Source organism: Schistocerca nitens, chromosome 5, assembly GCF_023898315.1.
Source record: "Schistocerca nitens isolate TAMUIC-IGC-003100 chromosome 5, iqSchNite1.1, whole genome shotgun sequence".
Classification (NCBI taxonomy): Eukaryota; Metazoa; Arthropoda; class Insecta; order Orthoptera; family Acrididae; genus Schistocerca; species Schistocerca nitens.
The window spans coordinates 696,196,290-696,268,378 of NC_064618.1; positions in this window are offsets into that span (position 1 = coordinate 696,196,290).

Below are 72,089 nucleotides of genomic sequence, written 5' to 3' on the forward strand. Positions count from 1 at the left end.
GATAGGGAGGATCTTAGAGAAGAGATATGGTTTTCGTAACATATTAGGTTAATAAAGGATATAGTCTCACGGAAATTCTTATCAAATTTCTGTGACAGGCATCTTAAGAGGTTCCAAGAAGTCAGGGAACATATGGGGCGTTAAGAGCACAAGGGAATCAAGTTCATATTTGGTCATTTTGGACTTATTCCAAATCTAAATGCTATTCATTAAGCTGTTATCAGAGCATAAGAGATTCATATCCAAATGTCGTAAAAGATTGCTCAAGAATGGGCAACATTATTGAGCATGGATGGAAGCAGTCTTTTGTTCAGAGCACAATGAGAAGGTATCCATTGTCACAGTGTGCACGGTTTGTTTCGTCGTTGTATGCGACTGAATGAAAGTGGAGTGATTCTTCTTAAGGTATGGAATATAAGTGATAGGATTATTAGCGGTCTGGCCCAGGTAAGCTAAATATTACTTCGTACATTCCTTAAGTGAGAATTAACTAACGAGGTAATAACCAATCTGGGCTGCTGAGCTTAAATGTATAACAATATTTTATGCTACATTCACAGTCAATGTATGTTACATTAGCAGATTTTTCTCTTTATGCAGCTTAGGACACAGATGCTGGGGAATTTGATGCTTCTACAGCAGCTGAAAAAATTGTCTGCAGTCAAAATGTAACAAAGAGTAGAGGAACAAATAGGACGTTCTCGACATCCCGAGAAGTGGAAGAGGAGTATTAGACAACTGCAGTGAAACTTTGGGCATGTGGATTCTACAAGGAAGGTCTTAACAGATCCAGCTAAAAACCTTCCTGCTAACAAACCCTGCCGCAAGTTGAATTGCCACAATTAAGTTAAAGAAGAATAGAGAGAAAACATATTTCATTATTTCTGGAGACTTAAGGACTGCAATCTACAAAATTTGCACCCTCCGGGACATGTTCTATAAGTTCTGATTATGAAGTCTCGGAGAAGAGATGGTGCTGAAAACCCTAAAGGCATTTCACCTTCAAATATTTCTTACAATAAGGCGCGTAGTACCTACATACAATGAAATAATATTATAATCAGACTCCTGTAACGGCCAAAACTGGAACATTAAAATGTCATTGTCTCTTATGACGTTACATCAGAATCCTAGCGTTAAGTCTCAACCACTCATCAAAAATTGTTGGTATCAGGACATTCTCACTTCCCTAATAATATTGATTTTTGTGTAGTGGCGGAAACGAGTAGGAAAATTAAGCACATTTGAACACCAAATGATTGGATGGATATTGTTGAACAAAAAAGGACACGTCTCCCTTATCTGAGGTGCTCGAAGTGAAATTCTCAAACTTCTTATCCTCCAGAAACTTGAAGAATTCAGTAACGAACTGAAAAAATGGTTGATAGTGCTGGCATCAACTGACTAATTATGAGATGGTTGCATTATGAAACGGAATCTTCTTTTATCTTGATATTTAAGCAGGCTCTGAACCCTGAGGTATACTTCGAAGAAGGATAGTCAAGTAAGGAGCCCGGTCATCCCATGACATATTATTGTAACAAACAGCTGGGGCACGCTGTGTACCAAACTCCGACCTGTAATAAAAGCGAAGAAAAAGGAGATGGAGTATTTACTGCCATACATTACACAATTAAAGAACGTACCGTACGACACTGCCACTAGATCTTTCTCAGCTCTGCAAGAGCAAGGAGAAGAAAGTCAATACTTCTTTTGAATAAGAATTGAATAACCTCCTGTTTGGAAGCCTTTGCTATAGCGCACACAGAGAATAAAATTGTAAGTAGCCTATTACAACGATAACTAACGGTTGCTGCTGAGTAGCTCATCCTGACATCAACCCTTACGGGTGAACCAGTCACGTATTTACCTGCGGTAATTCGTACCTTAGGTATCTAGGTTACGCATTGCTCTGTTTAAAAAAAGAACAACTCGATGTCGTCTTCGGGCCGATCCGCGCTCGTCTGCGTTCATGCCCCGCCGCTAATTCGCTGCAGATAACAACTACAGCTGTGGTCCTGCAGTCAAATACTCTAATTATTGGTTGCAATTGCGAGTTAGTAAAATACACAAAATATAAAATAAAGGATAAATGAATAATTTAATATAGAGGTTTCTATTCTAACGTCTGTAATTGATGTAGACGACTGAGAATTATGTCGAATAATGTTTATTTAAGAAAGAACATCTCAAATAAACGAGGAAACACAAACAGAAAATACCCTTATCAAATGCGGTGAAGTCAACATTGAGAGCGTTACGAGAATGGTAGCAAAATCCTCAAACTAAGTAGCCATCAAAGATTCGCGAAAACAAAGTCCATTCCTTCATCCCAACACTCCAAAGATTCACCAGCTCAAAACAGTTCAAAGTTCAACAAGATTTTACACACGCAATACGAAGAATAGTAACTCATACGCTGTGTATTGTCAGTTCCGTAAATCAAGTGGCGAAGTTCAAGCTCTACTCTGGAGCACATGCAAACCTCTCGAAGCATAAATTCCCTTAGAAGTTAAAGTATGACAGCGGCCATTCACTGTCCAGGATGAAACATCTCCACGATATGATGCCACTCTTTACCACAGGCAGATCTGCCTCCTTCCAGTACTCGCGTAGAAGAGTCCACAATCGCTTACTTGAGCTCTTCACTCGGAAAGTTCCAGTCTTCACTTGTCTCTAGCAGTGTTCTGCCTCTGTCCTACCCTCATTGCGGAAGGCCATCCCCACCAAAAATACGTCATTTTCAAGCTATACAGACATAATTTGACTCGATCACTTTTCCTCATTAAACTAATACAGTACAACAATATTTAAATAAAGAAATGTTGTAAATATTTCGTTACACTCAGATCTTTCACGGTAATTACAGAGAAAGGATTGATCGTACTTAAATAAGCTAGTTTTCTCTCGCAAAGCGCTCACGTTGAATGGCACCGAATTGTTGTTGAATACTAGTTAAACAATTATTTGTGGCTTGTTGACAGAAGCGTCTTTTGGTTCTTTTTCAGTTGTGGTATCCGCTCACATATGCAACTGACCACTTTTAAATTAGCATAGATTTTTAGTAGCACTTGCTGTCAACATTTAAATAAAGTTACTGAGAAAATAGTAAATTGTTTACTAAATAACTACACAAGTATGACAATGTTTGAGTCGTTCATGCTGTATTCATTAGCTTTGTAAATGTAGAGACTACGATGATCTGACAAACATTTGCATAATGAAAAGGAGATAAAAGACGACGTAAATCAATAAATAAAATAGATACAGACACACAGCTTTTGAGAGATAATAGCTATAGTGCAATGCTATCATCTGGGATACCTTTTGCTGAAATGGCATGAAGAGATTAAAAGGTGTTCATTCAGAGGTTCATCGTATAGATGTTTATTCACTGTGAAATAGTAACTTCTGTGGTTTTAAAGATATTGAAATATTGTGTAAATGGATGCGCTTCATCTAAAGAAGATTGCTGATGTATTCAGATTTGCATTTATATGTAACAGTGATTTATTGTAGAAGTTCATTGAGATGTGATTCAGCCATCTCTAAGATTCTTCTGACACTCAGCTATTTCTTGGCTCATCTGCTGCCTACAGGCCATGCAAGTTAACAGCCGTCCAAATTTGCAGCTTCTGGAAGCCGAAACTGCCGTGGCGCGCCCTGAGACCGGGGACCGCTAGCGCTTATCTGGACAACAAACTCATCTTGCATCGTACCTGTACTGGGCGGCCGATTAGCTCACCTAAGTACGATAGACGTTACACTAGGTTCTGAAGAAACGTATTTTCTTCACTCTTACCTTCAGAAAATCTGAAGACTAAAATAAAGTGGAAGACACGAGTACAGTACATTCAGGACACAAAAGAATAAGTCCAGAATTTTAGTTTTTTTGTTCAGGGTACCATGTAATATGAGAAAACATTACACAAAATATCTTTTGTCGTTTAAACACGTCATAGTGATACGAACCTTTTCAAACAATTAATTCTCCAGCAAAAACGTTGACTATTTTTTCTAAGATCTTTCTTATTGTGACTTGATTCCCCTGTGCATTCAACGCCCAATTTTACTTCCCTCCACATAGATTTTTTTCATTAATGGCTTGAAAGAAGATAATTTGGCTCATTTTCACTAATCTGTAATACGTAGGAGATGTCGTCGAGTGGTACATTAACCGCACACTTCATTATAACACAATATTGAATCTAATACAGATAAGTAGTATGACGAATAAAAAACTGCTCGGAGTTTTTATAGATCGAGAGTTACTGAGCCACACTCTAACCTAAGAGCTACGCAAACTACAAAAACAAAAAAGTGTAGTTTTTAGATATTGCAAGTGGAAAATTTCAATGTAGCTTCGAATTACAAGATTTGTCCCCTTGGCTCATGCACACCTCAAGACATACCGACGGATCAGCAAAGCGAAGCTGTCAACACAGTTCCATACTGACGAAAACTCTAAAAACATCTTACCAGCGTCATTTGCTTCATCAGTTAGTTATTTTCATTTTCAAGTAATGCGAATGAACTTTGACAATATTTTTAGGTAGTTACGTTATACTGCACAGACTGCTGTATTTAGAAGCAAACATTGGGACTTTGAAAGGTCTCTGTTGGATTCCTTTCATGTTTAATTTCTTAAATCTGATGTCATTTATGGAGTAAATTCCTCTCCTAAATTTACTGTGGCGTTTCTGACTATCTGGGAGGAGACTGAGTAGTGGAACGTGTTACTTTTACACGTAAACAAGAACGATCTGTCACACTACTACACTTTAAAGCACAGTTTATATGTAATTCTTATATGTAATTCATGTCACACAGTCTCATACGGAACCTACATCCGCTTTCTTTTATATACTGTGTATGATAAGATACTGTCATCCCCCTTCCCTTCTGTGTGAGAGGATGAATGATCAAATGTGTTTGTAGTTGCATGCTTAAGGATAGCAGACAAGGCTGTCTGCTAGAGAACAGTAGGACCAACGTTGGAACAGGTAGCTACGGTTCCTAAAAGCAGAGAGGTTTCTATTCTTAGTATGGTCCGGTCCGTCCCTTGTCATGTTGGTATAGGAAGCTGCCCCTCTGGCCCCTTCCGCTGGTCTTTGTGAGCGACTCTCAGGAGCACGCTGGGTAGTAGGCAGTTGGGTAGTAGGCAGTTGCAGTCCGGCAGTGGGAGTGTTGCAGTCTAGCAGTAGGCAGTTGCAGTCTGGTGGTGGGCAGTTGCAGTCCGGTTGTAGGCAGTTGCAGTCTGGCGGTAGCGAGCGTCTGAAATGGTAAGATCTCCGGCTAAGCGCGTGTCTGTTAAGTCCATAGGACAATGGATTTGTTAAGTTCAGCCTAACTGAGAATTTAATCATTTTATTTCGGGTTAGCTCTAAAATATCTAAGGTTATCTTTAATTGCAGCGGAGTGTAATTCTCGTGTCCAGTTCAGATTATTTTCCGGTAGTTGCTTTGTTACTACTTTGTGAGTAAAGTGGAACCACGTGTTGATCAGTAACTCTAAGTAAGATCAATCTTAAATGCAAATGCTTGTGTGATTATAACGTGTCGTCTTGACAATATTTTGAATATAGCAACTTTTCTTTATGTTCAACCCACGTGGCGTGTACTTTGTGAGACCAGTACCACGTGCTTATATAACTGTGTGACCCATCAGGTTAATAGTAAGACGTTAGTAACCAGTTCAAGGTTTTTCTTTTGTCAATTGCTTTTCGATCGAATATATTTTATTATCAAAATTACTGTAGAGTTATACGCTTTGTGTAAACCAAGTTGACTACGTGAAGCATGTGGTAATCATCAAAGTAGCCCTCAGCTATTCTTCTTGGGAAGATTTCACAAAGAGTTAATATGAATTTAGTATACCAGTGTGTGGTAATTACATGACGGACAGGATTGTGCTACGAACATTATTTCTTTGACTGAAAATTTGAATCTGTTTGTAGTGATTAACTTTCTCTTGCATGTGTTTCAATGTTCTTTGTGTGTTGTTTTATGAATGCAGTGTTGTATCCAGTCTCCCAATCTTGACTCCATATTTTATATGTTCAGTAAGATTCCAATCTCACGTTTTCACAATCGTAAATAAGGCACCAGCTCAGTTATAACTCACGTATAATATGCTGAAATTTCAATGAACAATCTTTAAAATAAATTTGCAAATATAAACTGAATTCTTTCTTTTTATTTAAATTCTCCCTTTTATAAATATATATTACCGGTTGTTGTATGACTGTAAAAGATTATAATCAATGTTAATCTGATTGGTAATGTGGTAAACCTAGACTAGTTACCTGCTGAAACAGTTGCCCAGTAAACGCACGGTTAACCTCCCCAGACAGCTCACAGCTTGTAACCCGTTTTCATTATCTATTGGCTAGCAGTAACGCTTCCAGCATACCAAAATTAAAGATAAAATGTTACAACTTATATTAATTTTATTATTACTATTAAAGCATAACCGTCTGAAGTACATTCAATTTATTAAGTGTGTTGTGTGTTGTTTTCAGACACACAGCGTTCTGTGAAGTAAGAAAGATGGAGGCAAGAGAAATTCGAGTTCATGAACAGGCTTATTGAAGGCCGTTTCTCTGATGCATGGTGTTTTGGAACAGACACGGAAAGCTTGATATGTTCTGACTCTTAACTACTGAAAGGAAAAGGCAAGTTATATTTGCTTGTCTAATATTTACGAAGATCCTCACAAAAGAATTAGAATTCGCATATAATTCACACATGAAAGAGGAAACAAAATCATTCACAAATGTCCTTAAGAGGTCAGTCGAACAATACATTGTAAAATAATGAATGAATCATAGAGAAAACCAGTGAGACAAAAATAAAGAACAAGTTCTACTCGGACCTACCACCTTATCAAGCGATGCAGCGCGTACCAAGTGAAACCATCGCCATTGTGCATCCACCTGACTCTGTTCGAAATCTGCAAGACCCAGAATATGGCCTGACTCCGATGTCCGCTCCCATCCGAATCGGTCACCAGTCTGCATCTCTTCTGCTCCCATAGGAATCTAATTACAGATTGTTGACTTACGTTACCTTTGGTTCATGAATATCGTCTTTACCTGGCCCCGGTGCAGGGAAAATATTGCCACATCCAATCAAACTTGTGTAACAGTAGTTCCACCAGTCAGTCAAGAGAAAATCGACTCCTCGTAACCTCCTCGATATGAAAGTTTGTGGCTGGCCAATCAGGTTTACCCGTACACAGGGGTTTTAAACTGAAATGTGCAGCGTCACTCTGTCTGGTTAATAACTTAAATGGTAGGCATGGATATTCGACCACCAGCATCATCTCACCATACAGTGCAGAAGCATGTTGCCAAGGTTTCCCACTCGGGCATAGAGAGGTGGAGGTCACATGGCGTAAGATAAGTTTGACAGTAGCGCGAAATATGGCTTGCCCCGCAACACGAGGTAGTTGAGAAAACTTGAAAAGGCAGTGTGTGTCAACCAGTGAGCAGTTACCTTAGGACCCCCACACTGGTCTGGTGTTCATTACAGCTCCTGGGTGACTTCAGACGAGGAATAATCCTCTGGAAATTAAAAGAAGGACGAAGCGTGCCGAGTGTAGCCAGGGAATTTGGCATTGCTCACAACACTATTTAACGTGCACGGGAAGTGTTCTAAACCACAGGCACTGCTGCCCGAAGTCGAGTAGGGGCTCGACAATGGTCAACTACAACATCAGATGACCGCTACATTGAACCACAGGCAAGAAGGGACCCACGTCAAACAGCGAGTACATTTAATAGGACTGCAAGGCACACATTCTCTGCTCCACAGTTGTACGGTAAGTGCATGAGGACGATCTGTTTGCGGACCTCTGTGGCCGAACGGTTCTAGGCGCTTCAGTCCGGAAACGCGCTGCTGCAACGGTCGCAGGTTCGAATCCTGCCTCGGCATGGATGTGCGTGATGTCCATAGGTTGGTTAGGTTTAGGTAGTTCGGTCTAGGGGACTGATGACCTCGGAGGTTAAGTACCATAGTGCTTAGAGCCATTTGAGCTACTTGAACGATCTCTTTGCCCGGCGATCAGTCCGCTGTGTTCCATTGATACCTGCACATCGGTGGCATCGTTTGCGATGGTGCAAAGGACACAGGTTCTGAATCAACGAAGAGTAAGACCATGGATGGGAGGAGATTTAGTCTAAGTATAGATTCTGGATATACCCTTAAGTGGTGAGAGATGGGAACTCGTAATGCACCCAGAAACATTATCGAATATGACGGACCATCTAGCGTTGTCAAACATGGTGGGGGAGAAATGAAACTCCCTACCACAAATACTCGTTACCAACATTGCGGCCAACATGGGAGCACTTTACAGAGAATCCACTGCCGTCTGTGATCAGCGCATGTCCCGTCTTTGCAGTGTCAATGGGATCATCATAAATCGCGGTAACTTAATAATTGCCTTTGGATAAAGGCGTTATTTGTGTTCGTCTTATTACGTAATTTCTTATTTCTTTCACTTACCTGCTGTCCTATAGTGTAGCACGTCTTACTATGTACGGCGAAAGTTTGACCGAGCTACGTTATTTCGCAGTGACATTTCATACAAAGGCTGCTTTCGTTCTTAGTATTGCACACCGGTGTTCTGCCCCTAGGAACCTTTCCGTTCGGAAGATCGCATTGTACTCCATTCCGACTTACTTCCTTGGCTTCACCATACACGGTCGCTATGCTCGGAACCAAGAATCGCTGCCAGTTCGCGATAGTTGAAAATGTGTCGCTAAGCGGCCTAGGGTCTGAAACTGATTATAAAATAATGAGGACAACTTTGATCATTCCAAGAAGCACAATTTCTGGAATGTAAGATTGACAACAAAACTGAACATCCTGGACGACTATTTTAGGTCTGATGGGAGGCAGAAGGAATTTTATTGCAGATAAGTTTTACAAAATTTCCTCGGAGCATCAAAGCTATGTAGTAGTCAACATTAATGATTGCAAATAGGACAGGAGTAATTGCTCTGTTGTATTCACAGGATATGTCTCAAAATACGCTTACCTAACAAAGATCTGTGATATTTTTGTCTCTGGTGCAGATGTGTTGATGGCACTATATTCTCAGTTGACAGGAAAGCTCGAGAATCGGTTAAGCTCTGCATGATGAGTACCCAGCAAATGAACATGAACTGACGATCTTGTACACTTCTCCGTTTACAGATCCATGGATAAGGGATATCACTCTGCTCGGTATCTGGGCACGAGTGCATTCAGGGAACTGAAGCTGCTGATAACGGCATTTATTTCGTACTGTGGCGCAATGTCTCATCACCGTACCATGTTTCCGCCTCACTGTTGAGGCGCATGGTAATGACCTTTTGGGATGTTGATGAGGAGCAACAAGCTGTGGTTGGTGAAGTCAAAGTTTTGAATATCCAGGTTGTCCTACCATCCATAGAGGTGAACTGAAGGAGTTTTGACTCACCTCACCGGCCGGGGTGGCCGAGTGGTTCTAGGCGCTACAGTCTGGAACTGCGAGACCGCTACGGTCGCAGGTTCGAATCCTGCCTCGGGCATGGATGTGTGTGGTATCCTTAGATTAGTTATGTTTAAGTAGTTCTAAGTTATAGCGGACTGATGACCTCAGAAGTTAATTCCCATAGAGCTCAGAGCCATATTTTTGACTCACCCCGGAGTAGAGCAGTACTCTGTGTTTTATGTTTCCTTATCTGATGAAAAGATCCGCCAGTGGTTGGTACTGACAGGTGTACTTCTGCTCTCTACTTGAAGTACACTGCCTTGCAACTGCTAAGGAATAGATGCATTGGACAGGAATAATCACGGGCTACGATGGATGGCATGAAACAAAGTACATACGTAATAGAGGATGTCAAATCAAACACCTTTCAGCCGTCTAGTTTCAAAACTTATCTTATTTGACTACCAGTTTCGGCGATTTACTACGTCATTTTGGCTCTGAGCACTATGGGACTCAACTGCTGAGGTCATTAGTCCCCTAGAACTTAGAACTAGTTAAACCTAACTAACCTAAGGACATCACAAACAACCATGCCCGAGGCAGGATTCGAACCTGCGACCGTAGCGGTCTTGCGGTTCCAGACTGCAGCGCCTTTAACCGCACGGCCACTTCGGCCGGCTACTACGTCATTTTCAGACCCCTGACCGACGTGTAGGAAGATTTCACCTCGGCTATTGTCAAAATAGGGGCGAGAAATACTGGTATTAGTAGATTTCTGCTAGCTTTAGCGATCACCTAAACTTTCATCTGCCGACTCTTCAGATCGCGTTTTTACAATGACTTTTGAACGAGTTTTGTGTATCATAGAATGAAGCTTTCACGGCAGGTGTTGTCATTACTTAACACTTCTGGGCTGAGATGCCGTGGTCCATACATAATACTCTCCTCTGACGTTTCACCTTCGACTGCGGAAGGCATCCTCCCAGGACAAGCAGCTTGTCCTCGGAGGATGCCTTCCGCAGTCGAAGGCGAAACGTCAGGGGAGAGTTTTGTGTATGGACCACGGCATCTCAGCCAGGAAGTGTTAAGTAATGAGTTTTGTGTAGTTTATGTTTACCTCGCGAACGGATTGTACCTCAATTTGTAATAGCAGCAGTGAAATCGAATTCTATGTTTCCATTCTGTTTTCCCCCGTTGTTGTTTAGAGCGTTAAGGCTGGTCGCTGATAAAATGAAAACAGAGGTTTAATAAACACACTCTTCCCATATTGCGGCTACTACGCGTACAGAACCTCTGCTCTGTCATCACAATAAAATTTCCCTTCACAAAGCCAGTTTCAAGTTAAACTCATAACAAATGGATTTGCTAGAACTATCTGTTCAAAGTACCAACTGCGTACATTGCAATACCTGGTACCAATAGGACTGTCGATTGCATGTCCAACAAACATAATAGTACTTATCATGTGGCGTAGAGGATAGGATCAATTTCCATCCTCACCGATCTCTAGTATTTCGTCCAAACAGTAATAACAGAAAATTTAACAAAAAGACACATACATGCTTTTAAGTATACGGTATAATTTCTTTGGAACGAGCAATTACGGACGTCAGAGACGCCTCACAACACGGTATTCCGCGTCATATACTCGTAACTGCGCTCGTTGTCAGCACAGGACACAATGCTTATTGTGGCCTACATTTGAGATACTTCTACTGTCTGTAACTATCTGGACGAATTCGATTTCAATATCCATTCGAGACATGACAATACCAATAGAGCTGAGTTTTCAGCTCATTATGAGACGCTCTGTTCTTCTCTCTTATGTCACTTCAGAAGAGGACAAACCCTGACATGTCGTAAAGGAAATCATGGAAGAATGCCATAGCTTTTAAAGATATTAGTATTACATTGTATGGTAAACTATTTTAACCTCAATGTGTTATTTGGTTATGAATAACAGAGACCAAAAAGAATTGTATGCTGTTACAATACATTAAGAGAATAATTGTAAATCGATGCCGCTGGCGTATAGATTCCAGGTTTTACATAACAACTATAAGGGGCAGTCAAATGGGAACGAGAGAAATAAGAAAAAGCAAGTAAACTGTTCATTATTTCAAAAGTAACACCCTTAACTCTTAATATATTAATCCCTTTGTGCGAGTCCACAGCTCGTGGTCGTGCGATAGCGTTCTCGCTTCCCACGCCCGGGTTCGCGGGTTCGATTCCCGGCGGAGTCAGGGATTTTCTCTGCCTCGTGATGACTGGGTGTTGTGCGCTGTCATTAGGTTAGTTAGGTTTAAGTAGTTCCAACTTCTAGAGGACTGATGACCATAGGTGTTAAGTCCCATTGTGCTCAGAACCATTTGAACAATTTTGAACCTATGTGCGATAAGACTGTCATTGTTTTCATGGAAAAACGTTTGCGGCTGCCTGCAGAAACTTCACTGTAGTCAAGCGTGCACTTTTATATCCAAAGCCAAACGATGGCCACCAATTTCTTGGGATAGATCGGTACTGTGTGGAGGATGTTTCAAAATAACGTTCACAACATGTTGGCGGGCATTTTCTTGGCCGTCAGTTTCGACTGTGCTACTGAAGTTTCGCTACGAAGGCCTCACAATCCTACGCACTGTTTAGATCTCTCCACAGACGAATTCTGTAATTTTGGTGCCCCGAAGAAAGACATTGGTGGCCGTCGATGTCTTTCAGACGAAGAGGTGGACACTGGGTGCAGTCATGGTTTTGTAGGCAACCGGAAACATGTTTCCGTGAAGGCATCGACGGTCTTGTCTCACAGTGGGCTAAATCTGTTAACAGTTAGTTTTGAAACAATGAACAGTTTACTTACTTTTTTCCATCTGTCTCGTTTTAATTTGACTAATGAAATTACTAGGTTGGTGAATAAGTTCGTAGCGTTTGCATGTTGTTATTCCGGTTGCTATTGGTTTATTTATCGGTTGTAACCTTTTTATTTGCAGTTCACTGTTGCTGTTTGAGTTTACATATTGTCATATTGAGGTAGTACGTCGAGTTGTGGACACTAGAAAATGTAGTGCCAAGTGGAGAAATTGGAACATTTACGACATATACTCCTGTTTGAGCTCGATAAAGGGATGAGAGCAGCGGAGACACCCAGGACGATGCACGCCATGTATGGGGTAATGGCGCTGGACAGAGCGCGACAAGAAACAGTTTTATCGTTTTAATGAAGAATACTGCCATTCGGAAGAAGAGAAATTTGTGGTACAACCTAACTAGGAGAAGATATCGGTTGGTAGGACACATTAAGGCATCACCAATTTAGTACTAGAGGGAAGCGCGAGGGTTAAAAATTGTAGATGGAGACAAAGAGATGAATAAAGTAAGCATATGCAGAAGGATGTAGGTTTCAGTAGACACCCTGAGACGAAGTGGCTTGCACGGGATAGATTAGCATGGAGAACTCCATCAAACCAGTCTTCGGACTGAATACGACGACAACAACAACAACAACAATGCCACTGGACACAGCACGGCAAGGAAAAGGTTTTCTCGTTTTAAGGAGCATCGTTTTGACATTAGTGACCCTCTACGTTGAGGAAGACCTTCGGGGTTTGATGAAAATCGCCTAAACGCATTTATTCACAGTGATCCTCGTCGGTGTACTCGAGAACTGGCAAATGTGATGATCTGTGATGGTTTCAACGTCGTGCTGCATATGCATGCAATAGGATAGGTTAAAAAATCGTGTGTATTGCTACCGCATGCTCCAAGCCAAAATCACAAAAATCAACAGCTGGGCATAAGGGCATCTCTGCGTGCTCGTAATCAATTGGCTCTTGAACAACACCGATCATTCTTATCCTGTTTCGTTACTGGTAACGACAAATGGAGTGTTTACGGTAACATGACGGCCTAAACGAAGCAGCAGCTCCCCGTACAAAGCCCTGCGCATGCACAAAAGATAATGTTAAGCATCTAGTGGAAAAGCTACCGTACGGTGTACTGCTAATTGTTTCCTTGAGGTTTACCCATCACAACGAAGCTGCAGCTCCCCGTACAAAGCCCTGCGCATGCACAAAAGATAATGTTAAGCATCTAGTGGAAAAGCTACCGTACGGTGTACTGCTAATTGTTTCCTTGAGGTTTACCCATCACAACGAAGCTGCAGCTCCCCGTACAAAGCCCTGCGCATGCACAAAAGATAATGTTAAGCATCTAGTGGAAAAGCTACCGTACGGTGTACTGCTAATTGTTTCCTTGAGGTTTACCCATCACAACGAAGCAGCAGCTCCCCGTACAAAGCCCTGCGCATGCGCAAAAGATAATGTTAAGCATCTAGTGGAAAAGCTACCGTACGGTGTAGTGCTAATTGTTTCCTTGAGGTTTACCCATCACAACGAAGCAGCAGCTCCCCGTACAAAGCCCTGCGCATGCACAAAAGATAATGTTAAGCATCTAGTGGAAAAGCTACCGTACGGTGTACTGCTAATTGTTTCCTTGAGGTTTACCCATCACAACGAGGCAGCAGCTCCCCGTACAAAGCCCTGCGCATGCGCAAAAGATAATGTTAAGCATCTAGTGGAAAAGCTACCGTACAGTGTACTGCTAATTGTTTCCTTGAGGTTTACCCATCACAACGAAGCAGCAGCTCCCCGTACAAAGCCCTGCGCATGCGCAAAAGATAATGTTAAGCATCTAGTGGAAAAGCTACCGTACGGTGTACTGCTAATTGTTTCCTTGAGGTTTACCCATCACAACGAAGCAGCAGCTCCCCGTACAAAGCCCTGCGCATGCGCAAAAGATAACGTTAAGCATCTAGTGGAAAAGCTACCGTACGGTGTACTGCTAATTGTTTGCTTGAGGTTTACCCATCACTGCTGACATTTACTGTCAAAAACTAAAACGTCTTGCAGGAGCAATCCAAGAATAACGATCAGAAAGACTGCATGAAGTGATGCTATTCTACGATAGCGCCCATCCGTATTCTGTTAAACTGAAGAAAAAATAAGAAAAAAAAGAACCACTACGTATTTAGCAGGTAGTGAAATTACAAATGGTTCAATTGGCCCTGAGCACTATCGGACTTAATATCTGAGGTCATCAGTCCCCTAGATGTTAGAACTACTTAAACCTACCTAACCTAAGGACATCATACACATCCATGCCCGAGGCAGGATTCGAACCTGCGACCGTAGCGGTCGCGCAGTGAAATTACAGCTGGCGGCACTGTTGGAAATTTTAATACTATACCAGTGTTGGGTTGGGAAGTCATTTCGAATCCACCTTATTCACCTTATCTTGTGCCCACAGATTTTCACCTTTTCGGCTGTCTATCGCACAGTATTCAAGGAACTTTCTTTCCGGGTAAAAATGCGCTTCGCCTCATAACCACGTGATGTCTACAGTCAAGGAATCGAAAAGTTAACTTAGCGTTGTCAGGCCGTTGTAGAATGTGGAGGAGACTGTATAGTGTTGTGTGTATCTGTTGTGTTTATTAAACTTGTGGAAAAACGATATGTACTTATGCACAAAACTAATATTATGACAATCGACGCACTGCGTAATTAAGAAGAACCATTGCCAGTATTTGTAGCTATGTAGATGACAGGGCGTACATTCCTGCGTTAGAAACAATACAGATCACAAAAAGTTATTTAGAAAGTCCTTAAGCATTTTTTTAGTTAAAATTAGTTTGTAAACAGCAAAATGTCAGATACAAATAGTAGTAGTGTAGAGTCGACACATGATATTCACGGTTATTAAATACATACCTTTGGAAGAAACAGATAATACTTAAAACCGAATCAAACTAAATTCAGAAAGTTGTAAGATCACAAAATATAAATTAAGAAATCAGTGAAGACATTATTTCGAACGAGAAAAAGATGTCTTTCTGCTTTAACTGGCAACGGACCTGAGCAAAAACTACCGTCGTGAAGTCTGGAAGTATCGAGACGCCATAGAAGATAAACTGAGAAGAGCAGCAGAGTACTGAGAGTAAGATTGTTCCTTTCCGGACGCGGAGTCTATGACAGCTCTTTCAAATTTCGCCATAGCCGTTGTCTGTAAATTTATTTACTAATGATAAATATTGGAAGAGCTTGTTTCATTTAAATGAATGCCATGATCCCCAATGTAAATGTCTGTTGTTGAGTCATAGACCTAAAGTAATGCAATATTTCCTTGTTTTAATATTCGTAATTTTTACTACGGGTGATTCGCGAGATATGCAATGCACCCAAGATTTCATGAGCTGAAAGATTTTATTTGGTTTGCTAAACATCAACAAAGACACATTTCTCATACAGCAGAAAAGAGCTACGTGGACTGTGCAGGGAACGATCAGAGTATAAAATATTAAAGGACATATCCTGCGGCATTGAGTACACGAAAAAAATTTCTGGCTCACTGAAGTAACTCAATAGACCGATCCCCTCCTGTATGATACGTAAGAGGACCGTGGATACGTAAAGAAATTACTGCCAGCCCCTCCCGCATTCGCAGGGACTCACGCTGGTATAGCTACGTACAGAACAAACTGCAATCGCCGCTCCTGCCCTATTCAATAACGGCCGCAGCAAAGAACTCAGGCCGCCCTCAGAAAGCACACGCTGGTGAGTGATTTCACACACGGCAGATATTGCTCTGGGCGTGACGTCACAGAGTGCGCGCGACGCCGGCGCGCCGGACACAGGGGCACTGGCGAGCCTGCAGGCGGGTAGGCCGGCGGGTGTGAGGCGGGTGTGCGGCGATTCAGGGGCAGCGGGCCGTGGCGGCTGACGGCCAGTGCTGCTCTGTGTCCTATTCTGCTCCGATCCCCTCGTCTGCTGTCCGGTGGCCATTCATAGGGCGCGCCTCGATATGCCCGTCTTACGAGCTTCTTTTGCCTGAGTGATTCGTAGGAAGAAGACAGGGGTGGCCGTCGCAGGAGTGTCAGTACGGAAGAGAGGGCGTGGAAAAACACCCCACTCATAACGGAACCACACACTTTTCCGGTTCACGTCTCCAGTTTGTCCATACGAAGACCTTCGCTATTAATAACGATAAGTAATAAGTAGGTTGTTCTGATAAATTGCACAATCAAGTTTCAATAAAACCTCATAAATAACATACTACAAGTAAATTCATTGTGATTCTTTTATTCAGCTAAGTCACTATCTTCACATATTGCGACAGTAACGACATATTTTTAAAATCGTAAATTCTATTCAAAATTTTGGTCCTAAAAGTATGTAAATTAATACTTAATATTGTTTACCCACAAACCGAGTCCAATTACTACTATTTACTTGCAAGGCGAGTTAACATTACTGTGAAACCTCTCAAAAACACGAGTTTAAAAGGTACGTATTGTTTTAGTTTATGACAGTAAGATCTGCATTACTAAGTGTTGAAAGGGTGAAGTGTACAACCGGGAAAAGTAATCAAGGATATTAAGGATCGAATGAAAATACAACTGTTACCACTCACTGTTTATTTATAGCTACTACGCTTTTCAAACGTTTGAATCTCCATCGTCAGTTGGATTCACAGTGTTAATAGACGTGTGTGTTGTGCAAAGATTTCTAAGTAACCTGTGGCACTGTCTAGTGGAGAAACGAAACACTACCCCAGAGTATGTTTTCGGGAAGATTGATTAAAAATTAAATTTAAATGTGAAAATAAAACAACTGAATTATATTACCTCCAGTGCTCACAGTCTCTTATTGCGACAGACAAAGTAGCCTGTGACCACTGGTTTATAGTATTTTAGCTATTTTACTTCCACTTTTACATTTACATTCAAGTTTTAGCTAAAAACCTCCCCAAAATCATTTTCTGAAACATTGTTTTGTTTCTCCACCAGACAGTGCCACAGGTTATCCCAAACTCCTAAGCCAATACACATATGTCGTATTTAAATGGTTCAAATGGCTGTGAGCAATATAGGACTTAAATTCTGAGGTCATTAGTCCCCTAGAACTTAGAATTACTTAAACCTAAGTAACCTAAGGACATCACACACATCCATGCCCGAGGCAGGATTCGAACCTCCGACCGTAGCGGTCTCGGGGTTCCACACTGTAGCGCCTACAACCGCTCGACCACCACGGCCGGCATATGTCGTGTTAACTCACACAAATACACCTGATAATGGATGTTTAGACCTCTGAAAGGCGGAGTTGATATAAATAAATAGTGACTGGAAACAGTAAACTTGTTTTGTCCCGTATCAATATCAGTCATGGTAAAGCCTAACGTAAAATTTCGCATGTAAAGATATTAAGGATGTCTCTTAACATTTCTACCATCACAGTGTCACGCATATCCACGCAAACAGTGGTAAGGCACGCAGCTTAACATTGTGTCTTGTCTTAAAGAATCATTCATATTTACCTGATCAGCAACAGGTTTTCAAGTGTATTTAGTTTCAGGGAGGTGTTTAGGTCATAGTATTTCTCATCTCCTTGGATTTGCTCCATCGTCCCTGAGAAGCAATTTCCTGGCACCAACACCACACACCTTACTACCGATAGCAGCCACGTTTTGGGAACTTACCGCTGTGAACATACACAAATTCTGACAAAATTGCCATTAGCCAGAATCTAAAATCACACATAGAGCTATCATTGTACAACTATCAACCAATACGAATAAGCCGGCCGAAGTGGCCGTGCGGTTAAAGGCGCTGCAGTCTGGAACCGCAAGACCGCTACGGTCGCAGGTTCGAATCCTGCCTCGGGCATGGATGTTTGTGATGTCCTTAGGTTAGTTAGGTTTAACTAGTTCTAAGGTCTAGGGGACTAATGACCTCAGCAGTTGAGTCCCATAGTGCTCAGAGCCATTTGAACCAATACGAATAAAGCACATAATTTACCATGCTTTACATGCAATAACTGTTTTTTATCAAGAGTTCCTTACTAGCGCAATGTAAGCCAGCTTTCTCTCTCACTTCAGGAAACCGATTTTACAAAATAGTCTGTGTATACTATCACACCTCCTTTCTTGATGAATTATTCGAGCAAAAAGCATTTATTTGTCCTTGAGCCCGCTAGCTTTAGAGCCAGTAGGCCGCCTCTCTTACAATAAAACAAAAATTTTAAAAATCACTATACCGGCTTAATGGTGGCCTCAGACTTGACTACATTAACACGGTACATACTAAATTGTACTACGAATCTGCATGATGAGGAACAAAGTGGTTGACCTTTAGTCACTAATAACGACTTGGTGCAGGTTGGGGATAAAGTGAAAGAGAAAATACCCTTTACGATTTCGACGTTATGTGGTGAGTTCCCTCAAGTCTCAAGAAGTGCATTATGAATTTGTTACATAACGTTTAAATCAGAAAAGTTATTATGTCACTGGGTACCAAAAATTCTGACTGATGTGTACAAAAACCAAAAGTTTAGCCAGTTCTTTGTATTTCTTGGAGCAGTGAACTGAGGAAGTCGAGGAGTTTTTAAGGCAAACTGCTACATGTGAGGCCTACGTTAAATCTAAATCTTAGCAACAGTCAATGGATTGGCGGCGTTCAACACCACACAACAAAGTGAAGTTGAAGCTAACAGTTTCAACCTGGTTCAAATGGTTCATTTGGCTCTGAGCACTATGGGACTCAACTGCTGAGGTCATTAGTCCCCTAGAACTTAGAACTAGTTAAACCTAACTAACCTAAGGACATCACACACATCCATGCCCGAGGCAGGATTCGAACCTGCGACCGTAGCGGTCTCGCGGTTCCAGACTGCAGCGCCAGAACCGCGCGGCCACTTCAGCCGGCTTCAACCTGGAAAATAACGAGTACCGGTACTGTGTTTTTGGGACAGGAAGGGGGTGTTCCTTGTGGGCTTTTCGCCTCACGGTGACACCACACATTCTACGGCTTATTGTGAGACCTTAAAGAAACTGCGCTGTATAACTTCTAACAAAAAGCGTAGCGTGTTGAGTAAGGCGATCGTGCCGGACTCTGTGGTCGAGCGGTTCTAGGCGCTTCAGTCTGGAACCACGCGGCTGCTATGGTCGCACGTTCGAATCCTGCCTCGGTGTGTGATGTCCTTAGGTTGGTTAAGTTTAAGTAGTTCTAAGTCTAGAGGACTGATGACCTGAGATGTTAAGTCCCATAGTGCTTAGAGCCATTTGAACCGTTTTACAGAGATCGTTTTGCTGCATAACAATGACCGTCCATACGCGGCGAATGGAACTCAAGGCCTGATCGGATCATTTGGCTGGGAACAACTTGATCACCCTCTGTACAGCCCTGATCTAGCGCCACGTAACTACACCGTGTTCCTGCACTCGAGGAACATCTGAGTGGTCAGAGCGACGATGATGAAGATGCCGAAACGACATCGTTGCTGTGGTTGTCTCATCTGGTCATCAAACGGCAGATTTCTACGACGATGGTATTGAAAAGCTGATGGTACGATACAGTAAGTGTCGCAATATTAGTGGGAATCATGTAAAGAAGTAGATTAAAGTACATTTTTCAAGTAAAAACGAGACTACTAAAAAAGGTGTACTCGCTTTATACTCATTTTGAAACGGTACTTACTTAAAAAAAAGACGCCTCGCATAATCATATGGCAACTTTAAGATCACTGCATTATATTTTGTATGCGTATCATATGGGGTGTATCATAAGTAATTAATCACAAAAGCAATTTCATCCAATAAAGATGAGTCGGCAAACAAACTGTTAGCTAGGTAATTGTGAACTTGTCATTGCCAGCCGCTATTGACTTCTGTATGCATTATTGCCCTAGTTAGTACAAATCTGCCTGAAACGTGAACTTTTCGAGTAAGCCCCCATCAATTTAGTTTCAGATTTCAAAAATGCCCCTTAATGGGGAACGTGATACGTGAATGATGGCGCATCGGCCCATTTTGCTGGTTTTAGTCAGTTTCAACACACCCTTTGACGGGCAGTTCTCTCTCTCTTCCGAATCTAAAACATTTGACTATTCAGTTTTTGCAAGTCATTGTTGACACACGGAGCAAGCAGCTGACGATATTTACAAGTTTCAAACTGCGATGGTTTGTGGACTAATTGCAGTAGAATACTGGAAAACCACGGCTGATATTTAAATTTTCTTTATTTTCATTTTTTAATATCAATGGACACCTTTCCATTAAAAACTTTCTAAAATAAATATACATTCTTAAGATTAATAAACTCTTTGTGATGGCTTGGATTGTTGACTCTTCGTTATACTTCATTTCTGTAAGACCAGCACATTTATTTCAACATTTCAGAGGTTACTGGAGTGCAACTCTTATGCTATTCTTCCAGTATAACAGGTTGATACGTAACTGAGGTTGTTAATAACTGCATAAAAACTGAACGTGAACCCCACCGAAACAACTTCTGTGGTTGTTCAGTGAAGTTTTCTGAGTATGTTGATGCAATGAGGCTGTGGTCTCCTGGGATTCATTTCAGAGTAATTGCATTTAGTTTCACTCCTTATTCGCATTTTTATTTTTATCTGTAGTGCACTGAAAATCGCTACATTGCTAAGGTCGACGGTATTACCTGTGTATCTTGTTTGGAAACAAATTTGCGGCACTTCTTGCTGTCAACAGTAGTGTCGACTATTCTCTTTGGCTTCGCGTTTGCGTTCAGTACTGCTCGGTTACATCTCATGTTTGATTAGGCACCGGTGGTATTTGAACCTCTGCTGTGTGGATGGGTTTATTTATGAAGAGCTAACAGAAATACACAACCCGTGTAATTCACTTAACAAAACGGAAAAGCGGTGCAATAACGGTATGCGACGGCTATCGTATCACGACACTTACAAGTAATCGGATCTTTCTGCGGTGTTGCGTTTCGGTGATTACACATGACGGGCTTTTTCGCTTCTGTGGATGTATTTTCACAGAACCAAAGGTAAATGGACTAAAAAAATTCCAGTATAACGTATTACTCTCTACCCAGCCATCCGACGCCATGGCTCCGTTTCATATAGAAAATGTCTGAAGAACGTTCGATTTTTTGTCGTTTGCAGTTCAAGTACTTCATGTATAGAAAATGTTATTACAATAATAGGCTTGTAGCAAGAAAATAATTTACTGTATGTGTATGTGTACATGTGTGTGTTTGTGTCAAGACATATCCAACAGAACAGACACCACACACACACACACACACACACACACACACACACACACACACACACACACACACAGGCGCGAGTGCCTTGATAACTTCAGTGGAGAATTTGGATTGGGTGGCTTGATAGCAGAGGAAGTTAAGGGTTGCAGCTGGTGTCGGTCTTTCCTGTTAAGAAATGACAATAATACCTTCACATTTAGAGTGTCTCGCATAAGGTAACTTTTGGTTTGACAAAATATATGTATAATGTTCTATATATATATCCGGTTCGTTGGTTGGTTGGTTTGGGGGATTCAAGGGACCAGACTGCGACGGTCATCGGTCCCTATATAACTGGTCTCTCGATGCTAACGGTACAGCCACTGACGTTAATTGATGCTTTAGACGGCAGATGTTCCTTAATGTAGCAGTGTGCAAAGAAGAATACTGTTAGTGGGGCGACGTGCAAGTGACCTCCAGCCAATAGCTCTGCAGTGCGCGCTTTCGGGTTCTTGTAGAACATTTAGCATTTAGTATCATATTACTTTAGGCATCGTGAAGGCACTACTACAAGTATCATGTAAAAAAGCGACAGCCAATGTTTTCCGCTCATATAAATGTATCTTGGCGAGATATACGGAAAAGAGCAGCGTATGTGGCGCTTGCTTCAGAGCTCCCCGTTCCTACGGCAGGCAGGGTCTGCCGCGTGTGTTTTGGGACGGAGACAGAAGACGGGAGCTGCCGCAGAGTATTCTCCACCCATCAGAACGAGTCACGCATTGACCTTCTTACTTGCACACCACTATAACGTTGACGACGTATTCCTCGCAGTACACTGAAGAGCCAAAGAAACTGATACACCAGCCTAATGTCGTGTAAAGTCCCCGCGAGCACGCAGAAGTGTCGCAACACGACGTGGCATGGACTCGGCTAACTTCTGAAGTGGCGGTGGAAGGAACAGACAGCATGAATCCTGCAGGGCTCTCCATAATTCCGTAAGACTACGAGGGGATGGAGATCTCTTCTGAGCATCGCGTTACAAGGCATCCAAGATATGTCCGATAATGTTCATGTCTGGAGATTTTGGTGGACAGCAGAAGTGTTTACATCCAGAAGAGTGTTCCTGGAGCCACTCTGGACGTGTGGAATGTTGCACTGTCCTGCTGGAATTTCGAAAGTCTGTCGGAATGCAAAATAGAAATGAATGGGTGCAGGTGACCAGACAGTATGTTTACGTACGTGTCAGAGTCATATCTAGACGTATGAGGGGTCTCATATCACTCCACCTGCACCTTCCCCACACCATTAAAGAGCCTCCACCAGCTTCAACAGACTACTGCTGACATGCAGGGTCCACGGGTTCATGAGTTTGTCTCCATAAACGTGCATGTCCATCCGCTCGATGCAATTTGAAACGAGACTCGTCCGACCAGGCAACATGTTTCCGGTCATCACCAGTCCAATATCAGTATTGACGGGCTCAGGTGAGGCGTACATCTTTGTGTCGTGCAGTCATCAAGGGTTCAAGGGTGGGCCTTCGGCTCCGAAAGCCCATATCAGTGATGTTTAGTTGAATGGTTCGCACGCTGACACTTGTTGATGGCCCTGCACTGGAATCTGCTGGTGTTTGCGAAAGGGTTGCACTTCTGTCACGTTGAACAATTCTCTTCAGTTGTTGTTGGTCCCGTTCTTGCAGCTTCTTTTTCCAGTCGCAGCAATGTCGGAAATTTGATATGTTAAGGGATGCCTGATTTCACGGTACACTCATGAAAGGGTCGTACAGGAAAATCCCCAGTTCATCGCTACCTCGTCGCCAGGCACTTGCAGTCTTTTATAGGCGTTGTCGACCGCAGCATCGTATTCAGCCTGTTTACATTGTAACCTTCCCGCAAAATTTTGAAAATGACAATAATTAAATGTTAATGGGAATAGAGCCAAATGTAACCTTCCCACAAAAATGAAAGAAAATAATTAAATGTGAATGGACATCGTACTAAACGTAACCTCCCAGCAGAAATAAAAGAAAAGTCTATGATAATGAAAACGAGCCAAATGTTTGCTCCCCACAAAAATTATAGAATAATAATGACCCAAATGTAAACTCAACACAAAAATTGAGAAATGAACATTAATCATTAAACCCACAATAATAGGGCAGCATCGCTGACCTTACGCCCTGTGCAATAATTAATCTGATAAATAGATTCTGGGAGGAAAAGCATAGGAAATTTCAATTGGAATGATTCTTTTCTTAAAAACGATTGCTTTGAAAACAAAATTATTATTGGGGGATTTCTTGAACAAATTAATTACAATTAACATACATTACATTATCAGATGTGCGCAATGCTGCTTCATTACCTTATTTAACAATATACCTCGTCCCGAACCTTGACCAGAGACCCATATCGACGCCCGCCGACTCCTCACACACAACTTCCTACTCGCAACTGAGTCCAACTCGCAACTGAGTACTACTGCAGACAGAGTGCAACTCGCAACTTCCCACTCGCAACTGACAACTCGCAACTGAACTCTCGCGCGGTCAAGCGCAGACTAGCAACGATAAACAACTCTCTGGTCAGAGATTCTGTCATGCCTCGCCATCGCTGTTAATGAAAACACATGAAACGTACGCGTTTCAACATATATCTATATTTGAGTACGCATACCTAAACCAGTTTCTTTGGCGCTTTAGTGTGTGCAGCAGATAAAAGCTGATTTAGAGCTTTCTCTTCACAACAGTCGCACGGAGGAAATGTCGTGATCATTCGATAGCTCTATAATCATCATGAGCGATGTAACGATTAAAAATGCCATCTACATCTGAACTCACATTGTGACATACTTGATAGTATCGTTGGCACTGTTGTCTTGGCGTTGTGGTCGTGGTCTCCCCTTGTCGACAGACAGGCGCCTCAGTCTTTGTCCTACTTTTTTCTGACGAGGTATGTTATCTTCAGGACGATGAAGTAGTTGGCGTTCGTCTTTCTCTCCGTAAATTTCTTTCTTTGTAAGCTTGTTAGCTATTCTTTTGCCTGGCGTGTTGTAATGTGCCTCTATTCAACAAGAAGCGGCCTGAGATCACTTTCTAGTTAGGCAGCATGCAAATATATTCGACCCTATAAGGTAAGCTAATGAGTGAGTGTTCCCTCTTCAAACTTTTGAGCAGGGTGATTGCAGATTTACCGTCTGCTAGGATGGTGACATGGTTGTTTAAAATGATTTTAATGGCTCTGAGCACTATGGGACTTAACATCTGAGTTCATCAGTCCCTAGAACTTAGAACTACTTAAACCTAATTAACCTAAGGACGTCACACACATCCATGCCCGAGGCAGGATTCGAACCTGCGACCGTAGACGTCGCGCGGTTCCTGTCCGTATCGCCTAAACCGCTCGGCCATTCCGGCAGGCCGCATACGTTGTAGCTGCCTCATAGTGGGTGTCGGAAAAAGCTTGCTCAAACTGTAACATAAACTGGACAAGCATAAATGAATACGTACAAGTGAAGGTACCCAGTAAAACTGGCAAATCTATAATAGGTTTCAGTTCTTTGGCTTCAGAAGTGCCAATCGTACCTGAACGCTACCGCGTCTTTCCCAGCCAATGGCGGCATATGGATGCGGTAAGCTGGGGGTCATACGGTCAGCACACCGCTGTCCCAGCCGTTGACGGCTTTGCAGACCTTGCAGCAACTACTTCTTAATTCACGTCACGAGAGTGAGTAGACCTGTTCCGATCCCCTCACCAAAGAAGAATTCCTGGCAGCACTAGGAATCTCCTGCGCATGGTAGTCACTCACTCTGGCCACTTACAGCATGGGGGGCCTAACTCCAATTAAATTATCTACGCTTTAGATTTTCCGAAAAAAATGTCGTGTGACGAGGGCCTCCCGTCGGGTAGACAGTTCGTCTGGTGCAAGTCTTTTGATTTGACGCCACTTCGGCGACTTGCGCGTCGATGGGGATGAAATGATGATGATTGACAACACAACACCCAGTCCCTGAGCGGAGAAAATCTCCGACCCAGCCGGGAATCGAACCCGGGCCCTTTGGATTGACAGTCTGTCGCGCTGACCACTCAGCTACCGGGGGCGGACAGATTTTCTGAAATTCAGTCCTATATGCAAATAATTATACTGTAAATAGTTATTGTGTCACTTAGAGTGCTACACGGATAAATTAAACCGCTTCCAAGCTGAGCAAAGTAAGCATTCATTGACTATCATAATGAAATGTTCACTCTGCAGCGGAGTTTGCACTGATATGAAACATCCTGGCAGATTATAACTGTGTGCCGGAGCAAGACTCGGACTCCGGACCTTTGCCTTTCCCGGACAAGTGCTCTACCGACTGAGTAACCCAAGCGAGATTGACAACCACTTCGCATAACTTCACTTCCGGGAAAGGAAACGTCTCGATTTCGAGTCTCCGTCCGGCACATAGTCTGATAGGCAGTTTCATTCATTGACTAGGTTATTGCCGTCATTGAACCTCACTCCTCGGTCTGTCGGAAACAATACAAACTTTATCTACTAAATTCTACGACCACGTTTTAACGTTGTTAATGATAGTAATCAAAACGCTTTTATAACATACACTAAATTTCTGGTTACACTAAGCCATCCATTAAAAAATTTCATCTTACTATCGACCAGCTGACAATAAAGATGGCGTTAACAAACTCACAGTCATAAATGCAGCCTAGCCGCGTTTCACATTACGAACCTTACGTAACGTTTCCGAATACGTCGAGTGGCGACATTGCTGTTTGCTCGAAAACATGAGAATAATTAACACAGTTGTATTGAAGATGGATTTCTCTGTGATATGTAGCAGAGGGAAGAGATTGCACAAGGAGAGATAGGAAGAGGAGTACAATCTGTAGAATAGAAGTAATAAAGGGAGCGAATGCTTAAGGGAAAATACGTCGAGGATTAAGGAAAGAATAATGAAATCTTTCTCCACTGTAAAAATAATGTCTAGATAATTATTTGGAAGAAAACGTTATGAGATGACAAATGACCACACCTGTTTGCTTAACTACAATTTGGTGCTGGATTTTTCGTAGACTCCGGGGTAAATTGTGACCGATGCGGTCAGATGGAATAACGACGGAATTATACAATATTTACGTCTTAACTCGGTTTGCAATGAGGCTATTAGACAAGGATCCCTCACAGGTTCTTCAGTCACCCTGCATCAGAGAACAGCATTCTCAGTTAGTAGAGTTCACATTCAAGAAATTAAGAACATTGCGCATAACATTCCCGATTTAAGTACCAGATAACTAACTGAAGAGATTCGAATCTCGACTGGTTCATGTCACGAGATTTTATCAAACATCTGGCCATGAGTCGAATGCAAATATCCTTGCTCCATGTTTGAGTAACATTAGAGCAACTATAGCAAGATACGTCTTCAATAAAATGATTCTAGAACACCGAAGCAAAGATGCGTCGCGACAACCAAAAAGATAATTGTTTTTCACATCAATGGAATTATGCGTTTGACATTTTTGTCCTTACGTAAACAGGGAAATGTCCTTAATCTGTGTGCATTTGAAACTTTGCTCAACAAAATCCGTAAAAGTGCATGCTTCTGCGGATTACCATTACGGAGAATTCACCACCGGTATTCAAGGACACCCCGTTAAACTGTACAAGGCCGCATGGCGATGTGTAAACACCTACGTCAGGAAGAAATGGATAGAAAAAACGGCTACGTTTCGTGCTATGTTGAAAGAGATTATTTAAATGTGAGCTATTACTTTTCTGGAAACGTACTTGATATGTGTCGCGAGTTACTAAGGGTTGTGTATGGGTTTCCACTGTGTACGCAACTTATTTTTAATGTAAGACTTCTTAATGCCTAGATGGGATATATTTTTCCACCTAAACAATTAAATAACGATAACTAGTTTCGGTTGCCTTTTACAACCATCTTCAATTCACCCAAATCGTAAAAGACACAGGTACAATGAATATTCAGTAAAACTATCATCACTAGCTGTAATAATGCAATTACATGTCTTCTTATTGTGCCGGCCGAAGTGGCCGTGCGGTTAAAGGCGCTGCAGTCTGGAACCGCAAGACCGCTACGGTCGCAGGTTCGAATCCTGCCTCGGGCATGGATGTTTGTGATGTCCTTAGGTTAGTTAGGTTTAACTAGTTCTACGTTCTAGGGGACTAATGACCTCAGCAGTTGAGTCCCATAGTGCTCAGAGCCATTTGAACCATTTTTTTCTTCTTATTGTGGTACCACAAGAATATCACACGTAGTTACTAACTTCTTTGTGATCGAGGTTGTAAACCATTATCTCGGGGATGAGGATAATAAGGAAGGCGAATGGCCAGTTGAATTAGTAAAAATTGCATTAAAAGCTCATTATTAGCGATTGTACAGCAGGTGTTACAGTGAGAACAGTATATTCAATGGTTTCAATGTGCGTCAGGTAATCCATAACCTGGCTTACACGGGAATGGCGCAGCTAGGCGTATAAAATTGTCATATTTATGAAATTTGTACAAGTTGAAGAGTAAAAGTGAAATGCCAGACGCCCATCCAGCCTTAGGCGTCATATCGAAACTGAATTATGCACCGACCAGCCACTAAGAGAGTTCTGTCATCCAAGCTCAGTTCGAATCGATTTTGAGTCGGAATGGAGTCGCTGCTGCTCCAAGAGATGAAATTTCTGGGTACTAACTTTTTCACGACGTGTGACCCCAGATCTATAACTAATTTAATCACATATTCTCCTTACTGTTATGTGCACAAACAATAAGTTAAGTTCCGTATTTGCTATCATTTCTTGCTCCTGGAATTTCAATGGCCAACAAAATTCAATGCGAGTCAGGAGGAAAGGTGCTTGCTTTGAGAGAGATGGTATTAGCGGTTCCGAACAGTTTCCGATGTAAAAGCGTTTATACTCTAAGAAAAGCCGACACACTATGAATGAATTATCCGAATGGGACTGAAATCCGCAATGCGATGTACTTGTACAGACAAACAATTGATTACAGTTTCAGGAAAATTGAATAATTTATTCAAGAAAAAGCATTTTACAAACTGAGCTAGTTGTAAGTAGGCTATTTAGGTTTTTATGTTGGTAACGCCACATAGTGCTCTGTATGAAAATCACTGACTGTGCTGTGTGTAATTTGGGGCTGGTTTGCATTGTTGGAATATTTGCAATTGTAGTGTTGGGCAGTTTGATGTAAATAGCGCGTAGCGTTGCGCAGTTGGAGGTGAGCCGCCAGCAGTGGTGGGTGTGGGGAGAGAGAAGCCAGAGTTTTGAGATGTTAATATGATCGGACGAGCTGGACGTGTGTCCGTCAGAAAAAGGAAATTTGCCAAACTGGATGTCACAAATTATACATATATATTATGACTTCTGAACACTATTAAGGTAAATACATTGTTTGTTCTGTATCAAATTCTTTCATTTGCTAACTATATGCCTATCAGTAGTTAGTACCTTCAGTAGTTAGAATCTTTTATTTAGCTGGTAGTATTGGCGCTCGCTATATTGCAGTAATTCGAGTAATGAAGATTTTGTGAGGTAAGTGATTCATGAAAAGTATAGGTTATTGTTAGTCAGGGCCATTCTTTTGTAGGGATATTTGAAAGTCAGTTTGCGTTGAGCTAAAAATATTGTGTGTCAGTTTAGTGTTGATCAGAATAAGTAAAGAGAGAAATGTCTGAGGACGTTCAGTTTTGCTCAGCTGTTTGAAAATCTAATAACGTAAGAAGTTTACCAGCACAGTAATTAATAAAATTTTAAAAGTGGATATTCCATAGTCAATAACGTGTTGATCTACCTCTGGCCCTTATGCAAGGGCGCCTGAGACCCTCACTCGAGGTTGTCGTGCTGTGTGACAGGCTGCAAGACTACACTGGACTTGTAGTACGTTTTGGAAGGTAACAGGTGACTCTGAGTTATTGCATTGACAGCAATCACTTTATCTAGTAAACCTTCTACTTGACTACCTGTCCCATCCGTCTACTGAACTAATTTCGACTTTTAACTGTGTTTGTTCTTGACAGCCTGCATTAGAGGTTATCACAGTATCTGAATAAACCTGAATGCTTAAATAGTGTTATTGAAATGGTGGTCTTGTCATCATTTTCTGTCAGTTGTAGATGGGTGCCGGCCGGTGTGGCCGTGCGGCTCTAGGCGCTTCAGGCTGGAACCGCGTGACCGTTACGGTCGCAGGTTCGAATCCTGCCTCGGGCATGGATGTGTGTGATGTCCTTAGGTTAGTTAGGTTTAAGTAGCTCTACGTTCTAAGGGACTGATGACCACAGATGGTAAGTACCATAGTGCTCAGAGCCATTTGAACCATTTTTGTAGATGGGTGATTAATATATGAAGACGAGATTGGTCTTTCATACATGACATGGCACAAGTTTATTGATAAAAATTGACAAAAATACATGTCAAGTACGATGACAAAAAATAAACATGGCTTCACAAACTCCATGTCTCCCCTCTAATTCAGTGCTCAATTCATCAGCCAATCCTAATCCAAGTTATCAATATCCTTCTCTTTTCAAGAGAAGTGGCCAATCCTTGACTGGCAAAATCCGGCACAGAGACGAGGAGATGTTGTGCTCCCGACTTGTTCTTTTTTTCCATGGCCACTTTAGGCAGCATGTTATTTAAGTTTCCTTAAAGTTCTAGAATGAACAACACATTTATCATTGATGTCATTACCTGAACGCCCTGAACGTCATAGTGTGTCGGACCAGGGTCTCCGGCTAAGCCAAGAGAAGGGCTTTTCTGTCCCAATATAGATCGTTCCAAAGCCTTCATAAATGCTGTATCCTTCTAAACGTTTTTGGAGGCCTGAGACTTCCCAAAAAGCTCTGCAGGCCAAGGGATGGCACCATCTGACAACTTTCTCAGTAGTGTCCCGTTCACGGTGAACATGGAATCTCGCGAACTTTTATGACCGCCTTTCGTGTTCACAAAGGGCGTTTAAGACACTGTTGTAGCACTTTGGCTGGGTGACCTAGATTTCTCTCGCGCCAACAGCCTCAGATGTGCCTAACAGGTAGGTCCGTATAAACTGCTTTTCCGCCCCGTCCACCAAACGCATTGTCTACCATGGGAGAAATTCTTAGGCCCAGCTTTCTGTCCCCAGTAAGCGTTTCGAGATGATCCTTTCTCTAATAGCTTCACAAAGCTTTCAAGCCCCAAACATTCACTGCAAGATTTAATGTTAAATGAAAATGCTGCCTGCTTATTCACAACTTCCATCAATGTCGTTTCAGAGACATGACGTCTTGGGTGCAAAATCATCGTAAAATCGTACCTTTCAGTACAAAGAGTAGTCAGACAGTGACACATCTTTTCTCAACACGACAGTCAGGTTGGTACCACACTGCTGTCGTTGGTGTCTACAGACACTTCGGCCTGGAATCTCATGTTCTAGAGCAGAATTGACTTCATTGATGAGCCACTTCGAATAAAACCCCAGTGACCTGCGAAGTCCAGAGTGTCACCCGCCACAGTTGGTAGAGCACTTGCCCTCGAATGGCAAAGATTCCGAGTTCGAATCTCGGTCCGGCACACAGTTTTAATGTCAGCAAGTTTCATATCAGCGCACACTCTGCTACAGAGTGAAAATCTCATTTTTGAAACATCCCGCAGGCAGTGGCTAAGCCATGTCCCGGCAATATCCTATCTTTCAGGAGTGCTAGTTCTGCAAGGCTCGCAGGAAGGCTTCTGCAAAGTTTGGAAGGTAGGAGACGAGGTACTGGCAGAAGTAAAGCTGTGGGGACGGGGCGTGAGTCGTGCTTGGGGAGCTCAATTGGTAGAGCACTTGCCCTCGAATGGCAAAGTTCCCAAGTTCGAGTCTCGGTGCGGCACACAGTTTCAATCTGTCAGGAAGTTTCATAACAGCGCATACTCCGCTGCAGAGTTTAAATCTCATTCTGGAAATCAGTAACAGCTTGCACTGTACGTGCTTGAGCATTGTCCGGAAAAATGATGGTCAGGTTCTGCAGAAAGTGTCATCACTTCTGTCTCTATGCTGTTAATTTTTGGAACACAACCTACGACCAGCTTAGAGACAGAAGTGGTGACACTTTCTGCAGAACCTGACCATCATTTTTCCGGACAATGCTCAAGCACGTACAGTGCAAGCTGTTACTGATTTGTTTGACTGATGGGGCTGCTAAGTGCAATGCCACCTACTGCGCTTCCCTGACGTAAGCCGACGTCAGTTCAACTCAATTTCTAAACTGAAGGAAACACTTCACGGTATCCGCTTCAGAAATGCTACAAATTTGTCGGGCAATAGACCGCGCCGCTCGAACTGTCAATACAGCGGTCACTGCTAAGAGTATCCTACGACTTCCACATCACTGGCAACGGGTTATACACAATGCTGGTGACTACTTTGATGGTCAGTAAAACTTTGAAATAATTATCTATCTTGTACGAGCCTTAAATAAATAGTTGCCACTATTAAAGTTCCAAAACTCTTTTTTTCGCATTTGGAGCGGAAAGTCAGTGATTGAAACTCCTTGAGAAGATCCCGCCACAACCAAAAATGACTTTGTTTTAACGATATCTACCATAGAACTCGTATCATATCCGTTACACTCCCTCCTCTCGTTAATACAAACTGTGCTGCCCTTCTCTGAACTTTTTCAGCGTAGTCCATTGGCCCTATCTGGTTAAGATCCCACGCCTCACAGCAGTATTCCAAAAGATGACTGACAAGCATAGTGTAGGCAGCCTCCTTAGCAGCCTCTTCTAAGTGTTCTGCCAATAAAACGCAGTCTCTGTTTCACCTTCCCCACAACATTTTCTATGTGTTCTTTCCAGTTTAAGGTCTTTGTAATTGTAATTCTCATGAATTTGGTTGAATTTACGGTTTTTAGAATCGACTGATTTATCGTGTAACCGAATTTTAATGGACTTGTCTTAGCACTCATGTGGATGACCTCAAACTTTTCATTATTTCGGGTCAACTGCCAATTTTACCACCATACATACATCTTTTCTAAACCTTTTTCCATTTGTTTCGATGTTATGATAACTTCACTACACAATAAACTACAATACCATCTGGAAACTACCTAAGACGCCTGTTCAAATCGTCTCCTAAATCGCTTGTACAGATAACTAACACCAGAGAGTCTATAATGGTACTTTGGGGAATGCAAAACATCACTACTGTTTTACACGAGACTTTCCGTGAATTACCATGAACTGACCGGAAATCACGAACACAGTAGCATAACTGAGATGATATACCAAAAGCACACAATTTGATTGCAAGCCGATTGTGACGTACGATGTCAAAAGCATTCTGGATATCTACAAATATGGAATCACTTTGAAAGCCCTTGTCTATAGTTCTCAAAACCTCGTGTGGGAAAAGAGCTAGATGTGTTTCACAAGACCAATGTTTTCTAAATTCTTGTTGAATGTATGTCAACAGCCCGTTCTATTCGAGGTAGTTCATAACGTTCAAACATAATATATGTTCGAAAATACTGCTGCGTGTCGACGTTAATGATATGGGCCTGTAATGTAGAGGCTTACTCCTATTGCCTATCTCGAATACTGGTGTGACCTGTGCAACTACCCAATCTTTTGGCACGGATCTTTCGTCGTGCGAGCTGTTTATATGCTTCTTAAGTACGGAGATATTTAATCAGAATACTCCAAAAGGAACCTAATTGATATTCATTCTGGACCTGAAGGCTTGTTTTTATTAAGTGATGAAGTTGCCTCACAACTCAGAGAAAATCTACTTCTAAGTTAGTGAGTTACTCATGTTGGCGGCTATTTTTGATTAGAACTCTGGAATATTTACTTCGTCTTCTTTGGTGAAGGCCTTGTTTAGTAACTCTGCTTTAGCACCATTGCCATCGATCATATTTCCATTGATAAGGCGAAGAGAAGGCATTGTTTGCGTCTTCTGCTGGCATACTTTACATACGACCAGTATCTCTTTGGATTTTCGAGACAAAGTTTCGTTGTGAAAACTGTTATAGGTTTATCACATTGAAATCCGAGCTAAATTTTGAGTTTCTGTAAAAGATCGGAAATCTTGGGGATTTTAAAATCGTTTGACTTTCTAGAAGGATCCCGGGTTCGATTCCCGGCCGGGTTGCGGGTCTTCTCTGCCCTGGGACTGGGTGTTTGTGTTGTCTTCATCATTTCATCATCATCCTCATCATTGGTGACAGTGGCTAGATTGAACTGTGAAAAAAAAAATGGAGTGCAAACAAATTGGGACTTTGTACGGGAGTTGATGACCGTGCAGTTGAGCGCCCCACAAACCAAATATCATCATCATAGTTTGAATTTGTCTTGCGTTGGTTTTGCAACTGTGTTCTGACCTATTTTCTGAACCGTGGGGGTTCAGTTCCGTCGTTTGTTAATTTATTTCGCATAAATCTCTCATTTATTTGAATTTAGGCCATATCCGGTCTACACTTGCATTGTCAGATGGAAGATGTGGACATCGTCTCTCAGGAAGACGTGAAGCGAATATTTATCCGCTTTCGTGAACAGGGATATTTTCATTTATTTGTGGAGAATTTGGGAGTTCGATATTCAGTCTCGTTACGACAACCCTATGTCCACTAACCCCTTATCCATTTCGATGCTCGTTATTACGTGAAGTTTATTGTTGGTAAGAGGGCAAGCGTATTCTCACAATCGTTCCGTATTGGAGTTGACTCATGAACTAATTACTCGAAATAATTTTCAGAGAATGCGTTTAACACAATTTAGGCTGACGTTTTATGAGTATATTCGGATCGAAACACGTATTTCCGCCCACATTTGGAGGGTAAATGTAAGTAACCTCTGACTGCAATTGTATGAGTCAGATACGTGTTTGAAATTAAAGTAATCTTTGAACGTTTCAGCAAGTGTATCATCACAATTTGGAGGTCGGTAAAGAGAACAAATTATTATTTTGTTCCGGTTTCCAATCCATAATAACTCACAGGATCTATGTATCTCAATTTACAAGATAAACTACTTCTAACAGCAACAAACACGCCACCCCCAACTACGTTTCGTCTATCCTTTCTTTAACACCGTTAGATCCTTCGCAAAAATTTCGGCTGAACTTATCTCCAGCTTTCAGTGCCAATAACAATTTGAGTATCAGTGCTTCCTCTTAGCACTTGGAGCTCTGGTACTTTCCCAACATCGCTACGACAATTTACAACTGTTATACTTTGGTTCCTAGATCTGCGTTCTTCCTATGTTCGACCTGTACGCTTTGAGACTGAAGCCCGTTTTTTGTTTTTCAGAGCCCCTCAACCTAAAAAGATACGTCAGTCCACACCACACAGCTCCCGTTACCCGTGTACCCACCTCCTGCGTGTAATGGTCTCCTAACCTATTCTCCAGAACCAGAAACCCACCACCGTACGGCGCAGGTCGAGGAATCTGCAACCTACGCGGTCGCGGAACCATCTGCCTCCGATTTAGACCCTCCAGTCGGCTCTGTACCAGAGATCCACAATCGATTCCATCGACTATGCTGCAAATGATGGACTCAGCATCTCACAAGCGTGACTGGCAGCCATTACCGTTTCTGATAGCCATTCGATACCGGAGAAAAATCTCTCTTGCGGCCGGCCGAAGTGGCCGTGCGGTTAAAGGCGCTGCAGTCTGGAACCGCAAGACCGCTACGGTCGCAGGTTCGAATCCTGCCTCGGGCATGGATGTTTGTGATGTCCTTAGGTTAGTTAGGTTTAACTAGTTCTAAGTTCTAGGGGACTAATGACCTCAGCAGTTCAGTCCCATAGTGCTCAGAGCCATTTGAACCAAAATCTCTTGCGATCCAAAGTGACGCACATCATTCGTACCGAAGCGAGCGACCACCCGTAGTTGGCTGCACCCTGTGCTTTACACGGCATCCGGAAGAACCCGTTCCACGTCTGGAATGACTCCACACAGTAAACACACGGAGGGCAAACTGACTTTGCTCCCCGCCTTGGCAGCCATGTCCGTAAGGGACCTCGTAACGCACCTAACATTGGAGCTCCCTACTACCAATGGCAATATGTCCTGGGCTTACTTTTCAGCAGGATAACGCCCACACACGTTGAGAATTTCTACTACTTGTATTCGCGCTTGCCAAACCCTACCTCAACCAGCAAGTTCGCCAGATATCCTCCCAACTGAGAACGTTTGGAGCATTACGGGCCGGGCCCTCCAATCAGCTTGGGATTTTGACGTTCTAATGCGCCAATTGGAGATATTTTGACACGATATCCCTCAGAAGAATAATCAAAATTTTGACAATCAATACCAGGCCGAATAATTGCTTGTTAAAGAGCCAGAGGTGCTCCAAACTCGTTAGTCACTTGTTCAATTTGCAAAGCTCTTTTTTTTATTAAACCATCCAGTTTTTCTAAAATTGTAATCATTTGTTTGCCTCTTTATCCACGTCACCCATTCGGATGATTCCTTCGTGGTGCGTCTTTTTTTTCATTGGTGTATAATATCATTTTCGTACGTTTTCTTGAATAACTCAAAATCCGCACCGTCCAGCACAAACGTGTCACAGCACCAAATTAAAATATATGAAATATTCTACAAAAAAGTTTTTGCAAAAAGAGCGTGTGAATGTTTAAGTGCTGTAGCTTAGGTAGTTTCTTTAGGTCAGTTTCAGGCGGTTTCCCGTCTTGGAAGACGACAAGTGTCCGATATGAAATTATTGGTCTCTACTTCCCCTGCATTGCTGTGATACATTGTAAACAATGACTATTTTTGAATAACACAGAAAATAAATTACAATTTACATTTAATGTGTTCTACCTAGGAAACCATTAGGAGTAGACAGTATGTCCATATGAAGTACGTTTTTCATCAGAATCACTAATACTTTCACCCGTCGAATAATGTACCTTTCCTCCTAACTCATTTTATATAACAGGCTTGTGGTCGAATTTAGCAAATTGAAACGCGTATGTATTTAGTACAGCGATGGCGAGGCATGACAGAATCTCTGACCAGAGAGTTGTTTATTGTGGCTAGTCTGCGCTTGACTGCGCGAGAGCGCAGTTGCGAGAAGGTAGTTGTACGTAGCGAGTCGCGAGAGCATGTAGTTCTGTTGCGAGTTAGCAGTTGCCTGTCGGAGCTGTGTGTGAGGAGTTGGCGGGCGTCGACATGGGTCTCTGGTCACGATTCAGGACGAGGTATATTGTTTAATAAGGTAATGAAGCAGCATTGCGCACATCTGATAATGTAATGTAGGTTAATTATAATTAATTTGTTCAAGAAATGCCCCAATAATAATTTTGTTTTCAAAGCAATCGTTTTTAAGAAAAGAATTATTACAATTGAAACAATATTTCCTATGCTTTTCCTCCCAGAATCAATTTATCAGCGGTGCCGCCCTTATAAAATTTATCAGGTTTATTTTAGCGTTAATTTTGTAGGGACTTAACATTTTTGCTCATTTTTATTATCATTGAGTTTTTTTACTGTGGGAAGCTAACATTTGGCTCTATTTGCATTTTCATTCAATTCATATCATTTAAAATAATTACGGGGAGGTTACACTTAGCACGATGTCCAATTCTCATTTAAATATTTTCATTTATTTTTGCGGGGAGGTTACAAAATGATCATATGCTTCTAACGGCCGACCTTACCAGCATAAATAATCGGTAATCTATGGAGATGTTATACTGTTTCGACGCATCGGTCACTGTATTCAAGTATCAAATTAGTGATATTTTATGTGGAAAATCACACAGTAGATATAAAGTAGTAAACTAAAGACCCATAAGGGATAATTATGAGTATTTCTGCCAAAGACGTAATCAGCGCACATAGTGATCTACTCGTATTGCACGATGCGCATCACGCTGGCTTGCGAGGTAGGCATGACGATGATTTGCGACAGTTGGTCTGCCGCTCCGGCAAGCATTAATCTGATTCATACTCAGTTTCCCACACTTTTTTTAGGAAAATGCTTGTTCTATGCCCATTATCCCCGTCGGAAAATACGATACAGTAAGTTTTAAAAGACGGGAGCACACAGAAAATAGTTTACGCTATTCACAGACGGGTGGTGCACACATTGCTCCTGTAAGGTGGCGAACGAGTGATTCGATAGGAAGATCGTCATCCAAAGAGTCGAAAAAATTATATTTTCCATATCGTGGGTACAGAGGACCATACGTTGGTTAGATCCAACCCCCTGAAAGGGAGATACATCAGCAAGTATAGTAATTAGAAACTCATTTATCGTAGTGACGAATGATCTTGAGGAGAAGAGGAACCAAGCAAAGAGAAAAAACATTCCTTACAACTCTGAAAGAAATATCACCACGACACAACACAAATGTGAAAGCTATAATCTAGCAGTGAGTAGCATAACTTACTACCAAGGCAGTACAGCAAAAAATGTATTCCCTTTGTACTTTCTGTAAATTGTTTCCATATACCCAAGATACGTTCCATTTGGAAAGGTATGTTACGTACCATCTGAGCTAGGATTGTTTACTGTTTGCTATTATTCATCGAGAAGATTGTCTTGTCTGTCTTGGTGTTCTAGATTCGGAAATTGAATTGCACTTTTATTATTTTCGCACGATTCATAGAAAAATTGTATTCAGACGTTATGTCCGTTAGGAGTCGGACGTGTGAAGACAAGGAGAAATAGCGTGGCGCGGTCGCCTGGAAACAGACGAGGCGCCGCCAAATCGCGGTCCCCGCCGATAAGAACGTAATTAAGGAGACTATTGTCCGGGGACAAGAAGGCGCTGGAGGCGCTGGAAGGACTCGTCTCCCCCTGGAGCACGGCCTCTTCATTTTTCCCTTTTCCCGTGTTCTTTCCGGAAACATAAAACGAAATAAGGGTTCCAGATAAGAGGAGGAGAAGAAGTTTGCTGTTGTCCGCGGTCGCTCCTGGAGAGATACGGAGCCAGATAGCGCGGCCTGCCTCTCCAGCGCTCCAGCGCTGCGCTCCACTTGCTTCTGCTCCGTGGCTCCCATTGTAATTACCGCAGCCGCATCTCGACGTTCGCAAGAAGGTCCTGTTACCGGCGAGCGCGGCTGCAGTGGGAGACCTTCTGTTTTCTCTGTATCACTTCTGGTTCCCGCTAATAGGCTACCACTTTCGGTGCGCTTACTGTACTCAACTCTACATCCTGAACACAATAAAAAGAAATTCACGGAAGTTTTCCTAATACACGAACTTGCCAGAAACTTTATTTCTAGCGCTCTCAAGCGTTAACCGTCCGATGGACTGCGTTCAGACAGAACCTCGTGTAAAATAATGAAAGAAGAACTCCAAGATTCAACACATGTTTCCTTAATTACCATAGAACTGTAACGTAAATACTCTACGATTTGCAGTGCGACAAGGATAGTGTTGCTCAGGGGAAATTGCAACCAGTCAAGGAACATATTATTGTCTCCTACATATGTACCACTACCCTAAAATTAGTGAAATCTGAGGGGATACAGAGATTTTACTCTTTATTTGTCATTAAGGTTTGCCGTCTAGTGGTTATGGCAAACCGTGCTAACTCTTACAGATAAAAAATAAAAGTGTGCTATAATTTCAGAACACGGGATAATCTCATATGAAATAGTACAATTAACAACATTCTTTCTGGTTCCCAGGCGCGCAGTTGTCCTTGATCCAATGATGTCTAACAATCATCATACAACTTATCTCGTAATCAGATATTTCCTTTGTTTTTGCTTAGTATTTATAAATTTAATGTTATGAAACAACATCATTCGTATATCCTGATGGATAAGGTATATAGCAGTATCAGTGCATAATATCAGCACGCTGAAGAAACGTGACAACCGAGATCAGCTCCACAGAGGAATTTCATTTATCACATCTCCTACGCTCTGCTTTCTCGATCTGATGCTATCTAAATTAAATTTTGCAGGCTCACTGTCTGCAGAGCATAGACCTGTTATAGTAGTTAGTATCTTGGGAAAGGCACGGAGAATCAAACAACACATCCTTGGCACGCTATAACGGATTCATATCAACTAGAAAATATTTAATTGAATTAATTTACTTTTCATCAATAAACACTTCCGGGCTAAGTTGCCGTGGTCGATCTGTAAAACTTCTTCTACCTAACGTTTCGTTCTCAACTACGGAGAACATCTTCGGAGGTGAGTCAACGACTGGCTGCTAGGAGCTGGGGCCGCCGCTTATATGGATATCGTAGAGGGCGCCACCGCACGTCACGTGGCGTCGATGTGCAGCTATCTCTGGCTATCGTCTGTTCTCTCGATTGCAGACAATCGATTGTCACGTGATTGATGCAACGTCGACCGCCATATCTTATCCAATTTTAATCCTTCTTCTTTACGATTAAAATTGTATTGATGTTTGTGGATTTCAATTGCCTCTCTACACATACGTGTATAATAATGCGACGTCCTCGCTAGCACGCTGGTTTCACCAAATTTTATTTCGTGATCTCCATCCTTAAAAACATGTTCCGCTACTGCCGATTTGTCGATATGTCCCAAGCGACAGTTTCTTTTGTGCTCCGTCAACCGTGTATTGATGCTTCTTTTTGTAGTTCCTATGTAAACCCTGCCACAACTGCACGGAATTTTATATACCCCTGGGGTGGCTAGGGGGTGACGAGCATCTTTTGTTGATCTTAGGCATTCACTAATTTTCTTAGTAGGTCTGAAAATGGTCTCTACGTGAAACTTGGCTAGTACTTTTCCAATGCGATCCGTGATATTATGGATGAACGGAAGAAATACTTTTCCAGCTGACGGTTGTTGCTCTCTCCTATTTTTAGGCATTTTTCTATTTGGGTGAAGTGCTCGGTTAATCTCGTTTTTCGTATAACCATTTTTTTGCAAAGGCTATTCGTAAATGATTTAGTTCTTCTTGTAAGTAGCGTGGTTCACAAATATTATTGGCCCTATCCACTAATGTTTTTATGACCCCCCTCTTTTGCCTAGGTTGGTGGTTTGAGTTCTTATGGAGGTAGCGATCAGAATGTGTACCTTTCCTGTAGACCTTATGGCCTAAGGTTCCATCCGCCCGTTTGATAACTGATACATCCAAGAAGTTAAGTTGTCCGTTCTTCTCCTTCTCCATAGTAAAGGAGGGAATTTTGCAATAACTCCATCCAAGATTCCTATGGAGGACATTATTGCTAACATAGAGGCAGGAATTCGTCAGTTACCATCATATTCTGCTGACGAAATTAGAATGGAAACCTCCAGGATATTACGCAAAGCTAAGCCACCTAGTAGCAATCTGTCTCAAGGGGAAAGGAAGGCATTACGAGAGATCAATGCAGACAAGAATGTTATTATAGTTGCCGCTGACAAGGGAAATGTTACTGTTTTAATGAATACTGAGGATTATCACAAGAAGATCAGTGATCTCCTGGAACCCAGCACATACAAGAAGTTGAAAAAGGATCCCACAACGAATGTGCTGAATGCCACCAATCGGCTGATAAAACAGTCTTCCATTCCTACAGAAGTTAAAAAGTATCTTTGTAAAACGGAGGCTTATCCTCCGAGATTATATGGATTACCAAAGATACATAAGCCTGATGTTCCTTTGAGACCAATAGTCAGCGCAATTGGAGCTCCTACCCAAGAACTAGCCAGACACCTTGCCTCTTTGTTACAACCTTACATAGGCAAAACTGAAAGTCATATTAAAAACTCTCTACATTTCATTGAGAAATTGAGGGAAATTACTGTCGGTCCTAATGACATCCTTGTCAGTTTTGATATAGTGTCTTTGTTCACGATGGTTCCAGTTGATGAAGCTCTCTCCCATATAGCCGATATGTTCCCTACTGATGTAGTAGCCTTGTTCCAACACTGTCTATCCTCGACCTATTTTCAGTACAATGGCGAATTTTATGAACAGATCGATGGGGTAGCCATGGGAAGCCCCCTAAGTCCCGCAATTGCGAATTTATTCATGGAATATTTTGAACATCAAGCACTGCAGTCGGCCAAAAAACGCCCCTCGAAGTGGTATCGGTATGTGGATGATACCTTTGTAATATGGAATCATGAGGAAGAAGACTTGAATGATTTCCTGGTACACTTAAATAGCATCAACCCAAAGATTAAATTTACTATGGAGAAGGAGAAGAACGGACAACTTAACTTCTTGGATGTATCAGTTATCAAACGGGCGGATGGAACCTTAGGCCATAAGGTCTACAGGAAAGGTACACATTCTGATCGCTACCTCCATAAGAACTCAAACCACCACCCTAGGCAAAAGAGGGGGGTCATAAAAACATTAGTGGATAGGGCCAATAATATTTGTGAACCACGCTACTTACAAGAAGAACTAAATCATTTACGAATAGCCTTTGCAAAAAATGGTTATACGAAAAACGAGATTAACCGAGCACTTCACCCAAATAGAAAAATGCCTAAAAATAGGAGAGAGCAACAACCGTCAGCTGGAAAAGTATTTCTTCCGTTCATCCATAATATCACGGATCGCATTGGAAAAGTACTAGCCAAGTTTCACGTAGAGACCATTTTCAGACCTACTAAGAAAATTAGTGAATGCCTAAGATCAACAAAAGATGCTCGTCACCCCCTAGCCACCCCAGGGGTATATAAAATTCCGTGCAGTTGTGGCAGGGTTTACATAGGAACTACAAAAAGAAGCATCAATACACGGTTGACGGAGCACAAAAGAAACTGTCGCTTGGGACATATCGACAAATCGGCAGTAGCGGAACATGTTTTTAAGGATGGAGATCACGAAATAAAATTTGGTGAAACCAGCGTGCTAGCGAGGACGTCGCATTATTATACACGTATGTGTAGAGAGGCAATTGAAATCCACAAACATCAATACAATTTTAATCGTAAAGAAGAAGGATTAAAATTGGATAAGATATGGCGGTCGACGTTGCATCAATCACGTGACAATCGATTGTCTGCAATCGAGAGAACAGACGATAGCCAGAGATAGCTGCACATCGACGCCACGTGACGTGCGGTGGCGCCCTCTACGATATCCATATAAGCGGCGGCCCCAGCTCCTAGCAGCCAGTCGTTGACTCACCTCCGAAGATGTTCTCCGTAGTTGAGAACGAAACGTTAGGTAGAAGAAGTTTTACAGATCGACCACGGCAACTTAGCCCGGAAGTGTTTATTGATGAAGACGCCGGCCGTGAAAGCCTACATGGAATAATTTACTTTTGGTAGTTTCTTATAGTGTTTAATTTATTTGTGGATAACTAAGTTTACAGAAAGTCAATACACTTCTCTGTGTTTCTTTGATCTCCTACACACCCCCACATACTCCGTCGATGGTTAATGTTGTTCTCGTCTTTGTGTTCCGTCCTCTGGTGTTATCTCCTTTACATTTCCCTAGGGTTCAGCTGTACTACTCCTTTTCGTCGATGTAGCCTTGTTTCCTTTCGAGTTCTTAGAATGTCATTTCTTAGAGCTCATTGCCACTTGAAAGGTACAGTATTAATTTTATAACTTCAGACACAGTTCCCTCAACACTTCACTCAATACCATATCTGCAACTACGTTATGTACAGCTATGTATCTCGAAAATCACCATTATTCCTCTGTACATTACACCTCCATAGTGGTACACTGAGGTGGTTGAAAATTCACAAAGTTTCATACGTCAATGTTTCACTTTTTAATACTTTTCAGGTACGTTTGACATGGTCTGCGACGAGACGAGACTTGATAAAGTAGACGAACAGCCAAGTTGGAAGACAGACAATGGCCAGTAATCTCTCTTTGTTGTTAGGAATGAATTTGTAACATCGCCAACCCCTCCGCGCCCCCCTACCCCCTCAACCCCCAACCCCAGTCTCACTGCTATTCCACGGTTCTTACCAGTCTCGTATAAACCTGTTTCTTAATTTCTTGTCTGTAATTTCTTATCAGCTATCACTCACAATGTCAAAGACACTCTACGCAGTCTCTGAGCCAGTACAAAGTTTATCTATATCTTACGATGTACTGAATGGAACACATTCCTAATAAGCCGGCCGGTGTGGCCGAGCGGTTCTAGGCACTTCAGTCTGGAGCCGCACGACCGCTACGGTCGCAGGTTCGAATCCTGCCTCGGGCATGGATGTGTGTGATGTCCTTAGGTTAGTTAGGTTTAAGTAGTTCTAAGTTCTAGGGGACTGATGACCTCAGATGTTAAGACCCATAGTGCTCAGGGCCATTTGAACCATTTTTCCTAATACCATTGTGAGGACATTTCCTGGTGTTGTACGACAGGTCCCGTTGTAACATCATCGCAAGTGTTGCCTCTCAGTCCATGAGTCCGTTCACCATCTCAATATGTCATGACATCAGAGAGAATGTGATATTTTCTACGTAGCTGTGATGAGTAATTAAATCTGTTCTTTGCTATAATACTTATTTTTGTATAATGGGTGGAGCATTGGCAGTGAGATGTTAAGCATGAGCTGGTATGCAAGTTTCCAACCGGCGAACGATCTATCATCCAATACTAATCGCAGAAATTCTCGTTATTATTAGTCTCCCTTTTAACAGTCTATGGGCTGGTTTTAGTTTATTTTCAAAACAATATTTGTATAGTGTTTCTAGTCTGATCTCATCCCTGCCTTCTACATATGTTTACATCTTCCAGTGACGCTGATAAGTTCTTTTATATCACCTTCTTCTGATGCAACAGTCATTACGTAATTGGTGCTAGCTCTCAAAATATAGGCCGCAAAATGGATCCTGTGGACATACTTTTGTTACTGTTTACTGCATAACTTGGTAGACAATTAAGTTTGATCTGCCCATTCTTACAATAAGACCTTAAATTTTTGTTCAAAGCACTCAGCAATTGCACATCACGTAGTGACAAATACAATAAACAACACCACAGATAATCTAAAACTCCTAAGATGTGCACTATTAATCACTTAGTGTCTTCTGTATGTTTTACAATGCTCATTGTTTATTTTACCTTCCTTGTTGCAATTCTCCTTTCCGAAATCAGTACAGGGTTTTATTGCGTTCCTACTTTATTTTACATCTACATCTACGTTTATACTCCGCAAGCCACCCAACGGTGTGTGGCGGAGGGCACTTTACGTGCCACTGTCATTACCTCCCTTTCCTGTTCCAGTCGCGTATGGTTCGCGATAAGAACGACTGCCAGAAAGCCTCCGTGCGCGCTCGAATCTCTCTGATTTTACATTCGTGATCTCCTCGGGAGGTATAAGCAGGGGGAATCAATATATTCGATACCTCATCCAGAAAAGCACGCTCTCGAAACCTGGATAACAAGCTACACCGCGATGCTGACCGCCTCTCTTGCAGAGTCTGCCACTTGAGTTTGCTAAACATCTCCGTAACGCTATCACGCTTACCAAATAACCCTTTGACGAAACGCGCCGCTCTTCTTTGGATCTTCTCTATCTCCTCTGTCAACCCGACCTGGTACGGATCCCACACCGATGAGCCATACTCAATTACAGGTCGAACGACTGTTTTGTAAGCCACCTACTTTGTTGATGGACTACATTTTCTAAGGATTCTTCCAGTGAATCTCAACAATTAATTTTATATGATCATTGCACTTTAAATCGTCCCGTACGCATACTCCCAGATATTTTACAGAAGTAACTGCTACCAGAGTTTGTTCCGCTATCATATAACCATACAATAAAGGATCCTTCTTTCTATGTATTCGCATTACATTACATTTGTCTATGTTAAGGGACAGTAGCCACTCCCTGCACCAAGTGCCTATCCGCTGCAGATCTTCCTGCGTTTCGCTGCAAATTTCTAATGCTGCAACTTCTCTGTATACTACAGCATCATCCGCGAAAAGCCGCATGGAACTTCCGACACTATCTAGTTGGTCATTTATATATATTGTGAAAAGCTATGATCCCATAACACTCCCCTGTGGCACGCCAGAGGCTACTTTAACGTCTGTAGACGTCTCTCCATTGAGAACAACATGCTGTGTTCTGTTTGCTAAAAACTCTTCAATCCAGCCACACAGCTCGTCTTATATTCCGTAGGCTCTTACTTTGTTTATCAGGCGACAGTGCGGAACTGTATCGAACGCCTTCCGGAAGTCAAGGAAAATGGCATCTACCTGGGAGCCTGTATCTAATATTTTCTGGGTCTCATGAACAAATAAAGCGAGTTGGGTCTCACCGGAATACATGTTGATTCCTACAGAGTAGATTCTGGGTTTCCAGAAACGACATGATACGCGAGCAAAAAACATGTTCAAAAATTCTACAACAGATCGACGTCAGAGATATAGGTCTATAGTTTTGCGCATCTGCTCGACGACCCTTCTTGAAGACTGGGACTACCTGTGCTCTTTTCCAATCATTTGGAACCTTCCGTTCCTCTAGAGACTTGCGGTACACGGCTGTTAGAAGGGGGAGAAGTTCTTTCGCGTACTCTGTGTAGAATCGAATTGGTATCCCGTCAGGTCCAATGGACTTTCCTCTGTTGAGTGATTTCAGTTGCGTTTCTATTCCTTGGACACTTATTGCAATGTCTGCCGTTTTTTCGTTTGTTCGAGTATTTAGAAAAGGAACTGCAGTGCGGTCTTCCTCTGTGATACAGCTTTGGAAAAAGGTGTTTAGTATTTCAGCTTTACGCGTGTCATCCTCTGTTACATTGCCATCATCATCCCGGAGTGTCTGGATATGCTGTTTCGACCCACTTACTGATTTAACGTAAGACCAGAACTTCCTAGGATTTTCTGTCAAGGCGGTACATAGAATTTTACTTTCGAATTCAATTAACACTTCGCGCATAGTCCTACTTACGCTGACGTCGTTTCCCTTCTGTTTGTCTGAGAGGTTTTGGCTGCGTTTACACTTGCAGTGAAGCTCTCTTTGCTTTCGCAGTAGTTTCCTAACTTTGTTGTTGAACGACGTTGGGTTTTTCCCGTCCCTCACAGTTTTTCTCGGCACTTACATGTCTAAAATGCATTTTACGATTGCCTTGAACTTTTTCCATGAACACTCAACATTGTCAGTGTCGGAAAAGAAATTGTGGTTTTGCCGGCCGCTGGTGGCCGAGCGGTTCTGGCGCTACAGTCTGGAACCGCGCGACCGCTACGGTCGCAGGTTCGAATCCTGCCTCGGGTATGGATGTGTGTGTTGTCCTTAGGTTAGTTAGGTTTAAGTAGTTCTAAGTTCTAGGGGACTTATGACCTCAGCAGTTGAGTCCCATAGTGCTCAGAGCCATTTGAACCATTTGAAATTGTCGTTTTGATCTGTTAGGTAGTCTGAAATCTGCTTTCTATTACTCTAGCTAAACAGATAAACCTTCCTCTCTTTTTTTATATTCCTATTTACTTCCATATTCAGGGATGCTGCAACGGCCTTATGATCACGGATTCCCTGTTCTGCGCTTACAGAGTCGGAAAGTTCGGGTCTGTTTGTTATCAGTAGGTCCAAGATGCTATCTCCACTAGTCGGTTCTCTGTTTAATTGCTCGAGGTAATTTTCGGATGGTGCACTTAGTATAATGTCACTCGATGCTCTGTCCCTACCACCCGTCCTAAGCATGTGAGTGTCCCAGTCTATATCTGGTAAACTGAAATCTCCATCTAAGACTACAGCACGCTGAGGAAATTTATGTGAAATGTATTTCAGATTTTCTCTCAGTTGTTCTGTCACTAATGCTGCTGAGTCGGGAGGTCGGTAAAGGGAGCCAATTATCAACCCTACTCGGTTGTTGTGTGTAGCCTCCACCCATAATAGTTCACAGGAACTATCCGCTTCTACTTCACTACAGGATAAACTACTACTAACAGCGACAAACACGCCACTTCCGGATGCATGCAATCTATCCTTTCTAAACACCGTCTGTGCCTTTGTAAAAATTTAGGCAGAATTTATCTGTGGCTTCAGCCAGCTTTCCGTACCTATAACGATTTCAGCTTCGGTGCTTTCTATCAGCGCTTGAAGTTCGGGTACTTTACCAATGCAGCTTCGACAGTTTACAATTACAATCCCGATTTCTGCTTGGTCCCCACATGTCCTGACTTTTCCCCACACCCTTTGAGGCTGTTGCCCTTTCTGTATTTGCCCGAGGCCATCTAACCTAAAAAACCACCCAGTCCACGCCACACAACCCCTACTACCCGTGTAGCCGCCTGCTGTGTGTAGTGGACTCCTGACCTAACCAGCGGAACCCGAAACCCCACCACCCTATGGCGCAAGTAGAGGAATCTGCAGCCTACACGGTTGCAGAACCGTCTCAGCCTCTGATTCACACCCTCCACTCGGCTCTGTACCAAAGGTCCGCAGTCAGTCCTGTCGACGATACTGCAGATGGTGAGCTCTGCTTTTTATAGGTATACACGTCGACAGGACTTAACCGGTCTGGCCTTGTTCATGAGGAAAACCACCTACGCTATTTTCAATTGGTGAGTGATTCTGCGTTGCGATAGAGACACGTTGAATTTGTCAAGGTTGGCGTAGAGGCATTCATACTTCTTCTCGAATAAATGAAGGTACTGAAGCATACATTTCTCGTCACAATTGTTTAATTATCATCATTATGTTCTATATCAACTGGCTACATTTGCATAAGTTGCGTCGCCAGTTCTTCCTAGCCTTTCTTGGATCTACATCTTTTAATATGAGGGTAAACAAAAGTGTTGGCGTTATAATTTTGCTGCCCATTGATGTAAAATAAGCACTCCAGAAATTTTACTGTGATTTCGCTTGAAAAACAATTCAGCCACCAACCATTGCGCACTTTTTGGGTTTTTCTTCTATTCCTGTCGTTTTGCTTTATAAATTCTCGTCCGTTCTTATATCTTTCTGTGACCTAGCATTCAATGATGTATCTTGCTACCTGTGCAGAACTTATTTCTTCAGTTAAATATTATGCACTTCATGCTACTCGCCATTTCTGACAGTCGGGATACGTCTGGCCGTTCTAGTTTTATTGCTTCCAACCTGCTTGCTCCCTTGTCGTGGCTTAAAGAATACTCTCGTTTTCTGTCAAGTTAAACCATCCGTTTAAGAGCTTTTTGAGTATCTTAGTGATGAATCAAACACTCGTTTATTCATATGTTTTGATTATATTTCACAATAATGTGTATCGTGCATTGATCACTGGTTGCTGTCTCACCGTACGAGTACCTAGCTCTCTGTAGAATCTTCAAATGCTCCTCATGAGCAAAGTGTTATGCCAATATTTTAACTAGCTCCTACTGTATTTGGATCGATTATTAGCCCTGTTTACTCTCAATAATAGGATGAACTGACTGTGCCTGGTACTTCCAGTCGCATAATATCAGGGTCATTATGGTTTCATATGCTACAGAGCACATCAGCGACCATAGTCATAATATGTTTTCTACTGCTTCCACAACTTCTGTGTTCATACAGCGTAAGTATTTGCTAATGTCTATTTCACTTTCGAAACAAATATTGATTGCCACTAATTCAGAGGATGTGCCAATAACGAGTAGTCTTATACGCTTGGTGGAAACGTACTCACATTTAAAATCTTCTAATTTCTGTAAAATGCGTTTATGGCAGTCTTAAACTTCAAACATCGCTGTTGCTGTGTTTTTAGGCAGTGATTTCATGGTATAGAGCCAGTTACACTCCGATCAGCAGCTAACCCATAGCCAGGTGGTTGCTGGTATCAAGGTGGAGCTGCGCCGATGCCATCACGCAGTGACTGAAGGTAGTCGGTTGAGGAGCAGTGGAACAACTTAGAGCTGCTTCTATCTTGAGACCATGGGGCTCATTGCAGAGCACATACTCAAAGGCTGACGCACAGCCTCTATTCTGACCTTAAAGCTATACCCTGTTTAGAATGGCGAGAAACATTGAAAATTGTACATAACGAAATACGGGGTTGTCCAGAAAGTAAGTTCCGATCGGTCGCGAAATGGAAACCACTGGAAAAATCAGGTAAAGCTTTGACAGATGTGTTGTGCAGTGTCTTTAGTATGCCCGTCGATCGTGTCCCGTCGCTCTTTTCAGTTTTGAGTGAACAGTGTGTACGTAAAGATGCGTAGGGAATAGCGCCTCCCGCCAAGTATGAGGGCCTGGCTAGACATTTCGCCTTTGTCATGCAGCCCACATAACACAACTGTCGAGCAGTTCCGTTTTCGTGCCTGTTCTCGGCCGCACACTGCAGGGGCAAAAAAGACGCTCCTGCAGCGTTTCCTATGAGAAGCGCTTGATCACCTACAATACAGTCCGTGAGTCTCATCTCTGCTCACAAGAACCTCTGTCTATGAAGACAAAATTTTTCCAAAGACAACGAGCTGCAGACCAGAGCAGTTAACTGGCCAAAAGCACAGGCGGCTGCTTTCTACGTCGAGAATATTGGAAAATTGATGCAACATTACGACAAAACTCGAAGTTGGAGCGGCGACTATGTAGAGAAGTAGGTGGATGGTGTACCTAACTGTTGCAAGTAAAACGTTTCTGGTTTTCACTGTGGTTTAGATTTCACGACCGATCGGAACTTACTTTCTGGACAATCCTCGTAATAAGCAACCAGTTGCAAAAAAGAAATTTAATTTCTTTACCGGTTTCGGGCACCTAGTGCCCTCATTCTAACGTTACACCTACTGCATTATTTTCGAATGCCAACAATAAGATGCATACAGAAAAATGCCGTTGTCTCCCAGTCACAAGCTTCAGCTCCATGATCCGCTTCGCGCTTTGTTTTTCTTGAAAACAACGGCATTTTGCTGTACGCATCTTATTGTTGACGCTCCAAAATAATGCAATAGGTATAACCTTCTGAAGAATGGAACTAAGTACCCCAAACGAGTAAAGAAATTAAAATTCTTTTGTGGAGCTTGTTGCTTAATATTTTATTGTATGTTTTAGGGTATTTGACTACTTTCTGGAAATTGTCTTAAATGATTAATTATATCATTTTATGCTTCTAACATGCTCTTCTTCCTCTTGAATTTCAGTATTCTTTTATAAAAACGAAAATGAAATTTAAATAATTTGAAAGGCCGCTCAAACGCTTCACTCGAGCAATGCGATGCCTGAGACGGCACTGGCTAGCTCGCTGCTTCTACTGTCATAACGCTAGTTCACAGTGATATCTTGTTTTGGAATTTACGTTACGGAAAATATCTTACAAATGGTGTGCAGTGCCATACAAATACATATATGAAAACTCCCGAAACGTTGGTTTACAGTGTTCCAGATAATGAGAAGATGCGTAAAATGTTGTTGCACTGTACCGGCAAATTACCACCTTGTCGACGCACAAGTTTACTAACTTAATTAAGAATTTTTTGCACTGTGAAGTTAACTTACGTCCGAGACATGCTTTCCCTCTGTTACAACGAAGGAGAGCGTCATTCATCGAAATTAAACTCCTAGTGAAAGTTGTAATTTTACCCACAGCACAGTTGTTAGAGCGGTAGACCATCGAATTTTACAAGATGATGTCCGTAGATAGCTCGTTTGAATCCAAGCGGAAAGGATACTTTAACTTAATTTCCAAGCGACTCGACCGTCCTCTCATATGAAAACCAAATCACAGTTACAAAACTTCACCGCACCGAGCAGAAACAGAATATTATTGTGTTTTCCTTGCTGTTTACATTTGCAGTCGCTGTTCACACACATCACGATCAGAAACATATATCGTAGTTTATTAGCCCAGTTAGGATCCTTATTGTTTTAACCTTTGCAGTTTCGTCATCTTACATAAAGATGAAGTAATTCTGCTTCAGATAACATTAGTTTACATGGACGAACATCACAGCCCTTTTGTTTGTGTCATCTGTATGTGGCAAAAGTCTTATATGTCTCCGTATAACCTCTTCGTCCTACACGTCGTTGTACTGTGGGCATACGGCGATATCTCCACCACTAGCAATAATTTCCACAAAAGTGGCAACGTAAATGAGTCTATCCTCTGTTGTCCATTTCTCAGACTAGTATGAAGCTATGAATAATACATCGCACAATTGAAACATCTGCTACACTCAGTTCTTGCTAATGCTACGTTCATATTTCGTGTAAATCATTTAGAGGTATAGGACTCACCCAGCATTCGAACATGTGACCTCTTATTTTGCAGTTGGGTGCCCTGTGAGTTGCACCACCGAACCCACGCTGACGAAAGAGTCTCTGCTGAATTTCTTCTAGAAAGGAAATCAGCACTTAGTGTGGCAAAGAATAATTTGACTGTGTTTTGAGTCGCGGCTCAAGACCGATAGTCGTAAATCTAGTTATAATACACGAACCCATTTGAAAAAATTTCTACAATTTCTTAGTTTGAGCGAGTTTAATTATGTTGCAGGGAACGGGGTAACGTCCGTCGTTACACATATCGCCGCCGTAAATGGGTGGGGCATAAACGCATCAACTTTCGCAAGGCTTCCATTATCACTGTTCACAAAATTCCTTTCTATTGTTACTTAAACGTAGTAACTGCGTATTGCATCACTAAATAGTTAAACTGTTTGCACAAAGAGTACGTAATAACATCGTGATTTCGGTTAACGCTCCTATAACACGCGTATCGCTTCGTCTTTCTCCTAGCCTGTGACGTCACCAGAGTATCAGCCAATTGCAGAGCGTTTTCGATCACGTGACCAGGTCTTGATATTTAACGATTCTTAAACTACAATTAAATAAAAATAACAGGTATATTGTGAGAATATTGTCCGTAAATGCTATTTGAATGTGATAATGAATCAGAATAATAGCAATTCGAACCATATTTTTGACATACGAAAATAGCCGATTACAGTTCCTACGGATGGATAAAATACTAAAATTGAAAACTGCGTTTTGGGATGGCTTTATGGTACATTAATGTTAATACTGACCAAACAATGATTCTCAAATTATCAAGTTGTGTATGAAGTATCGCACTATCTATCCAGACTGGTACTTCTTAGTTGTGTTAGTGGGCCGGCCGGAGTGGCCGAGCGGTTCTAGGCGCTACGGTCGCAGGTTTGAATCCTGCCTCGGGCATGGATGTGTGTGACGTCCTTAGGTTAGTTAGGTTTAAGCAGTTATAAGTTCTAGGGACTGATGACCTCAGATGTTAAGTCCCGTAGCGCTCAGAGCCATTTTTGTGTTAGTGTTTGCTATCTGCTTACTACTTTTGTATTTTTCTATTAGTTTAGAGTGCCGACGACCTTGCCGCAGTGACAATGCCGGTTCCCAGCAGATCATCGAAGTTAAACGCTGACGGATGGCTGGAGGGCTGGCCGTACGCGTCTGCGGAATGCGCTTGGCGAAGAGGGTAAACTCAGCCCTTGGGACTCCAATTGAGTAGTGGCTCTGGTCCCGAAAACTGACAACAGCCGGGGGAGCGGTGTTCTGATCACGTGCCCCTCTGTATCCGCATCAAGTGACCCGTATCGGCTGAAGATGACAAGTCAGTCGGCCTATACGATTCGGTCTTCTCAGGTCTGTTTGGACGGAGATCTATTATAACAGATGACATTTATGCGTGCGCATGTATGTGTGTGCGTGTGTAACATTACTAGAGGTTGATGTAAGCAGCGAGAGGCTGTTGAATGTATCTGACAGCGCCACCAGACGCGCGACAGTTTGGCTGAAGTAGATGAGGCAATGAGCATAGCACGAGTACTAGGTATAACCATGCAATCCGAGGCTGACCTTGTGGGTTAGTCAGAAAATTCGAGGCAAGTGCAGCTGGACTGAGTGACGAAAAGTTTCCCCTATCGACTGAAAACAAACTAAGTATATCATTTCGATGAAAAGTACGTAACAAGCTTTCCAGACCTATTACACCAAATCGAGATACGCCAGAAATACTGCAGAGATGAAACGAACTGATTGCAACTTTAACGTTATTTCTAAACCCTATAATTTAAATAAATAGTTTCAGTTTCAACAGTTCGTCTCATTAGTAACAAATGAACTAATGAAGCAATATATTCCAGTGACGCATCATATGAAAGTTGGTGATGACAGTTATCACCTCAACACGTCACTTTTACAAACGATTATTAACAATTTAAGACCTTCATACGCAAATTCTGTAATTACTACGATTTCTCATCGCATACACGTTACATGAGGACAGAATGAGTGTCCCAGACCGTTATCCAACATTCCCAGTGTATGGTGAATCGTAATCATTTTTTTAAAAAATGTTAGTAACTGTAAATTGAGTGTAGACACGTTTCATGGCAGTATGTGATCTAGATTGGTTCATAACTTTCCTAAAAATGCGTAGATATTTTACTGGGAGGCCGTAAAGTGGCTGTAAGGTTTTTCTACACATACTAGTATGTTGTGTATAAACGTGATAGTCCTTATCACTGAATGGTGGTCATTCTTTAAAAGCTGAAACCGAACTGGGTACTCATGACGTCACAAAAGGCACACTTGTTAACCGTTAGCATAGGCATGCACATGGTCTTTCATCTTTGGTCTTTTGTCAATGATCGCTTTGTTTTGTAGGTTGCTGACGTATTGTGCAGCGATAGTCCCTCGTGTCTTGGGTTGGCGTAAGGTGTGAACTGATAGCTCTGAAATATCATCGTGAGCATGGGTTCTGGACTCCAAATTCTAATGGTACTAATTTGCTAGTTTTGTGACCTCAGAATCTTAACTTTGTTTACGCAATTTAAGGCGGCTGAAAAACGGCAATATTCATCCACATTTATTATTTATAATAGCGTGACGAATTAGTTAGATATTTTGTCACAATAGTGATTGAGATTTTCGCTTTGTCGAAACTTAAGTATTTTCTGCTGATTTTCGAAGATTAATGTTCTGTCGTATCAATGTTATTCATGAAACCTACTCCATTTAAATGCTTTGCCTGCACTGCATGACTACAGTGTTCACTACTTAGTTAATTACTGTTCAGTTCGTTTATCCATTTTATCCGCAAGTCTATGTTACGCCACCAATCTTTTTCTTCAATAAGTATTTTTAACAATTGAACTTTAAACAATTAGGAACGGCGTACATTATTATCCTACGGGATTTTATCCGTTCATTCCAAGTAATTCTGTTTAAGTTTCATATTTATATTCATATACCGCGCAGTACAATTCAGCATCACTTTTCCGAAACGCCGCAGTTGTCTCCCATTGCAACGTATAAGTTCTATTTTTGGCTCAAAGGTACCTACGGCTTCCTCTGTATTGGAGCAAAAGCGTGGCACACTGCGATTTCGCCGTCGCACTCGACCGCGCTTGAGAAGCAAGGTGTCGACACACATAGAAAAATGACGAGAGTTGAGAATGGAATTTTCACTCTGCAGTGGAGTGCACGCTGATATGAAATTTTCATTCTGGAAACACCCCCGAGGCTGTGGCTAAGCCAAGTCTCCGCAATATCCTTTCTTCCAGGAGGGCTACTTCTGCAGGTTCGCAGAAGAGCTTCTGTGAAGTTTGAAAGGTGGGAGACGAGGTACTGGCAGAATTGCAGATGTGAGGACGGAGCGTGAGGCGTGCTTCGGTACCTCAGATGGTAGAGCACTTGCCCGCGAAACGCAAAGGTCCCTTAGTTCGAGTCTCGGTCCGGCACACAGTTTTAATCTGCCTGGAAGTTTCAGAGTTGAAAATTTTATGTGACGTCTAAGGCACGTTATTGATGTCAAATCGACACCAAATTCCGGCACAATTTTGCTCAACGCCACTACTGACGTTTTACACAGTGGGGAGCTTTGCTGCTTCGGATCACGTTTCAGTTTCGTCTAATGGTTCTGACGGTCCATAGTGGTTGCAGCCTGTGCACGAGAGCAAAACTTGTGGTCGCGTTGCACTCCAAAGACGTGCGACCATGTTAAATGGGGATGCAGCCCCACAATTTCCTTTGTGAGGGATTGAAATCTCCGGTGGTTTCAGCAGCGTCATAGTGCATCAACGACGTCGTGCTGCTGCTCATCGAACTGGAAACTGTTGTTTTCGGCTGTGAAGTTTACGGGAATAAACGCCCCAAGGAAAAGGGTGGTTTCGTTGAACCATTTCTGTCACCCCGTGAGGCCTCTTTGTGCCGATTCTGAGCGGCGGCGTGTGTGAAATCTTTTCCTCTGCCAGCTGTAAGAAACCCACTTGGTTTCAGTGCGTGGTGTCGACGTTCTGATCTCTATCGCAGAGGCGTCATAAGGAGGTGTGAAATGTGGGTGAAAGGAGGTGTGATGACCCTCTCATCGTCTAAAACGCCCAAAGATGCGTTGGGTAGAATTAATTTTGGCGAACTCTGGTGCCTATGTGTCATCATAGTCAGCTTCCGCGTCACATGAACTTCGCAGCGCTGGCCATATTTTCGTGTTTTTTATCTCTTGCTGTTTGAAGCGGCATCGAGCCCGAGGTGCATCGCAGGACGCCATGCTTTCGCACCATTACATCGGAAGATTGTAGGCATCTTTGACGCAAATTTCAAACATATCTGTGACAATGGGAGACAAATATGGGGTTTCAGAAAAGAGATCCTACAATTGTATACCGCAGTTCACGCTATATTATCTTTTTCAGTATGTTCTGTATCCACTAGGCGAATGGCAACGCAACGACTATTCAAGCTGACTTGTAGAATCTATGAGACTGGCGACATACCATCAAACTATTGCAAAAAAAAAAAAAAGGTTCAAATGGCTCTGAGCACTATGGGACTCAACTGCTGTGGTCATAAGTCCTCTAGAACTTAGAACTACTTAAACCTAACTAACCTAAGGACAGCACACAACACCCAGCCATCACGAGGCAGAGAAAATCCCTGACCCCGCCGGGAATCGAACCCGGGAACCCGGGCGTAGGAAGCGAGAACGCTACCACACGACCACGAGATGCGGGAACTTTTGCAAAAATATCATCCACACAATTCATAAGATAACAAGGACAGATATGTGCGATTACCATTGCACAGTCAGCTTAACATATCATGGATCTAAGCTGTTGACCAGAATAATATGCAGAAGGATAGAAAAGAAAACTGAGGAGTTGACAGAAGACGATCAGTTTGGCTTTAGGAAGTTTAATCATCGTAGAGGCAGCTCTGACTTTTCACTCGATGATGGAAGCAAGACTAAAGAAAAATCAAGATACGCTCATAGGATATATCAATTTTAAAAAAAATTAAAAATCTTTGGACAGTGTGAAACTGTGTAAGACGTTCGAAATGCTCAGAAATATAGGAGGAAGCAACAGGGGAAGACCGGTGGTATACATTATATACAAGAACCAAGAGGGAATAGTAAAAGTGGAAGACTGAGGACGAAGTACTTGGATTAAAAAGGGGCTAATTCAGCTATGCAGTCTCTACTCTTTTATTCTATGCATCGAGGAAGCAATGACGGAGATAAAAAAAGGCCAAGACAGGGATTAAAATTCGGGATGAAATGATATCAGAGATAAGGCTCGCTGATGACGTATACATCTTCAGCCAAAGTGAAGAAGCAGTAAGAATGAGCGCTAATAGGAACAGAGGACTGAATGTAAACCGGAAAGAGTCAAACATAATGAGAAGTAACATAAATGAGGATAAGGAGAACTTAACCTCAAAATTGGTGGTTGCGAAGTAGTTGAAGAAAAAGATTTCCCCTACATTGGAAGCCACATAGCCCCTGACGGATGAGACAAGAAGAACATAAAAAACAGACTACGCACTCCAGTGTGCTCTACTGGGATCAAACCTGGGATTTTATTTAGCGAAGAAATTTCTGAGGATGTACAGCAGTGTATGGTAGTGAATCAAGGACAGTGGAAAAACCAGAACAGAAGAGAATCGACGCGTTTGAGATGCTATGATAAGCTAGAAGAAGGTTGAAAATCACGTGGACTTATAAAAGATGGAATGGGTAGGTTCTTCACAGAATCGGCGATAAAAGAAACATGGGGGAAACACTGACAAGAAGAAGGAGAGGGACGTTAGTACATGTGTTGTGGCAATCAGGTGTAGTCTCCATGGTAGTAAAGTAAACTACAATGGTAAAACATGAAGACTATTCATTGAGAAAAGTTAATAGGGGTAGCATTTCCTTTAAGAAATAAATAACAAGGTTACTTCGAATATCCATACATTAGCCTCATTAAATATCTATCACTGTGGGAACATTACAATAAGATGATGTAAAAGATCAGAACTAAAATTAATCAAAAGTGTACCATTTTTCTTCCATATCAACCTCGAATGTTTCATTTACTGCAGTTGCTTGATACATACGTTGCGAGAAATTTGTGAACGCGATTAAAGACTATATTAATATTGCTTTCATCATTTCAGATTGCTAATATGCCTTGTTGTGACGTATAATTGAGTGTAACATTTAACTGACACCAAGCCTGAAATAAAATACTGCGTAGAAGTGACATCATTAACGGCCTTTAAGTGCTAATCTATGTTGTAATTTTAACTTTTAATTGTATTTGATATTCATATCCTCATATGCTACTAGTCATTGCTATCGTCAACCTTTTGTTATTACATTCGACGTAAATAACTTACGCTACACCGATCTGATAACACAGTCTAAAAAGCATCTCTGTTCAATCACTTTTTGCAGAGCTATTACATCCAACATAATTGAATTACTTGTCGACAAATCCGCTTTTAACAGCAAACAGGTAACCACTAGAAACTATCATTACAGTTAACCTTCTAGGATATGTATATTTAGTACGTCGATGTATTTATTTATTTGTAATAATTGTTTCTGAGAGTGAAGAAGAGTGCATATGTTGTTGCCTTGCTCATCCGATTGAAACATTAGGTAAAAGACAATCATAATAAGATTTTCGGTGAATTATTTAGCCTAATATGAAGCATCTTGGGATAAGTCAGGCCAGTCAGAGGGTTGTGATATTTCGAGTGAATTTTATTTGCAAGTTGTTGTTATAGAGGCTACATTATATACTAAGATACAGTGCTATCTTCGACATTATACGGAGCTGTTGTCATCAGCACATTAGAGAAAACATGGAGAAAGCACTAGTTTTGTTCATCCTTGTTTGTTACATTTTAAGTTATTGTAGATTAAGTTAATGTTCACTAGCTCCACATACGTTTTGTAGAACTATCTCAACCAAACCATTAACAGTCGTAGTAGCTGATCAGGCGACAGGCTGATAGGTAAAGACAGTAACTCGGACGGTAGTAACTAGGTATTAATCTTCTGCCCTTCATAATCCGAACGTTTTATTCTAGGGCATCCATTCTCATTGTTCGCTCTTTATTGCAATACATACTGTATATTAATCTTCTTTGTTTGTGAGGTATACCTATTTCCAGAAGATTCTAAATTGTCATTTGAATCATAAGAACAGCCCATCTGGTTGGTTCCTTCACATTTTATAAAGTCAAAGATCACCGTCTAGAAGTCTTTAGTTTCCTTTTCCATTCTTCTGTATATGACTCTGATTAGGTACTTGATTGAATGGGCCGTCACGCTGTTTATACGTTTTTCCTCGCATTTATCTACCCTTGCTCTCTTCAACATTGTGAGGATGATATTCTTCCGAGTGCTTTGGCTCTCCACTCTCTCATCGATTCTACATACAAAAATGAATAATACATTTATGGCCAAATTTCCAGAATGGTTTCGCTGGCCTTGTTATCCATCCCTGTTGTCTTATTTCAAGGCAAATCTTTCAAAGGGTTTTCACACTACAATGTTGACTCTCTTACGTCCTCGAAATAGACAACTGTTAGTCTTATATGACTTCGGCAGGCAGTTCCTCCGTCTCGTAGATGCCCACAGTAAGTACTGCTATGGTGAATAGGGTGATTAGATTGCCCACTTCGTTTTACTCTCTTGGAGATTGCTGCAGTCTAGTGGAGAAGATTTAAAACTATACGTAGATACTTCTTTGGTTTCGTTACCGAATTTCGTGACGGTAGCTGCACGGGCTCCCCTGCAGTGAAATCTCAAACTTAATTATGTATGTACATAGTAATCTATCCCAGGAATAGAAAAACTCGACGATTTTTGGCTGTTTTCGATAGCGATACAAGCTAGATATACATCTACCCACACCTGAGAAAATGGGGCTTGACAGGACAAACGGTATGTTTGATAGCAAATGACGAAAAAAATGCTTATGCCGTCTAATATAACTAAAGATTAACAGGTTCGGATTTTTTCCTATGCTAGTATTGTGGAACTTGCTTCTTACAAAATTTCATGATCGTATGTGAACGGGAAATACGCTATGGGTTTCGAGGAGTGATTTTGCGAGTATGAAAACATGTGACATAAATGGCTGTACCTTTTTATTTCAATGACTTACAAGGCTACGTTTTTTATACTGTGAATGGACGGTACACCTTACTATGTGACATTTATTTGAAATTGATACGTCAGTCCGTTCCAGAGAAGAAGGAGTCTTAACATATGGACAAGCAGCCAGACAAAATATTACAAAAATAGTTTTTCGCATGATACAGTTACAAGTGAACAATTTTCAAATTTGTCCTTTTAGCTGCACCGTCGAACCCTGCTTCTTGCCGAATTTCATGATTATAGGTCAACGGGAAGAACACTATAGGCTTTGATCAGTGAGTTTGTGAGTTAGAAAGATGTAACATAAATAGGCATATCCTTTGACTGCACTGACTTTGAAGTTTCAGGTTTTTGAATCGCTAAGGGACCGTAGACTTTAATATGTGACACAGATTTCAGCTTGATAAGTCCAGCCGTTCCTGAGAAAAAAGTTTTTAACAGTCGGACAGACAGATAGGTGGGTAACAAAGTGATCCTGTAAGTTATCTGTTTTTACCGATTGAGGTAAGGACCCCTGAAAAAAACTATATATATATATATATATATATATATATATATATATATATATATATATATGGCTTCCGAAATCATGTGTTTATGAATCGCTTAGGCTACGTAATTTCGTATTCAAACAACATTTAGCTTAACGGCGCCTGACTGGGTAAAATGACCAATTAGCCATGTATTTTGTAATGTAATGACCTTGTCTCAGGACGATGATAGTTGGACAAGAGTATATTATAAAACAGGGGTGAACAGCTACGTTCTTTAATTACAGTGTTATATAAAGATTACATAAAATTATTTGAGGAAATCGCTACAACAATCACGGGATTTTCACGCTATACAGCAGGTATAGGACGCTGCTGGAAATGAATTGATGCTTTTTGCTCCGGAAGCCAGAAAAATCAGTGTTTCAGGAAATACTCTCAAAAGAAAAGATCTTATAAGAAAGGTGGGGCTACTGAAGGCAAGGAGATTCTTGAGAACTTCAGATGCGTATTTAGCCAAGAACGAAAGGAATAATTCCTTAACCATACCTCTGACATGGAACGAAGGCATTATGGCCCATCAGTAGCTAATGTACACCTCTTAGCATTTCAGTCGAGCGGCATAATCTACCTGTATATTCCACAACAAGGAGAGGAAGGCAGGAAGGGATTGGTTGACCAGTTAAGGAAAAGACATTTGAACATAAGTCTTAGAAACATAGATTATACTTCATCTAAGTCCTATTTTCCCTTTTCCCTGTCTCAGGCCACTTTTACTTACCTACTGGGTAAAGTAGCAACTTTGCAGACTTTCATTTAAGCTCGATTATCAGCTAAAGAGTGTGACTTGAATAATGGCACAATTGTTTTATAGTTACAGAATGTATGTGGGTTATACAGGTATATTTCGTAAGTTTGTCTGCGACATGAAATCAGAGAAGAACAAGATTTTCATTAGAGCAACCACTTTAGGCAGCTTTCCCATAATCTTCTCAACTATTCTTTTTCTCTGCCTTTAACAGTGGAAGGTTTGTCGCATTCTGTTCCAGAACAAAATGGACCAACTGCCAGAACAAATGCTATGACACTTTGTTTGTCCAACAGAATTACATCCTCAATATGATTCCGTAAACAGAGTAAGGTATCCCGTATCAGAATCCGTAGAAAATGTCCAAGCACAACTAAATCATGAAAGGACTTTCACGTGGTTGCTGTCAGCCTTACTTTAACAAACGGGAGGTTCTTGCGACGTTCTGCACAGGTCACTGTTTTGCCAACTTCTTCATATTTCTTGAGAATCCATTCCCGTAACTCTCTAAATCCGATTCACACAGGCGGGTTATGCAGGCGTCTCCGAGACTGTCGTTTGTCACTAAGCCTTTCAAGTAAGTCCTTGGAATACTGTAACTACTATTGTCTAGTTCGTCGTAAATATATTTCGCTCTATTGGCGGTGCTTACCAAGACTGTTCCTCAATTAAGATGGAAAAATTCCTATACATATCTTGTCCCACTTTAGCTGAAGAGATTCTTGGAACGCGAATGAAACTCCTGCTCTATCGCATACTCCAGAGTGCAAGAGTCGTAACAAGACGAAACTTTTTTTTGTGCGTGTCAGAAAGCTTTCCTTCAAATTGTCTGTCCCAAGTGTACTCTTAAGGGATGAATTTACTAAAACAGTTGAGAAACATTTAATATTCCTTGACGAATTCAGGTACAGAAGACGTTAGAAGGTTATCTTGTCGGACGGTAAGAGCCATCTGGACGATATAGTGTTGACCAATAAAGTCTAAAACTTCCATTGTAGTACATGGATGAATCGTCAGGAATAGAAATTTTAAATTTTATTTTTCATCGTTAACGTCATTTAGCAGAACGACATGGAAAATACCGATTATCCATCAAGTTATTCGCTAGATGTGTGTCTTCATTCTGACATAATTTGCTTTACGGGAATTAAACGATCAGCCAATGTATACAGACTCAGAAGCTGACCGGCCTGAGCACGTTACATAACAGTTTCCGAAACGGCAATGTTTCCGCCATCGGCTTTAATTGCTGTTTATTTCGTCTATCATGCAAATGTCAAAAGACAGTAGTCGAACTTGAGGACAAATCTGCCACTTGCTGGCAATGCTTCGATAGCTCAGTAGCCTGTCCTCTGCACGAAAACTACCGTTTGAAGAAAGCTATCATTGCCAAAATTGGCCAACAGTGGAAAATAAACAGTAATTACAGACGATGAAGAAATATTGTCAATTCAGTAATTGCGAATGATTATGGTGCATGCCCGAAGAAAATTACTAAATTCTACTCGAGTTAATGTGCAGCAGCTGTTTTCTGGAGTTTCGTACGCAGCTGTGACTCCTGATATGTAAAGCAAGTTTACTTTTGCAGAAAGTGTGGTTCGTCCAAGGATCGTGGTGCCGTAGCAAGATTGGCAACCTGCATCGAACCGCATTATAGTTTAATCGCTGTATGTGACACCGACGAATGAGCTACGTCGGCGTGTCTACGCCTTCGTGAGCTTCGCTGCGCTGCCGCTGTCGATGGACTACTTACGCTGAGCGCAGCAACGTTTATCCCACATCGTGATCAACGATTAAGACGAGAACATCGTCTTAAATAAGACACCATTGGTTTTTATGTCCTATGCTGAACTTTTAACTGTGAACATCACGTCTATGCACTTCAGCTGAAAAGTCTTGTTAAACGTCTGTATCCAGAGATACCCTAATATTCAGAGACAGCTGTAAGTACTCAGAGCATTCCTGTGGACACTAAGCTACGTAAATATTCATTCTACCTTGTAATATAGTAAATTAAAGTTTGATATGTTCTATATTTCACTCGATTTCCTCGCGGAGCATGTAAAGAACCCGACGTTCTGCCGGCAAGTGTAATTTCGTACAGCGCAACAGAAAGCGACCTTAACTCTCACCAGACCAGATTCATTCCAGAAGTATTTAATATTACTTGTGCTCTGAGGTGACGAAACTCATGGGATAGCGATATGTACATATATAGATGGTGGTAGTATCGCGTATATAAGGTATAAAAGGACGGTGCATTGTCGGAGTTGTCATTTGTACTCAGGTGATTTATGTGAAAAAGTTTCCGACGTAATTATGGCTGCACGACGAAAATTAAAAGACTTGCAATGTGAAATGATAGTTGGAGCTGGACACGTGAGACATTCCATATCGGAAATAGTTAGGGAATTCAATACTCCGAGATCCATAGTGCCAACTGTTTGCTGAAATTGCCAAATTTCAGGCATTCTTCTCACCATGGACAGCGCAGTGGCCGACGGCGTTCACTTAACGACCGAGAGCCGCGGCGTCTGCATAGACTCTTCAGTGCTAATTAGCTGAAATCAATGTGGGACCTACGACGAACGCATCCCCTAAGGACAGTGCCGCGGAATTTGGCGTTAATTCTCTAGAGCAGCAGACGACCGACGCGAGTGCCTTTGCTAAAGGCACAACTTCGCTTGCAGTGCATCTCCTGGACTTGTGACCGTATCGGTTGGATCTGAACGACTGGAAAATCTTGGCCTGGTCATATGAGTCCCGAGTAAGAGTTTATGGTAGGGTTTGAGTGTGGCGCAGGCCCCACAAACCCATGGACCCAAATAGTCGACAAGGCACTGTGGAAGCTGGTGGTGGCTACGTAATAGTGTTGTCTGTGTGTACATAGAATGGACAGAGTCCTCTGATCCAGCGGAACCGATCATTGACCGGATATACTTATGTTCGGCTACTTGAAGACCACTGCAGCCTTTCTTGGACTTAATGATCCCAAACAACGATGTAATTTTTATGGCTGACATTGCGCTTTTCACCGGACCGCAATTGTTGTCGATTGGTTTGAAGCGCGTTCTGTGCATTTAGAGCGAACGACTTGGATATACAGGTCGCCTGAAGTGAATAATATCGTACATTTATGCGACGTGATAGAGAGTTCAGTTTGTGCACAAAACGCTGCACCGGAAACACATTCGCAATTTTGAACGGCTATAGAGGCAGCTGTCAGAGACAGCAATGGACTTGGAAGAGCAGTTGAACCGAATGGACAGTGTCATGAAAGGAGGGTATAAGATGAACATCAACGAAAGCAAAACGAGGATAATGGAATGTAGTCGTATTAAGTCGGGTGTTGCTGAAGGAATTATATTAGGAAATGAGACACTGAAAGTAGTAAAGGAGTTTTGCTATTTGGGGGGCAAAATAACTGATGATGGTCGAGGTAGAGAGGATATAAAATGTAGACTGGCAATGGCAAGGAAAGCGTTTCTGAAGAAGAGAAATTTGTAACGTCGAGTATTGATTTAAGTGTCAGGAAGTCGTTTCTGAAAGTATCTGTATGGAGTGTAGCCATGTATGGAAGTGAAACATGGACGATAACTAGTTTGGACAAGAAGGGAATAGATGCTTTCGAAATGTGGTGCTACAGAAGAATGCTGAAGATTAGATGGGTAAATCATATAACTAATGAGGAGGTATTGAATCGGATTGGGGAGAAGAGAAGTTTGTGGCACAACTTAACTAGAAGAAGGGATCGGTTGGTAGGATATGTTCTGAGGCATCAAGGGCTCACCAATTTAGTATTGGAGGGCAGCGTGGAGGGTAAAAATCGTAGATGGAGACCAAGAGATGGATACACTAAGCAGATTCAGAAGGATGTAGGTTGCAGTAGGTACTGGGAGATGAAGAAGCTTGCACAGGATAGAGTACCATGGAGAGCTGCATCAAACCAGTCTCAGAACTGAAGACCACAACAACAACAACATAGAGGCAGCATGTCTCAGTATTTCTGCAGGTGACTTCCAACGACATGTTGATTCCAATTCATCAAGCTGCTGCATTTTGCCAGGCGAAAGAAGGTCAGACACGATATTAGGAGGTGTCCCCTGACCTTTGTGACCTCAATGTAAATCACTTTTCACCGTCTGTCCGGACTACATTAGTTTCTTATGAAGTGCGCAGTTCCGGTTTTCACATGGACCACCATCAGTAATTTTCTGAAGAATTCGAACGTTCACTGTTGTAACCAACGTGTTCAGATGTGGAAACAAATCGGGTCGTTATTTTAAAGATGACTGCAATGTAGACGGGCGATAAATATCTGTTAGCAGGTGATCGCGTACTTTCTCCGAAAGGTAGATGTTTTCAAAATTACTTCTATAATTTTAGCCAATTTGTAGTGTAATGAGAAGCGAATTCTGCTATTATATGTGTTTTGCGAGACCGTACGTGACTTTCGCTTTGCCTCCCTCCTCCTCATGGTACCTCAGTGACTGTCGGCAGGATGCCGCAGCGAAACGAATCTAATTTACACTGTGCTGCCTACAAATGAAGTGCCTGGGGCGGGGCGGTCTTTTCGTTGTGTTTTGTTGGTAGTGGTGCCGCTCCCCTGCCTCAGCCACCGCCAGCATCCTCGACTGGCGGATCGGACCATCTCAGGGGAGAGAGCCGACCAGGCCGCTTGCATTCCGCCGCTCTGTGTCACACACAATTTCGAGGCTGACTCAACTGTGATTACGGTGCGGGGATTATTACATTTCCTACTTCAGAGGCGAGCGCCACCGTAAATTGCCATTTAGTGCGCGCCGGGGCCCTCGCGCCCCCCATATTTCACGCAGTCTTAAACACAGCATTCGTCCAGGGCGCCGTCCACTGCCCGCCACTGGCGACCACCCACACTTCTCACACACTGCGTTCTCCCCACGCAGACGACGCTGAAGACCCTCTGTACATAAAAGAAAAGAAAAAAAGGAAAAAAACCTGAAAATAATTATAAGCAATCACAGTGCTACATTCACGCTGTACTGTTTTATCGTGTAATCCTATTGAAAGCAGGTTCTCATTGTTCTTTGTTTAGATTAGTCATAAGAACTGTAAGAATATTTTAGTGGATTTCTCGTTGTAAGAGCAGTTTCCATTGGATTGGATTGTAGCTTGAGGTGACGACGGACAGTTGTTAGGTCTACTTCAAGCCCAATTTCCAGAGGCAAGATGGACCGCAAAGTAAGCGCTACAAGCGAAACTTTGTTGCACATTTCTCGTTTTTTTTTTTTTTTTTAGTCATCAGTTTACTGAGAAGTTTGATGCATACCGCACTAATTCCTGTTCTGTGCTAACCTCTTAGTCTACAAGTGGCACCTGCATTTTACGTCCGCTGTTTGTTGCATGTATTCAAATCTACTTCTTCTTCTGCAATTTTTACCCTCTACAACTCCCTCTAGTGAAATGAAATGTCGTGTGACGAGGGCCTCCCGTCGGGTAGACCGTTCGCCTGGTGCAAGTCTTTCGATTTGACGCCACTTCGGCGACTTGCGCGTCGATTGGGATGAAATGATGATGACTAGTACAACACAACACCCAGTCCCTGAGCGGAGAAAATCTCCGACCCAGCCTGGAATCGAACCCGGGCCCTTTGGATTGCCAGTCTGTCGTGCTGACCACTCAGCTACCGGGGGCGGACAGCTCCCTCTAGTAACATGGAAGTTATTCCCTGATATTTTAACAGTCGTCCTATCATCATGTCCCGTCTACTTGTCAGTGTTTTCCATATATTATTTTCCTCTCAGATTCTGCGTAAAACCTCCTCGTTCCTTACCTTATCAGTTTAGCTACTTTTCAACATTCGTCTGTAGCACCACATTTCAAAAAATAACTCAATATTAGCAGTAAGGAGTGGCATTACTTACCTGACAAAGTCGTCATTACACGTTCCTATTCATTACGGTCTTATTATGACGCAGAATATTAAGGGGTAGGAACTAAAAATATTTTATTAAAGCTCACTGACATTGCCGTAGGCGATTGCGACTCATGCCGCAAACAGAGGCGATAGCAAGAAGCAATACAGGGTGTCACAAGTGAATCAGGTCGTCAAACTCTGTCTGCTGAGTAAGGATACGGATTCAGCAGAAAAGACACTGCGACATAAAATCAAGGCAAGCGAGACAAGCGTATTCGTTAGCTAGCAAGACATGTTGCAAGAATCTGCATCTATTTCACAAGACCATATAGCGCAGGACCGATAAAGCAGTTAACAGTTCTGTTAAGGGGATGTAGGATAACAAGGATGGCACAATTTGGGTATTACGAGGCCTAGCGTCTTAGATAGGGTGGAGGTGCTCCTTGTAACGCCGGAAATGCATATCCTCCTATTTCCATCTGTTGTTGTTGTTGTGGTCTTCAGTCCTGAGACTGGTTTGATGCAGCTCTGCATGCTGCTCTATCCTGTACAAGCTTCTTCATCTCCCAGTACCTACTGCAACCTACATCCTTCTGAATCTGCTTAGTGTATTCATCTCTTGGTCTCCCCCTACGATTTTTACCCTCCACGCTGCCCTCCAATACTAAATTGGTGATCCCTTGATGCCTCAGAACATGTCCTACCAACCGATCGCTTCTTCTGGTCAAGTTGTGCCAAAAACACCTCTTCTCCCCAATCCTATTCAATACCTCCTCATTAGTTACGTGATCTACCCACCTTATCTTCAGCATTCTTCTGTAGCACCACATTTCGAAAGCTTCTATTCTCTTCTTGTCCAAACTAGTTATCGTCCATGTTTCACTTCCATACATGGCTACACTCCATACAAATACTTTCAGAAACGACTTCCTGACACTTAAATCTATACTCGACGTTAACAAATTTCTCTTCTTCAGAAACGATTTCCTTGCCATTGCCAGTCTACATTTTATATCCTCTCTACTTCGACCATCGTCTGTTGTTTTACTCCCTAAATAGCAAAACTCCTTTACTACTTTAGGTGTCTCATTTCCTAATCTAATTCCCTCAGCATCACCCGATTTAATTTGACTACATTCAAATATCCTCGTTTTGCTTTTGTTGATGTTCATCTTATACCCTCCTTTCAAGACACTGTCCATTCCGTTCAACTGCTCTTCCAAGTCCTTTGCTGTCTCTGACAGAATTACACTGTTATCGGCGAACCTCAAAGTGTTTATTCCTTCTAAATGGATTTTAATACCTACTCCAAATTTTTCTTTTGTTTCCTTTACTGCTTGCTCAATATACAGTTTGAATAACATCGGGGAGAGGCTACAACCCTGTCTCACTCCTTTCCCAACCACTGCTTCCCTTTCATGTCCCTCGACTCTTATAATTGCCATCTGGTTTCTGTACAAATTGTAAATAGCCGGCCGGCCGAAGTGGCCGTGCGGTTAAAGGCGCTGCAGTCTGGAACCGCAAGACCGCTACGGTTGTAGGTTCGAATCCTGCCTCGGGCATGGATGTTTGTGATGTCCTTAGGTTAGTTAGGTTTAACTAGTTCTAAGTTCTAGGGGACTAATGACCTCAGCAGTTGAGTCCCATAGTGCTCAGAGCCATTTGAACCATTTTGTAAATAGCCTTTCGCTTCCTGTATTTTACCCCTGCCACCTTCAGAATTTGAAAGAGAGTATTCCAGTTAACATTGTCAAAAGCTTTCTCTAAGTCTACAAATGCTAGAAACGTAGGTTTGCCTTTTCTTAATCTTTCTTCTAAGATAAGTCGTAAGGTTAGAATTGCCTCACGTGTTCCAACATTTCTACGGAATCCGAACTGATCTTCCCCGAGGTCCGTTTCTACCAGTTTTTCCATTCGTCTGTAAAGAATTTGCGTTAGTATTTTGCAGCTGTGACTTATTAAACTGATAGTTCGGTAAATTTCACATCTGTCAACACCTGCTTTCTTTGGGATTGGAATTATTATATTCTTCTTGAAGTCTGAGGGTATTTCGCCTGTCTCATACATCTTGCTCACCAGATGGTAGATTTTGTCATGAGTGGCTCTCCCAAGGCCATCAGTAGTTCTAATGGAATGTTGTCTACTCCTGGGGCCTTGTTTCGACTCAGGTCTTTCAGTGCTCTGTCAAACTCTTCACGCAGTATCTTATCTCCCATTTCGTCTTCATCTACATCCTCTTCCATTTCCATATTATTGTCCTCAAGTACATCACCCTTGTAGAGGCCCTCTATATACTCCTTCCACCTTTCTGCTGTCCCTTGTTTGCTTAAAACTCAGTTTCCATCTGAGCTCTTGTTATTCATTCAAGTGGTTCTCTTCTCTCCAAAGGTCTCTTTAATTTTCCTGTATGCAGTATCTATCTTACCCCCAGCGAGACAAGCCTCTACATCCTTACATTTGTCCTCTAGCCATCCCTGCTTAACCATTTTGCACTTCCCGTCGATCTCATTTTGGAGACGTTTGTATTCCTTTTTGCCTGCTTCATTTACTGCATTTTTATATTTTTTCCTTTCATCAATTAAATTCAATATTTCTTCTGTTACCCAAGGATTTCTATTAGCCCTCGTCTTTTTACCTACTTGATCCTCTGCTGCCGTCAATACTTCATCCCTCAGAGCTACCCATTCTTCTTCTACTGTATTTCTTTCCCCCATTCCTGTCAATTGTTCCCTTATGCTCTCCCTGAAACTCTCTACAACCTCTGGTTCTTTCAGTTTATCAGGTCCCATCTCCTTAAATTCCCACCTTTTGTAGTTTCTTCAGTTTCAATCTGCAGTTCATAACCAACAGATTGTGGTCAGAATCCACATCTGCCCCTGGAAATGACTTACAATTTAAAACCTTGTTTCTAAATCTCTGTCTTACCATTATATAAACTATCAGATACCTTTTAGTATCTCCAGGATTCTTCCAGATATACAACCTTCTTTTATGATTCTTGAACCAAGTGTTAGCTATGATTAAGTCATGCTCTGTGCAAAATTCTACAAGGCGGCTTCCTCTTTCATATCTTCCCTCCAATCCATATTCACCTACTACACTCCTGGAAATGGAAAAAAGAACACATTGACACCGGTGTGTCAGACCCACCATACTTGTTCCGGACACTGCGAGAGGGCTGTACAAGCAATGATCACACGCACGGCACAGCGGACACACCAGGAACCGCGGTGTTGGCCGTCGAATGGCGCTAGCTGCGCAGCATTTGTGCACCGCCGCCGTCAGTGTCAGCCAGTTTGTCGTGGCATACGGAGCTCCATCGCAGTCTTTAACACTGGTAGCATGCCGCGACAGCGTGGACGTGAACCGTATGTGCAGTTGACGGACTTTGAGCGAGGGCGTATAGTGGGCATGCGGGAGGCCGGGTGGACGTACCGCCGAATTGCTCAACACGTGGGGCGTGAGGTCTCCACAGTACATCGATGTTGTCGCCAGTGGTCGGCGGAAGGTGCACGTGCTCGTCGACCTGGGACCGGACCGCAGCGACGCACGGATGCACGCCAAGACCGTAGGATCCTACGCAGTGCCGTAGGGGACCGCACCGCCACTTCCCAGCAAATTAGGGACACTGTTGCTCCTGGGGTATCGTCGAGGACCATTCGCAACCGTCTCCATGAAGCTGGGCTACGGTCCCGCACACAGTTAGGCCGTCTTCCGCTCACGCCCAAACATCGTGCAGCCCACCTCCAGTGGTGTCGCGACAGGCGTGAATGGAGGGACGAATGGAGACGTGTCGTCTTCAGCGATGAGAGTCGCTTCTGCCTTGGTGCCAATGATGATCGTATGCGTGTTTGGCGCCGTGCAGGTGTGTGCCACAATCAGGACTGCATACGACCGAGGCACACAGGGCCAACACCCGGCATCATGGTGTGGGGAACGATCTCCTACACTGGCCGTACACCACTGGTGATCGTCGAGGGGACACTGAATAGTGCACGGTACATCCAAACCGTCATCGAACCCATCGTTCTACCATTCCTAGACCGGCAAGGGAACTTGCTGTTCCAACAGGACAATGCACGTCCGCATGTATCCCGTGCCACCCAACGTGTTCTAGAAGGTGTAAGTCATCTACCCTGGTCAGCAAGATCTCCGGATCTGTCCCCCATTGAGCATGTTTGGGACTGGATGAAGCGTCGTCTCACACGGTCTGCACGTCCAGCACGAACGCTGGTCCAACTGAGGCGCCAGGTGGAAGTGGCATGGCAAGCCGTTCCACAGGACTACATCCAGCATCTCTACGATCGTCTCCATGGGAGAATAGCAGCCTGCATTGCTGCAAAAGGTGGATATACACTGTACTAGTGCCGACATTGTGCATGCTCTGTTGCCTGTGTCTATGTGCCTGTGGTTCTGTCAGTGTGATCATGTGATGTATCTGACCCCAGGAATGTGTCAATAAAGTTTCCCCTTCCTGGGACAATGAATTCACGGTGTTCTGATTTCAATTTCCAGGAGTGTATGTTTCCCTCACTCCCTTTTCCTACTGACGAATTCCAGTCACCCATGACTATTAAATTTTCGTCTCCCTTCACTACCTGAATAATTTCTTTTATCTCGTCATACATTTCATCTATTTCTTCATCTTCTGCAGAGCTAGTTGGCATATAAACTTGTACTACTGTAGTAGGCATGGGCTTTGCGTCTATCTTGGCCACAATAATGCGTTCACTATGCTGTTTGTAGTAGCTTACCCGCATTCCTATTTTTTTATTCATTATTAATCCTACTCCTGCATTACCCATATTTGACTTTGTATATATAACCCTGTAATCACCTGACCAAAAGTCTTGTTCCTCCTGCCACCGAACTTCACTAATTCCCACCATATCTAACTTTAACCTATCCATTTCCCTTTTTAAATTTTCTAACCTACCTGCCCGATTAAGGGATCTGACATTCCACGCTCCGATCCGTAGAACGCCAGTTTTCTTTCTCCTGATAACGACGTCCTCTTGAGTAGTCCCCGCCCAGAGATCCGAATGGGGGACTATTTTACCTCCGGAATATTTTAACCAAGAGGACGCCATCATCATTTAATCATACAGTAAAGCTGCATTTCCTCGGGAAAAATTACGGCTGTAGTTTCCCCTTGCTTTCAGCCGTTCGCAGTACCAGCACAGCAAGGCCG